We start from the raw sequence: 72,089 nt of genomic DNA on the forward strand, positions 1-72,089 counted from the left end.
AGCTAGTGGACCCGTGTTGTGTAAACAATACACTTCGTCCAATAAAGCCACGTGCTTCTTGAAAATGTATGTTTCTCTTTCATTTTTGTCAATGTCTGCTCATTTGCACCTATGGCAGATGTGCTTATTTTCTCAATCCTACTTGTCGATCTATATTATTCATGTACCACTTGAATATTTCTTCACCTTTCATTTCATCCAATCAGATTATAAAAAACAATTTTTTCCTCCATCTTTCCAGCTTTTTGTTGTTGTTGGTTTTTTTTTTTTTCAAATTCTTCGTAAAGGCGTTATTAATGTTTTTGTGAAAGCAAAATCTCATTTCTAACACCACTACTTACTTTAAGCATACTTAACGACTACCAAAGAGTATATACGCTGCCTATTTTGCAGTAACAAACAATATTCGGTAATCCATCCATTTCAATTTACATGATTCTATTTGACTGAACAACATAGGTAATAGATTCAAATACGAATTCAAAATTTTAAATTTATGGATTTTAAATTCTTAAAAAAGCAACTTACTAAATTTTAGATAAATTATTTATGTATATTAAGTGTATTTCTTAATATGAATACATGGGGTTTTACCAAAATTATTGGATTATGCCGAATTTGTAATTAGAACTCTAGCTTCATTCCTGTTGGATGCAGAATTTGAGAAAATATCAGGATATTAGGACTTTTAGAACTTCTAATTTTGTCATAGCATTTGTGATGCGCTATAAGATTTTTAAAACTTGTGATTTTAAACATATTATAACATGCATATAATTAGTGAATCTTCTCATTCACGGTAAAATGAAAAGTTTAAATTAAATTATTTTCAAATTTAAAAACGGATCATTCTTTTTTAGATAAATTAATTAAAATAAAATAGGTTTAAACAAATTGAAACCAAAGGAGTAAAGAACATCCATAAAAAAACATGTTATGTTTTTAGCTGGAAAGTTTAAGGGCTAGCGCGTTACAATTCGTGCTACACAATATAGCCTGAATGAAGAAAGAAGTTTCTTTGTCTCCTAAGAGAGAATTGCTCAAATGGTAAGCAATTTCCACCTCCAACACGAAGGTCGTGGATTCGAGTCACCAAAAGAGAAAAAGGGGAGCTCCTAGTGGAGGAATTAAAAAAAAAGGTTAAACTAAACTATTTCTGCGGGAAAAAAAAAACACTTAGATGTAGTATGTATCCTGTGTTTACACTAATTAAATTAATCAAACAGTTTGGGAAATATTTCTTTTCATGATGGGTCGGACGAACGAGAATATGAGTTCCTAGCGATCTATGTTTAGGTTGAAGAAATTGTCATTATGGAGGTTACTAGAAAGATATAGAAGATAGTTGAGCTATCATTTCAAAGGGCCATCTAATCTGGATTTTAAACATCATTAAGGACCCGCAGATTGTGGAATTAGGCATCAGTCTAATTAGACTTAAATCAGTCACTTTTTCCAAATCAGTCACTTTTTCCCTCTGCCAGTAAAGCAAAGCATTCCCATCAAGCTTAAGGACGAACTAATTTGCACAAAAATCACCATCTTTCTCTTCCTTATATGCTGAGTAATTAAGGTAGTTGAGCTATCATTTCAACCCTCATTACAGATTTCCATCATTAACGTCTACCACAACGGCATTCTAAAAAGATTTACAATTTATTATAGCGCATGGCCGTGCTTCTTGCTGCCCTTGTAATTCCTTGGAACAATAAAAGCATATATGTCATGACTCAAGCCTATGACACGTAGTGTCTACTTTAGCCCAACGAGTCTAATTTATTTGTCACTTGAGCTACGCTATCATAGAGCCTAACTAAAATCGTGTGTACAATTGAACTTGTAAAATACCTTATAAAACTCTTCACTTTCCTCCCTCATTCCGATGTGAAATCATCGATAGTGTCATGTGCACCATCTATAGAAACTTGCCAGTCTAGAAGACTGTCAGTCCTTCCTTTTTGACCCACCCTCGTTAGCTCACTCTCAATCATGCGTGCAACCGACACAATCAAGGACTCGACGTCCTCGTTGAGATTTGCCCCACCATTACTCGTACTAAGGGAGCATCAGGCTCTACTACCATATTTATCACGACTCAAGCCCCTGACATGTAGAGATGGACATAGTTTGGGCCACTTTTAGTACTATGGATGGGATAACAGATTTAGTACTACGGATTTTCCAAAATTTTTACGTCTTATATTCAACCCTATTCATATCACATGTGCCCAACAATAATAAGTCCAATTTTCAAAGGTCAAATAGATTAATTAGTACCCCTAAGGCTCTACCCTTTACAGTATTAAATCCAATATGGAAATACAAGCACGAGTGGTAGAGTGGCCTAAATCCTTATTAACTGTAGAAAATTATACATTCTAAGGAACAAATTATTAAGTGAATTGAAGTTGTTATTTGTTATGGGCTTCTTAAAGGCTCAAAAGTCAAAATTGAAAATCCGAAATATCCAAACCGATTAACCCACAATCGAACTTAAAAAAATTCACTCCAATCCGAACTTATTTGGATTGTAATTTCTTAATCCGAAAACCGAATATTCAACCGAAATTTTTATATCCAATTCGAACGGCCCGAACACCCACCTCTAATGACACGTATTGTCGGCTTGGCTAACAAGCCTAACGAATTTGTCTCTTGGACCACACCATCATCCAGCCTAAAGCGTATGTAACATGTGAAATGGTGTTATGCCTTGTACAACTCTTCAATTTCCTCCCACCAAGATGAGATTCGTATAAGGTGTTATTTGCACCTTTTCTTCGTAAGCTCGCAAGGTTAGAATACTCTTAGTTATTTTCTTTGACCCACCCTCATCAACTCGCCTTGCGTGGTGGCCATTACAATATATATGTCCTACAATCTCGTCCCAAATTGAAAAAGCAAACTTAGAGATACGATTAGAAAAGAAAAACTTAGAGATACGATTAGAAAAGAGGTCAGGTTTACACGATGTGGCACTTTTCAAGTGGTGAGGTGAAATTTGTAGTAAGTGTGCGATCAGAGAATCTTGCCTAATTTTTGGACCCAAGGAGTATTGAAACAATCATTGAAAAAGGCCACTGTCTATCCTACCCCCACCTCACCAAATTCTTTTCCTTTTTTCCTTTTCTTTAACTAGAAAATAACAAGGCTGCTACTATATATTAACATGCTAGGGTTAGGTTTATATACCGAAGACCAAGCTTTATTTTCTAGTAACAATCCATCAAAATTTCACTTAATTCTCCCCATTCATAAGTGAAAGTTCAAATAGGGATTTTCAAGAATGATGAAAAAAAGACAAGTGGTGGTTAAAAGGATTACTGGAGGTTCATCAACTAGGAACATACGATACGTTGAATGTCAAAAGAATCATGCGGCTAATATCGGTGGCTACGCAGTTGATGGCTGCCGTGAATTCATGGCAAGCGGTGAAGACGGGACGACGGCTGCCCTAACTTGTGCTGCTTGTGGCTGTCACAGGAATTTCCACCGGAGAGAAGTGAATGGTGGTGAAGTTGTTTCTGAGAGTTAGTGTGATTTATTCGGATGATCATGTTTGGTCCAAGATTATATAAAAAGGATAAGGTGAGTTTAATTTTATGTATCAGAGTTCTTTATGGTTTGTGCTTGAATATTTGTGTATAATTTGATGTACAAAAATTGATGAATTCCAGATAAAAGAATCTTTCTTGTAACTCGAACAAGATATAAAATATATCAGAAGATCTTATTTTTAAGTGTTTGATTTTCTTTTTCTTTTTCTTTTCTTGTTCTTCCTCTGCTATTGATCAAAATGCAACTTCTTTAACTGAAGGCAGCAAAGAAAGAATAATTAATCTGATCCTCATGTTCCAATTATTATGCAGAAAGAATAATTAATCTGATCCTCATGTTCCAATTATTATGCATAAGATCGTAACTTCAATTTGTAATAGAGATACTAAAAGTTTAGACTTGTCTGAAAAATATCTAAAGTGCAATAATTTTCAATTAAAAGGAAGATTGCCTCCACGATCCGTGCCTGCTGCTCCTAGCATAGTCCTAATAGTCTTTCTTCTAGTTCCTAAATTCTTTGAGGATTGCTTCCTTTGGGATTTTTCTAATCTAAATTAGATGTCTAATATCAGTTTCTAACTTCCAAATACTATTTTTCAACTTCAACTTTTATCGTTTGATTTTCAACTTCAACCAAATATTTTTGCATGTACATTTGACTGGCTAAAAACTTAATTAGAGTCTTCTCTATTTAGGGAAGAGAAACCCTGGTCAAATCAATAAAATAGCTCTATGATTTTACCTTAATATGCTGCTGGAAATTAAATAAATATCTGATAAAGAATATTGAGGAAACTTCATCTCTATCACTTCCATGGTGTGCAAGACAGATAATATGTCCCCTTTATGAAGCTGCAACAGATAATTTCCAGTTCAGCCAGGCATTAAAATAGAGTTGAGTTTTTTTAGCTTTTGGTACTCCAAGGAACCAATAGACAGATAGGTGGTAAAAAAATCCCAACTTTTTCTCATATTCTATTGCTCCATTAAACTCTCTGGCAGACAATCGGAGGAACACAATTTTAAATCAAGTTGCATCATCTCAGCTTTGCTAGAAGAGATCGTATTTTTTATTAACTCTTATAGGCCCACATATCTACTCATGTTTTCTTGCTATAATGCAAGTCTTCCTTCTAATTAATTATAAAGCTGACTAAAGTCTACAGAACTGCTAATAAAATAATGTCGCTCAAGTGATCCTCATCTTCTTGAAACTTAATATATAGAATAGGATAAAGCAAAAGTTAAAGCACTAGAATATGTTAAGTGTGTGTCTCCAAATTGGATTTATTTAATCAATTATTAGTCTCCAAAGGAAGAATGATGAGTAGAAAGCAAAGACCACGCCCTTCGGCTTTGGTCGACTGTGGTAAGAACGCAATCTGGAATGTGTGAGTTATGTTCACATGACGAGTTTGAATCAATTGCAAACAAAAATCTAACACTTAAGTTGACATGGATAGAAGGCAAATCCATATCCACCGAGTTTTGAACCATATGTGATTTGTCATAAAGATTTCTCAGTTATGAAGGGGGGAAAAGGTAAAGAGCATGTCCAATATGTCAAGTCCATTAACACGTGCACACTGTGCAGATTTACATTCAAAGAACTCGGAGATTTAGTCATTAAAACACTGAAATCATCTAAAATCTTGATAATTTCCTTGTCACTTAAGTGATTTCTTTTTTCTTTTTTAGTTATATTATAATATAAAAATAGGATTTCCCTTTTCTTTTTGGTGTCATGTCATAACTTTTAGGTTCTGGTCGAGGAGTAGAAACTGTGGCACTGCACCAAAGAATGGCATGGAATCAATCAAAAAATTAATTGAAAATGTCTCCATTTTCTTGCAAGTTATGACAATGGATTAAATTAAGATGTTCCAGTATCCGGTGTTTACATCAAATCATGTAAACTTATTATACTTATGTGATTTAATGAGGATAAGATGCATGTAAATTAACCATTTATGGTAAAGCGTTAAAAAAAATTGTGCAAATTTTCAAGGGATTGTATTCTGAGACATATAGCCAAATTATTTTCACTTTGGTTTGTGGGATCCTCTTGTACTTCTACACTGAAAGTACATATATAAATCGTTCTTCGGCGGGTCATAAAGGACTTGGATTTGATATGTAAAGAAAACAATGAAACTTTACACCGTGTTTTACTGTATGACTAACAATGGAAAACTTGTCTTGTTCTTCTATAAAGGAAAAGTTAGAGATGATTTGGTTAGTTCTTACAGCCAAAGCAAACAAATTTCAATAGATACGACGCCGGTGATGTGATATCTAAGCCACTTATCTGTCTGTTTGTGGTTAGTTTATGTGGTTTAAAGATGAAACACCACTTCAGCCCTCTTAAGTTTCAATATCAACATGGTTAAAGTAGTTTTTCCTTTGACCTTAGTGATCAACTAATAGTGCAAAAAAATCATACTATCAACAATCTGCATTAGGTATTCTTTTCCTCTATAAGTATTTGACTTCGATGAACTGCAATTATTTGGTCTTCTTTTGAACAACCACCACCACTGCAAAATCATAGCAAGACGCGAAAAGCCTTTATATGAAGCTGAAATCATGCTTTGTGGGAAAGAGAAAAGACAAAGAAGAGAACTTTCTTTCTCAATCTGTTTATTTCAATGTTAATGATAAAATATTTATTCTTTGAAAGAATAAAGAGAAATATTACTTTTATACAAACGGTGTAATTTAACCTATTATAACGGCGCACTTATCATTCAATTTGTTCTATACTACAGATAAATAGAGTTCGTTCGAATTTAGTGTAGGCAAACGGATGGGTTGGGTCAAAAATATGGTTGGGGGGGGGGGGGGTGTGGAAGGAATGACTTAGTTAAAAATAGATAAAATATCCGAACCGCCTTATTTGATATGGATAAAAATGAATTCAGTGACGGCACACTCAAAACATCCCGTGCCATTAATGAGAAATCAGGATATACACAAGAGCTGCTACTATAATGAGGTTGTAGTCGAAGATATCAAGTACTCTTCGAACAATATATAATTGTAAATTCTTTCGATGACCTTTACTTTTTCATGGATGGTTTCAGGATTAAACTTTGAAAAGCAAAACACAACAAACACCAACTTATATAGTGGGTTAAGGACAATAGTTGTACATAAAATGACACCATAATACTCCCAACATAAGTTAAACTTTCTAAACATCAAAGTGGTCATCACACATAACAGAATCTCCATTATTTGTTGTTCATCCAATAGCATTTTAATTTGCATACGTTAGCAAGACACAAATTTGTCATGGGATACTTACATCCCAATAACAAGGTCGTAATGTTATAAAATGGCTTCACAAACTTACTAATAATCTCGACCCTTTTTCATTCAACTTTGGAAAGGTTATATCAAAAATCAATGTCAACCAAGTTATACCGAATAAGCTTGTTGATAAAAAGGAGCACTTTCAAGCATTTGGTAGGTGAAATTCCACCAAACAGTCATATTTTAGTGTAGCTTTTCTTAATAAGGTAGATCAAGATTTGTGAGATGACCCCTTTATTTTCAAAGAGGAATTTAGAAACTATGGACTTATGTCTGATCGAATTTAGACCCGTTTTTTACTCTCAATCATTGCCGAGAAGAGAAAATGCTCAAGGTTCTATTAATTCTTTCTTTATTCAATTCATTCCTATCCTTTTAGTTTTCAGTCCCGGGTTTCCTTTCCTCTCCAAGCCAATCGATTGATGTTTGGTCATAGGAGCACTTTCAAGCATTTGATAGGTGAAATTCCACCAAATAGTCATATTCTAGTGTAGCTTTTCTTAATATGGTAGATCAAGATTCGTGAGATAACCACTTTATTTTCAAAGAGGAATTTAGGAACTATGGACTTATGTCTGGTCATATATAGGCGCGCGCAGGCTTCAGCAGCAGGTTCACAGAAGTTGCGCGTAGGCTTCAGGAGCAGGTTCACATTCATTATGTAAAGAAATTATCTTGGGCCTAACTCAACCTCAAAAGCTAGCTCATGAGGGGAGGATTGTCCAAATCCATATATAGAGACCAACCATCTCATTAACCACCGATGTAGGACTTTTCCATTCTTTAACACCCCACCTCACGCCCAGAGCTGGACATCGGGAGCGTGGGCAATTTAATTTGGAGGTGGTGAGATGGTTCTGCTCTGATACCATGTAAAAAAATTTAAAAGTCACATCATTTATTACAAAGTCAAATCACTTAGAAAAAGTAATACACTTATAGAGGTCTCCTTTCAAGTAGTTCAGCTCCATGTCTAGCAACTCAGGGATTTTTCAACACATGAAAGTTGACCTTCCACAGCCAAAGTTTACTTTTCAACAATGGAAAGCTTTTCCATAGCCACTCTTAACTTCTCAGATACAAAAGACATTAAAGCACTGACACACAGCTTACGTTCAGCTAAGTCTCTTTTGAAGTTGGCGAAGGAAACCTTCAAGGAATCCACTTCATCAGTGGCAGTTTTGATAGAATTTGCCAAAGCACAAACCCTTAGTTCAGCTCCAAGCCACATGATTTTCTCATCCTCGGTAGTCATAGCATCCAACTTTCCCATAAGAGCAGCTCTTCCTAGAGCCATATAGGATTGATTTCATCTCATGTAAAAGAGAATCCAATTTTTGCATCTTGTCAGAACTCTTGTGATCCACATTGTCGTCAAGGGACTCGAGGGCCGACAACAAGAACCTCGCCCTGCGAACAACGTCAGCGGGAGCCTTTGGCTTAGCCTTAGATTTGAAGATGAACTTAACACCGGTGGAACACACCACCTTGATTAAAAAATCTCCTTCAATTTACTTGAAGATCGTTTCATGACCTTCTAAGATTTTTTGACTTTCATCGATCCATTTTTCCCAATTTGCAAAAAAAAAAAAAAAAAAAAAAGGATTCTTGTCAAAATACTTGAGGCATACATGAGTAATCCTATGTATATTAACATTCGAGTAAATCAAATAATTGATAACTAACTATTTAATCAGAAAAATAAAAGAAAAGAAAAGCTATCAAGATTGAACGTATAGTGTATATGTGTTTCCTTTTCTCTTTTCTCCACCAAACAGAAAAGAATGAAATAGAGAGAGAACCACAGTCAAAGGGCATTTTTTTGTTTTTCCTTGAGTAAAAACTAATGTTTCCTAAAGGAACACTTTCTATTTGCTTAATTTCACTTGGTCAAATTTGACTCGTCCATTTGGACAAATTTAATTCAATTAGATCAAACTTTAGCCTTTGTAGCTACTGTAGATTATTCTTCATAATTATGTAGTATTTGATATATTTTCATATTTTGTTGGTATTTGACTAGAGAATTTAGCAAAGACAAAAGCCTATCTCAATAGTCCAAGGTGGTCAATGTGATCAGGTGACGCATTTGTTCATGCTTGCTCTACATAGGCTCAGCCCAATAATTATAGGTTCCTTGAGGTGGGCCATTCTCAGCACTCATCGTCCCTTGAGGGTTTCTCCAAGTTAGGTGAGTACGTTCCTACAGTTGGGCCTGATCCCTTCTTCCAAACAGCGGGGTTTGCCTTTGGAATAGGCTGACTCGTGCTTTTAACCCAACATATTATGGGCCTAGCCCAATTAAAGTTTGCAATCGTGTGCTGTTGAATGACCTAATAATACTACTTAAGATTCTATATTACAAAACATACCAATAAAATTACAAAGTATATCAAATTTTGGCTTAATGGGATCCCACGATTTTAGACTTTCTTTTAAGGAAAAGAATCTGATTTTAAATGGAGTCCGGAACCAAAATAACCCCAGAAAAGTGTTTTTGAACCAAACTACCCCAACAAAACAAAAAAAAGTTACAAAACTGCCGTTAGCGCAGTAAATTACTGCGCTAAAGCACTTAACTGGGACGGCACCGTTAAGTGCTTTAGCGTAGTAATTTACTGCGCTAGAAGGTTCCTTGTTTTTTTTTTTTTTGCCCTTTTGGTTAACCCCTCTTTCATTACACTTTTTAACGTACTTTGACCATAGATTAATCATGCTTCGGGACCCCGAAACTTCAATATATAGAACCCTACTTATTTTTGTGCGATTAATAAGGTAGGCTCAATACATCAAGGATAAGAAAATCTTCGGATTGCTGTTTTAGTGGTTGAAAAGTACTCGAACACCATTTTTGTTTGAAGGCTTGGTGTCATTAGCTTTAAGTTGTTCACGAATACTTAAACTTGTTCATTAATAATAAACCAAAAGTAGTAAAAATACAATCATCAAAAAAAAAAAAAAAAAACTTAAAATACATTCATCAATCCATGCCCTTGAGTTGATGAAAAACTAAACATACTAATATTCTTCAAAATAACAACATCATCATAAATTAAACTTAAAACTAAAATCACAACATTCTTAATCATCATCGGAATAGAAGTCCCCAATATCGTCCTCAGAAAAATATTGGCAGTTTCTTAAGACACATCTTTTTTCAGTAGATGTTAGTTCTCTACCGATTGATGATGCTTGTTCTTCGGCCAACTTTAGCATGTAAAATCTACATTGTCTTTCCAAAGATTCTGTTATTTTCTTTTCTAATCCTTTGCACGGCAATCTCACAAGTTTCTGGACTTACTCGAGGCATGGTTATGGAGTACCTTGTTGGGATTGTAGCGTTGAGATTTTTCAAGTCACAAACAAGACGTTCTGATTCGGCAAACCGATGTGACTATTCTCGGCGTAAACTGCAATAATATTCTCGCAGATCTGAATATTTCACACTGCAGAAATCATCATTTCGCTCTATAAGAAGGTGGGGATTTAGCTCATCTAGTTTGAAATCACTGGTATTGCTCGAAAAACTGCTATGATTTGAACTCTCATCATCACTACTATTTGGTTCTCTACTTATATAGTTGCAAACCCCCATGTACTCCTAGTTGGGGGGTGGGGGTGGTCTTTATGACCCTACCTACTTACTTTATATAAAAAAATATTAATCTTCATCGGACATCTCACGCATCTGAATCCCACTTGGATCTAAATCTTGTGCTACCATGTACACCATATTCTACCCTAAGGTAACGTATTTGCATCCGATTGTTCTCTTCTCGAAAATGGTTAAAAACAAAATTAAACTCTTGTGCAGTTCCACGAGGCATTGACATAGCACGTTTTTTTGGGCGTTTAAGCCCTACTGACGCTAACTTTTGCTCCAGTGTTGCAACCTCCCTAACACGTCAATTCCACTCCTCTGTCATCATATTGTTGTAACGTTGGTTGTATCTCTCATTCGGGTTGTTTGAGTATTCAAGATCTTCACCCAATTCTCATGTCCTACCCATTGCGTCGAATATGTTATATGGAGTGAACGATATAACACGACTAATATCTCTAAATTGGTCAAAAAATGACATAGTAACTCAATTTTGTGTGGTTGGTAACTATTCGTCAAATCACGTTATATAACTCTTAAAGTTTGATTCGAATTATGACGTTTTTACGTATACATTGAGGCGACAACATATTGCGACGATAGCGTAGTAAAAATCGTGTTATGACGAATAACACGATGATTTCTTGTGTTATACATATATAACGCAGCAATTTACTGCGTTTTCCTGACATAACGCAGTATTTTATTGCGCTATACTGCCAGGGACTGACATAGCGCGGTTAATTCATGCGTTATGCAACACTCCGTACTTAATTTGATTTGACGTAACATTGTAAGACACACTAATTGCATGCATGCGTTGGTTCAATATTCAAACTTCAAATCTTATTAATATAGATTTCGAATGAGAGAAAAAAATTCTAAGTTTCATCCAATTTTTAACACAAATTCTAAGTTTCATCCAGTTTTTGCATTTTGTATTCCTCCTAAATTAGTCAAAAAATGGAAGATGTTTCAAAAATTAGAGTTTCTTTATTCTAGGACGGACAAATTATATTCAAGGAAAATAATTTGTGCTATGATTCTCCCTTAAATTACCATGTTAAGTTTTCACTTAACTTAAAATTCTCAAAACTACTCCAAGCCTTGTATAATAGGCTACAAGTTAGTAGGAGTGATTTTGATTTAAATATAATTAGAAAATATCCAATGTCATTTACGCCGCAAGGTGTAACTAGTTATGGACCGTGGTACATTCAAGACGATGGTTCTTTGACGGATTACTTGAAGGCGCCTTATGATTATGGGGAATGCATAACTTTAAACGTCCTTGAAATGTACATAGAGAAGGTCCCCATTAATCGACTTGAATTCATGGCTAGGGCTCCTCGGGAAGCCCGAAATAGACCTCGTCGGGAAGCCTCGTCTAGAATTCAGGCCGAAGTCACTCAAGCGAAACCTACTTATGAACACAATTACTCTGACATGAGTACTTATGAAGGCATTTTGACGAGCCAAATGCCTCTGGATAGTTTAAGTCAGCAATTTGATGGGCAGTGATAAATATTCATTTTTTACATCATCATCATCATCATCAGCAGCATCATCATCATCATCATCATCATCATCATTATTATTATTATGTGTAGTGGCATTTGAATGCTACTAATAATGTCGATTATATTATTTAGGGGTTATACACCTGATATGGATCAAATCGGACGGTCCCCTCAATCGGGATGGATGAATCAGGTTGGAACATCCTCAACCTATCCAACTACTCAAAACGATGGTCCTTTCCAAGTTTCGGTGCAGTTGATTACTATCGGTACGTCTATTTTTTTAACATCAATAGTATTATTTGATGTGTAGTAGTTAAAATACTCTACTTTCTTATGTAAGGAGAATGTGGTGGTTGCACCAAATTATAGGCAAAGACCTATTATGGATGGTCCAGATTATCCGAATTATATAATGACATCATCGAGCGATAGTGAGGAAATACCTAATGCAGAGGAAAGTGACGATGAGCAAAGTGAGGATGAGGTTGAGGTTGAGGATGGAACTAATCCTCAATATCAAGTAGAACTGTTGCAAGACATGATGAACAGTCCGGCACACCAGGAGGAACTAAATTCACAGCAACCGTTTGAACAAAGAAGAGTTGACTCCGGTTCAGCCGCAAAACCAATTTCAACAGCAAGAGTCGACCCCGATTTAGTGGCATTCCGATGAGATCCCCTATCTCGATCATCTTCAAGATCGCCCAGATGCCTTTGCCTTTACTAGGGATAATGATCATATTCGGCGAAGTTTGTGGAAAGAGCCAATGGATCTTTTAAAACAAAAGGCTCATATTGAAAAAGACATGATTTTCAGCTCGAAAAAATCTTTGCGAAGGGCTGTTAAGATTTATTGCATTCAGGGGATGAAGGAGTTTAAAGTTGACGATTCCAGACGAAAACTTTGGCGATTGGTCTGCAAGAAAAAATATCAAGGCTGCGAATGGATGCTCCGTGGTAAGGAAACTACTGAAAAGATGTGAACTATTTCAAGGTTCTACACAAAGCACACTTGTGATATGGGTGACCTCCCAGATGATCATTGCAATCTAGATACCAATATGATTGCTCGTGTTTTAGTTGGCGACACTGGAAAAAACCCAAGGTATCCCCTTCGCCTAAGTTTATTTTATTTTTGGTGTTAATTTAATGTTCCTCGTTGCTATATGCTGATATTTCAACTTATTCAGGTTCCCTATTAAAGATTGTATTACAGCCGTCCTGAAAGTATATAGCAAAACTGTTAGTAAGAGGAAGGCGTATCTTGGGCGTAGGCGTGCACATGAGATAGTCTACGGCAATTGGGAGGGCTCTTTCAAGAAGTTTCCGAGATACATGGCGGCTCTACAACACTTCAATCATGGTAGTGTTGTTTAATGGAAGCTCAAATCGAAGCCTGGTGTGCCCGGTAATATTTTTGAGTTTATGTTTTAGATATTCAAACCATGCATTGATGGTTTTGCTCATTGCCGGCCTGTAATATCAATAGATGGAACATATGTGTACGGGGTACACGACATAGAGCTGCTAATTGCAGTTGGAATGGATGCAAATGGAGCTATATTCCCTCTAGCTTTTGCAATTGCAGCGAATGAGAGCATTAGTACGTGGGGTATGTTTTTGGACTACTTAAGGCAAAACGTTATTAAGTATCACATGGGAATATGTGTGATATCAGAAAGAAACGCTGGCATATTGCACAATATGTTCAATTTGCAGGGGTGGCAGCCACCATTTGCCTACCATCATTATTGTTTAAGGCATTTGAAGGCAAACTTCCAAAAGGCATATCGAGTCCCAGCACTTTGCAATTGGATGTGGGCGAGCCAACGAAGCATCGGAGAAGAAGTTTAACTCCGTGAGATGGACATTATTAGGCGGGCGAATGAGGAAGCCTTCCACTGTTTAAATACAATTGATAAAGACAAATGGACATTACACCAGGATGAAGGTAGGCGATGGGGTATGCGACAACAAACAAATTTCCGAGTCATTCAATGGCTTGTTAAAAGTACCACGGGGACTACCCGTCACCGCAATGGTGAGAATGACTTTTAAGTAGGTTGTGGAGCGGTTATTCAATAGATCAAAAGAGGCCATAGCACATGCAGCAGAAAGTCTAAGATGGATGCCAAAACCGCTCTGGCCGTTCGAGTACCATAAATATAAGGCTCAGAAACATGACCGGATGGTACACTCTACGAGCGCGTATTTGAACTCCAACAAATGTGCGCTAAGGTAAAGGAGGTAAAAAAATCCTCCATAAATTTGTGAGATTCAGAACATGCACATGCGAGTGGCAATCATATCACATGCCATGTTCTCATGCCTTGAAGTGTTTTATCGCAATGGGAAAGAACGCTGCCCCTATATGGCCGAGGAATATACTGATGAAAATTATGCAAGAACGTATCTTTGGAAGGTTACACCCACTTGGTAGTGAGTTGCAAGCCACTTAGCATCTATTTTCAATGGTTGCAAATAAAGCATTTATCCGTAAATTCAAAAAGAAAGCATACTCTCGTATTCATAATGAAATGGATGTTCACCGAGATACACTCGAAAATGCTCATTTTGCAATTATGTTGGTCATGATAAGCGCAAGTGTCCCTTATGGCATGGTGGTCAAACTACATCTCGCGGCGGAAGTACCTCTCGTGGTAGAGGAAACTTTCGTGGTGGTAGATCTAGCAGTGGTGGTGGCACATCTCGCGGTGGTCGCACATCTCGCGGTGGTGGATGAAGATCAACTCAAGGACATTAACTGATGAATGTTTTTTAAGTTTTTTTCTTTCTTTGATGATTGTATTTTAAAAAGTTTGGGTCTCTTATTAATGAATAAGTTTAAGTATTTTCATATTGTTATGAATGATGCAATTTAATTATTTTGAGATTTGTATGAATGCCAACTTAAAGCTAATGACACAAAGCCTTCAAACAAAAATGGCGTTCGAGCACTTTTCAACCACTAAAACTAAGAATCCGAAGATTTTCTTATCCTTAATGTATTGAGCCTACCTTATTAATCGCACAAAAATAAGTAGGGTTCTACATAAAATATTGAAGTTTCGGGGTCCCAAAGCATGATTAATCTATGGTCAAAGTACGTTAAAAAGTCTAATGAAAGAGGGGTTAGCCAAATGGGCAAAAAAAAAAAAAAACAAGGAACCCTTTAGCGCAGTAAATTACTTTGCTAAAGCACTTAACGGTGCCGTCCCAGTTAAGTGCTTTAGCGCAGTAATTTACGGCGCTAAAGGTAGTTTTATAACTTTTTTTTTATTGGGGTAGTTTGGTTCAAAAACACTTTTCTGGGGTTATTTTGGTTCCGGACTCTTTTAAATGTGGCTTAATTTTAGGATAGTTACCAATCAACTTCTTCTACTTTTTAAAAAGATTTCTCTCTCTCTCTCTCTCTCTCTCTCCTTCTCTCTCTCTCTCTCTCCCCTTCTCTCTCTCTCCCTCTCCATTTCCAGACCTAAAATTCGTCTTCTCTCCTAGAATAAATTTTCAAATTAATATTACAAAGTATTTTTTATTACTGACCTGTGTATTAATTATATATAAAAATTGATTTGTACCGTTTTGAGATATGTGTGATCATTGTGTGTTTGAAATCTTTATATATTATATAAACTGTAATTTTCAAAAATGTTGAAAACTAATATATGTATGAAATGTGTATGAAATGTGCTATGTATCATTTAGATATATGCGGTACAATGTGTATGAAATGCGAATAAATTCGATATGAATTAGTATATGAAATGTGTATGGAATCAGGTTTTGTATCAATCAGAAAACTTATTATACATATATACTTTCTCATAATCTATACATACTTTGATCAGATTTTATACAATTTATATGTATTTTATCATAATCAAAATATACATACAACTTTTACACATATTTCATACATAAAAACGATAACGAATTTATACAGTTATACATATTGCATACAAAAATTTATACATATTTATTATACATATTTTCTCAAAATTTATACATACTTTAATTATATTTTATACAATTTAAATGTACTTTATCATAATTAAAATACACATACGATTTTTATACATGTTTCATATATAAAAATGATAACGAATTTATATAGTTATACATATTGCATACAAAAATTATACGTTTATGTTTTCTGGTGTATGAATTTTGTACATAAAAATTACCGATTAGAATGAACTTTTTGAGTAAAAGTTGGAGAAAAATAGGGAACAATATCACTTAATTTTAAATGGGGAGAGAAAAGTGGATGAAATGAAAGAGCAAAAGTTGGAGAAAATCAAGGAACAATATCTCTTAATGTTGAATGGAGAGAGAAAAGTGGATAAAAATAAGGAAAACAGTTTATTTAATGTGTTTTATTTACTTCTTTTTAATTTACCTGATTCGTATAGATTTTATAACAAATCTATTGATATATTTTGTAAACTGAAAAATATCGTCATGTTCTGTAAATATACCCACTTACTATGTACATATATGTTTTTTGCCCTTAAAAATAAGGAAATCTACATGGTATATGAAACTACCAGTTAACACAATATAAAAATGGAGGAAAATAATTGTTTTCATTCCTATGTTATGCCCTTATTATGGTTTTGGTCCCTATGAATTTGATTTCCCACATTCAACCTTTAATAATCAAAGTGGGTGATTTTGGTCCTTTTACTAACGGAGGTTATTGATGCAAACAGACCAGTTAATTCTACCAAGGCCAATTACAGTATTACAATAAGGAACACTTTTATACAAATTAAAAAGATCGATGAGGAATGAAAAGAACCATATACCCCTAGCTCAAACTGGAAAATGGAGAAGAGAACTGGAAATTTAATATAATCAGAGCAAAAATCAATCCGATATGAGCTCCCCCATAAATTTCCTCTTCGAATTTCAACAAATTTTATTGAGTTCGCCGTTTGATTCGAAGAGACAAAACAAAAAAGATAAACAGGGAGATGGAGAAAGAAAAACACTTTATTAAAGTGCAGTTTTTGAAGGAAAGTACAGTGTTCTCAAGGTGAAATGCACTTGACAGTGTTTGTCACGTGAGTTCTGCTATAAAGGACAAAAGATACTATTATTATATAATGTAATATGTTAAATACCGTAATTTCCCTTGACACGATTGACTGGTTTGTTTGCATCAGTAACCATCGTTAGTAAAAGGACCAAAATCACTCATTTTGATTAATTAAAGATTGAATGTGAGAAGTTAAATGTCACAGGACTAAAATCATAATAAGGTCATAACACAGGGACGAAAACAATTATTTTCCCTAAAAATGGATAACGCGATATGTTCATTTTCTTAATATCCAAATATCATTGCATAGTAATAAATTTCCTTTTAAAGGATTGGCATTTTAAATGCACCCATCTTTTAGGCCACATCCTTACCGCTAATAGGTAACTTTTATCTCTCTCGTCTCTTTGAACAAAACAATTTTGAAAGGAATGATATACACGATTCATTTACTTTCGGGACACTATATGCAATATCATTATATAGGATATATTATGTAAAGAACTCTTATAAATGATTTAATTCTATATTTTTCCTTAAGAATTTGTGTGTTACTTACACCCAGTGGCCACTTTTGTGGCCTGGTATTTTGATGTCGGTCATTTCTCCAAAACTAAACATATGGTCTAATATTACAGTAGTTATCAATTTTAAATTTCAGACAATGACTACTTTCGAACTTTGGATCACTGATGTACTTTTCCCAGAAGGGCCTACTTCTAAATAAAAGGTCACAAAATTAGCAATTTGTGCAGATCAGCCAAAATTGGCAACAACTGTTCGTCGGATTTGTAAAGGAAAAGAAGAAAAGCACCACGAAACTTTGTTGGGCTTGAAAATCTTCTTTGGATCTGACCGTTCTATCAACTTGTTACAATGTCTATAGCAAAGTAATTCAGCGTAGTTCTTAGTGTCTATAGCAAAAAAATTAAATGTAGTATCTTTACAACGAAAGGTAAAAATGTACTCGTACTTGGTGTTTACACAACATGACATATGTGTGCGAATAGATTATTATTGTGTGTTCACAATAAATTTATATATATCTCATCATATTAAACCACTTAATCATGATAAGTTGCAATTGTTTGGTGTAAACACCTAGTGTGAATAAGTATTTACCAAATGAGATGGACAAACATTAAATTTTAAATGAAAAGAAATTTTACTTTGGAAAACCCATTTCAGAAATTACAAACAATATTATAAATAAAACAATAAAGGTGTTGATAAAACTTAAAGTTCCTATAAGCTGTTGAACTTTTGTTTATAAATATTTCATCTATGGGTATTGCTAACCTATATATTGATGGACCAAGTCAGACGATGAAATTGTGCTCATAAGTGACTTTATAAAGGGTTAGGTTTTCGGAAATGCTAAAATAAGCAATCACTATTTGCATTAGGACAGGTTGTTTACATCACACCCTTTGTGCATGGTCTTGATTTCTACGATCTCGCTAACGGATCTTATGACCGTATTGGTCATTATTTCTTATGTTTGCTAACCTATTTCATGAAGGTAGTAGGTTAGCAATCTACTCATTTTCTAGTTCACTTAAATACACTTAATATTTTTCACAAAAGAATTTAAATTAAGAATCTTTTTGTCATTTCATAAAAAAAGTATTTGTTGTTTTGTTAGGTATGGTGAAGCATTTGTTCTGTCTGTTTTATTAGGCTTTGTTATTTACCTTTCTTGCTTTGTATTTGCTGTTTTATTAGGCATAGTGAAGCATTAATACTGTTTGTGTTGCTTGCGGTTACTTACACTGTTGATGTTCGTATTGCTTGCTTGTCTGTACTATATTTTACACTTGATTATAACACTACAACAAAATATGCTTTTAGCAGCAATTAATTTATAAGCAACAACTTAATTGCCGCTAATTATTTTCTAAATCAATTATTACCTAAGTAATACCAAATCTTTAGCCTTAACAATAAATGTCGCCAGCTAACACTGATCTAATGGCGATTAACCAATCACAAGAAATGTTTTTGTTAACAAAAGGAAATAATATTTAAATAATATCGCTTTCTAAAGTTCTTTGCAGTAGCTTAGTCCATAACCTGCATTAGTGGCTTCAGGGGAATGATGATAGTTTAAGGGATATTGATGGAAAAATCGATTGAGTTAGTGAAGATTCTTAAAAATGCCCAAGAAGAGACATTATTGTAAATATTTGGTGGTTTTGTCATTTCGTGTATCGGTCGTTAAAGTCTATTTAGTATCTAAAATGTAATTAGAAATAGCCATTAATGCAAAAATAAATTTTGAATAGAAATATCCCTAGTTAAAATACAAAGAAACTCCAGTATAATGTGTTGAAGTTCGAAACTTTTACAAGTAAAACTCTAGCATACGGTGCTAGAGTTGGAAAACTTCATTTTATGTGAAGCTACAACATACTGTGATGGAATTATAAATTTTTAGAAGTGAAACTTCAGTAAAATATGATAAAGTTTTAATCTTTTAGAAGTGAACTCCAACACATTATGTTGAAGTTCGAACTTTTGTATGTGAACTTCATAATAGTTTCGTGGACCACTTTAATTTACTTCTTGTTGCGCTTTTGTCGTCTCCTAGAATATATCCCTAGAGTATATTATTCTTGTGTCGATGTCCAAGTTAAAAGCTACATATCTACTTCTAACAGAGTACTACTATTTCACTTCACACTTTTCTCTCCTTTATTGCTTGCCATGAATTTGTTCCTACCAACACGAAAACTCATATCAATTCTAGTCTGGAACATTTCTCTTATCGTTTTTGATTATGGGCATGATTTGGGAAAGGTATAGGAGTGAGATATATATATATATATATATATATATTGATGAAAAGGCCGATTGGTTTGGTGTCTGTTAATATATATATATATATATATATATATATATATTGATGAAAAGGCCGATTGGTTTGGTGTCTGTTAATTCACAGTATTCACTTGTCACTTATAAAAGTTCAAAATTTTGGAGGCATGCTATGCTAGAAGTTTTCCGTGTTTTAACTAATGTATTTTTGTCCAAATTTATTTTCTCATTAAAATGTTGCTAAATGTTAAATGGTTTTGAAATACCGGCTAAATATATATTTAGCAGTCTAAAAGTGGCTATTTACCCTTCTTTCTGAAATTATTTATGAACTCCATATTCGCTATCAAAGGTTTAGGCGTTGGTGCAGTGGCACAAAATTGTAAATTTCATTAAGAATAGTCAAGATTTAATCAATGTGTACTATCAACAGCAATTACCATTCATTTGACTTATACATATGGATAATTTTTCAATGAAAAATATTCCACTGATCACCTTTGGCTAAGTATAACTCCATCCTATCATTGCCAAATAATAATAAGATTTAAATATATTTTATTTAGAAGAAAAAAAAAAACTAAGCGATGGACCAAAATTCAGAAAATTAAAGGCGGCACATGAGGAATGGTAAAAGCATATATCGTACATGAAAAGCAGAAGTATTAATGTCAGAGATGGATGGGATTTAATACATTGACTAAGGTTGCTCCATGTTCACTCATTTGCTGTAAATTAAACTGTACATCTGTTAAGTGCACATGTTCTTGTTTTGCTATCATTGTGGTACAGTCTCCTGCAATTATACTGCCTTTTCAATCTTCTTCCTTCAAATCAATTATTTTGCCACTATGAGCAGATTAGTCTTGAACATTAATTCCAATGTTTCCAACTTACTTCCTAAAGAAAGTCGACGACCTATTCTAAGTAAGAAGAGCTTTTGAGCCTTTCAACAATTAACCAATTTTACCTTTCGAATATGTATTACGTATTCAAATTCGTTTGAACGAGGAGGAGAGAAAAAGTTGGAGATAGAATCCAATTCTTTAGATACTTTATCTAAGAAAATCTACCCATCTAGAACATAGATGGGGTATATCTCGCCAAACTGGATAAAGCTATTATTCTAATCTAGACTCCAAAAGAATATGTATGTTGATTCATATCAATTAATTCGAAATTTATTCTAGGGAAGAGAGAAGAAAGACATATATTTGACTACATTAACTTTGCTTCACACATAGCTTGATGTAATGATATTTATGTGATTATAAAACCATATCATTAAGTATAATATAAGAATTAAAAACTAAAATAGAGTATTACTTAAAATAAAGAGAGGATTACTTTATATATATGGAAAAGGGTCAAATACCTCTAATTTAGTTTATTGGCTAACTTTACCCTTCATTAGCCAAAGTAGTCAAATATACCCCTGTTTTAGCCAAAGTACACAGATATACCCCTCAATGGATGGAAAATCCCAAATCAGACCAAATTACTCATTTATCAAAACTTACCCATGCCCCATCACTTAGACCGATCCGACCCACAAAATTATTTCCCCCACCCAATTTGGTTTGTAATATGGTTTGTTAATGTAATGTGAAACTCTTTCAATGTTTATGCATATGAGTTTATCGTGATTCTTAAAGTAGAACTAGTTGGTACCTTCTTTTCTGGAAATAATGCACGGCTTGGTTATATGTCAACTAATTAACAAACTCAAAGTTATGCAATTTAAGGTTTTGTTCATATGGCTGCACTTAAGGTTTTATCAATAGCATCCCAAACTGACTCGTCAGTAGTCTTTTGGCTCAAATCACACAAACCTTCACCGATCATTTTGTTGTGTAACTTAACTACTAATAAGAATAAATTAGATCTTGTATAGATAGGAAAAAAGATATTGATGAGATCGAGCTCTAGAGTCCCATGAGCTAGTGGCTATGTAATTATCATACATGGTTGAAATAAAATTTTCCTTTCGACCAAAAAAAAAAGAATAAATTAGAGATTAACAGGTTTGTAAGGAATGGATGTATGGCCTCATAATTTCTTGAACTTAGGGAGCATCAACTTTCTATCTTCTGGTTTCCTATTAAAAATACAGTTTGATAAGGCATAAAAGGCAGGTAAATTTGCATAGAGAGATAAGAAGGCATCTTTGTGGTTACCAAACCCACCAATCCATTCAAATCCTCCATGTGCAGCGACATAATCTCCATAGTTTAAAGTTTAACCAAATGAATGGAAAGCAAAACATAAATTCATGTTTTTGTGTGATGAGCACAAACAGTATGCTGACTAATTTTGGGGGGGGGAAATAATTTTGTGGGTCGAGTCGGTCTTAGTGATGGGGCATGGATAAGTTTTGATAAATGGGTAATTTGGTTTGATTTGGGATTTTCCATCCATTAAGGGGTATATCTGTGTACTTTGGCTAACAGAGGGGTATATTTGACTACTTTAGCTAACGGAGGGCAAAGTTAGCCAGTAAAATAAAGCAGAGGGGTATATTTGACCCTTTTCCCTTATAAATATGCTACAGCTTTTTAGTCTGATGCTATTGTACTATAATATCAAGGCGTAAGTCATCTGGCAGCCGCTAAAGTTGTCCACAGATTCCACTTAGAAAAAGTAATCAAATCTACATATCAAAAAAAAATCAGGTGAAACTCCATTTTTTCCGACAAGATTGATATGAGCTAATTAATTCTTCCCGTTCTTGCTCCTCATAACAATGTGGGAAATGGGATGGGGAAAATGGTTACTAGTTGGGAAGAAGCTGAAACGTAGTGGCAACGTGTGGGAGCTGCGCCGGTAAAGGGGGAGTGGGTTCGACGAGAGGGGGGGGGGGAGGGAGGAGGGGGGCAGTTAATTAGAAGAAAAAAAAAGTTTTTTTTCTTTGAAATGTCTTTTTGAATTAAATAAATAAAGTTTAAAATTATTTGGATGTAATTGCCACATGTCACCATATGATTCGTTCAACTGCTATGATATTCGCGTGTGAGTTACACGCACTTCGTTTTTTTCGTCAGATTGTCACTTGTGTCTAATAAGAACAAATTTGAATTGAGGTGTCTAAGTAGATTACGACAACTTAGGAGGCGCTCGATGACTTATGCCTAATATCAAAGGCTGGCTCTTTGTATCTTCTATGACGACCCGCCATTGTATGATACATGCTATGCAACCTCACATTAATTTAATGGAACTTTCTAGATTGGATCTGTTACTTGCTGAAATTCTATATGTCCGAAATCAATTCCAAACAAGTTGTAACGTGTAACATCGCTATCCGATCAAAGGATTTCTATTTCCAAAATGTGTTACTATTTGATCATATATATAGTTTTTTAAAAAATACGAAAACTAATAGTAATATTTTTTTTATGTCTAAAATAAGTCTTAGATATTTATATGGCTATGAATTATCTCATTAAGATAAAATGAGAATTTTAAAGTTAAACTTTTTCTTTTGGTAAATTAAAAGATAAACTATTTCTAAATATAGAATTAGAAAGTTAACATTTTTTTGAAAAGAATAAAAAGAAAATATACCACATAAATTGAGCGGAATAAGTACTAAGTTTGTACTATAATTTTCTGCCCTTACCTGCTCAACAAACAACTTCAGATTAAACTATGGTGCGATGCATTTCCAATTGAATTTCAGAGTTCAAAATCGGGAGAGGTAAAAGACAGCAAAGTGGTCTAACGGCAAGTCTATATTGAAGGCAGAGAGTCTTGTGTATGTAGTTAATTTACTGAACATATACAATATACTACTTAATTTACCCGCGCAAAAATTTATAGTACAAAACAATAAACAAATATGTAATGTAAAATATACATACCACTATAACGGAACACAATTGTATAACAAAATACATATGAAAAATTAAAATAGAGAAACAAATACAAATTAAAGCATCACAATGTTTGTAGATTTGTAGTAACAGAGTACTCGATGAGCAATCATCTTCATAATACGTAGAGGTAGTATATATATATCAATAACTAATACTCCATTAATTATCATAAAATTAATATTTATTGATGACATTTGGTCTTTCGTTACTGCTCTCACCCTCTATTGTTTTTTAAACATTATTCATCAATAATATTTATTTGTGTAAAACAAAAACAAAAAGTAGTAATATTTATTGAAGACCTTTGGTCTTAAAATACTCCCCTCACCTTTCATTATTATTAATAATTAATATTTATTAGAAAATGTATTAGAGAATTTTGATATTTTAAATATAATGTAAAGAACACTCGTATAAAGAAATATTAGTAAAATTATGTACCTATATATTAATTGTAACCAATTAATGAAAAATTTGTCTGGTCAACATAGCTTTTAGATTTTTGTCTGTCGAAGCAATAGAAGAAAAATAATTAAACCCTGAAATTAGAAACATTTTTTTGGAGTAGGAACTTCTGAACTAACTTGATTTTAGATGAAAAAATGTCCATTTCAAGTCTTTGTCATACAATCTTCAAACCATCTAGCGCATCACGAATGCTACTCCAGTACTTATCTCATGACTACACTCTACAAGTATTTGGCAACGTGTTTGGTCACAGTAATATCTAATAGTAATGCCCCATGTTACTTTGTCAACAAAAACACACCCAGACAAAATTCTGAAGGGTAAAATTTTACTCCTAACATGTCAAGAATAACACCAAAAAAATAGTAGGAAAACAACTTGATGGGTTCCAAATATTTCATTTAAAGCAAAATTCCAGACAATTGATTCAAACATCACAATCAGACTTCCGCAAACTCGCTGAGATAGTATTTGTCGAAATCAGAAGAGCAATCTCCAAATCTGACTTATAGGAGGTGGATTTGTTTTTATTTGCTTTTTGAAATATGGAATCGTAAACACGTAAATCGTAGAGCCGATAGAGACTTGTGAGTAAACTTTGAGGTGTTTGAGTTTGTATGCTTCAAGTTGATAGCTTTTTGTTTTTTGTAATATTCAACTTCAAAATATCCATCTTTTGTGGTGTTGTGTAGGTTTTAATTCAATTTTGGTGGTTAATGAAATAAGAACGGTGATAATAAGAAAAGTTGGATTAGTAAAAATTGAGGCTTTTAATTTTTTTTTTTGGTTTCCCATTTGGTCTTCGGTACCTGCATTGGGGCTGTCGACTAAATCCAAATTTGTACGGGATAGTCCCACAATGGGGGCAAAGCACTCCCTATTGAGTCGTATAATGTTGTTACAATAAGATACTACATAAAAAAAAAAAAAAAAAAAATAGTAGAAAAATAATCAAAATATAAGAGAAAAGTTTTAAAAAAAGGAGAAAATAGATAAATATCATTCTTGGCCAAAAACAAGTGTTACTTCACTATTCTATTGCGTAATTTTAATATATAGTTTAACAAGATGTTGAGTTATGAGCACTTTAATATTAAATATATTATATTAAAGTGTCAAATTTATCAACAATTGTGCTGCCTTTCCCATTCACGTTAGTAGCTATTAAAAAGGATGAATGCGGTCTTAATTTTATTTGTAACTTACCTCACCATTAACCTATTTATTCATTCACATTTTCCCCCTTTTATGTCTTGTAACTCATGCCATAATTTTTCCATTATCTACGTGTACTATTTCTCCACCTTCCCACTTTTTTTCTAATTTATTTCAAGGATAAATTTCTTTACCTATAAATACTTAAAAAAGAGTATTATTTAGTTGAAGGAAGGTGTTCTTATGGTGGAGCTTTGTACTCTTCAACTAGTCCGGGGTTGTTTGAGGCACACGACGTTGACAGGTTGTTGTATCGTGGAGGGGACAAGTCAAGGGTGTTATTATTACACCGGTGAAGATTGTACCGCAGTGGCTTGAATCTCCTTAAAGAGAGCGAGATATCCGCATCTCAGCCTGAAGAATATTTATTTACTTTGTTCTTCTTTTTTAATTTTATTTTTCAACTGTAATTTATTGTAATTGTGGTATTTTCACCAACAATTTTAAGGAGATAAATCTTTGTTGCAGTTTGAAAAATAGCAAATACCAAGATAGAAGAGCTCAACACCATTTCGCTTCGACGGCGCTAGATCTCTTTAAGAGATGAAAAAAATTACCTTATATTTTTATGAATAAAGTGATACTACTTTTCAAAAGTATAAATTGTTATTTAAATTCTCAAAATAGTGGAGGCTAAAGATTTGAAAAAAATATTTATCATGAAAAATGATTTCTGCATCTTTGAGAATGTTTTATAAAGTGTGGCAAGTGCATGTATTAATCTTGAAAAATTCACATGTTATTTTTGCTTCAATAGTTGATCATTTGTTGATCTTTGGCTCTCACATTTGTGTTGTTAAATTAAACAAAAAAATATGTGTAGCAAACATTTTGACGTGAGAAATCTAAGTGAGGCAAATTTCATTCTTGGAAAAAATGTAAAAACATGCGATAATTTTTTCCTTAATCAGTCACGTTATGTCGAGAAAATTGTGAAGTACAATTTTGTGCATGTGTTGCAATTCCTTTTGATTAGGTGTTTATTTATTTCCAATTCAAAGTGAAACATAGTGATGAATCAAAAAGGAGTATGCTAGCTTAAATATGAGATATGTGACTGACTGCACTTGGCTTGATATTGTGTATGCAGTAGAAGTACTTAGCAGCAAACCAGGTATATTTACTTGATAAGAAAGTTGGTGTCTTGTTATATAAAAAAATATCCTGTTATACTCAAAGGCGTTTTTGATGCAGATAAGAATATTTTGGTGTTGTTTGTTGGAAATAAAAATTATTATTGTACTCTATCGTGGAGGCTGAGGTTATTGCTTTAACTTCAGCTCGAATTGGTGGAGAAATTTATTATTTCAAATGTCTTATTTTGAAAATCAATTCCTTCTATTTTAATCTATTGTGATAACACCAATATTATTGGTAGAGTACAAAACCGTTATTGTGACAGTAAATCAAGGCCTAAAAGGAGAAATACTATACTTTGAGATCATTTGTGAAAAGTGGTATACCATAAACATTGATTGTGTTAAATCTTGTGACAATCTTGCAGATTTATAGACAAAGGCCTTTGCAAGAGAAAGGGTCTGGAGAGCATCGAGGGGGTGGGATTGAAGCCCAAAAAATTCATGGGTCTAGAGCGCATCGTGGGGGATTGTTAGGTTATGAGCATTTTAATATTAAGTATATTATATTAAAGTGCCAAATTTATCAACAATTGTGCAGCCTTTCCCATTCACGTTGTGGCTATTAAAAAGGATGAATGTGGTCTTAATTTTCTTTGTAACTTACCTCGCCATTATCATATTTATTCATCCACATTTCCCCCCTTTTATGTCTTGTAAGTCATGCCATAATTCTTCCATTATCTACCTATATTATTTCTCCACCTTCCCACTTTTTTTTTTCTAATTTATTTCAAGGATGAATTTCGAAACCTGTAAATATAAGTCATCCTTACATTGTGGGGTCGAAACGTTGAGATTGCATGAAAAAGAAAGTTAAAAAAGAGTATTATTTAGTTGATGGAAGGTGTTCTTATGGTGGAGCTTTTGACTCTTCAACTAGTCCGGAGTTGTTTGAGTCACACGACGTTGACGAGTACATTGTATCACAGAGGGGACAAGTCAGGTGTTCTTCTTTGGAGGTGAAGATTGTACCGCAGTGGGCTTGAATATCCTTCAAGAGAGCGAGATATTCGCACCTCAGCGTGAAGAATATTATTTACTTTGTTCTTTATTTTTAATTTTATTTTCAACTGTAATTTATGGTATTTTCACCAACACAAGATAGTGTAAGGATATTTACATAATCATCTCACCTAAAAATAACAATAATAATTTAATGCTAATCTGATAAAAATGGTAACTAACTTGTATATACAAAACATGCTAAGATACGCTGATCTAATCTTTACACAATTAATGCAGTTAATCAAATATGTATTATACTTCATCCGTTATGTGACATACTTTGATCGGTACGGATTTACAAACGAAATAAGATTTCTGAAATTTATGAGCTTAAATATACCATAACATGTGTTGTGTTATAATAGTTTCTCATTAAAACAGAATGAGAAATGTAAAATTAATTATTTTCAAATTTATAATATATTTTTCCTTAAAAAACCAAAAAAGAAGTATCATTTAAAGTAAAAGGGAAGAATTTTTACGTATGTCCACAGATATTGTTACAAAAGTGTGTCAAAAAGCATGGTACTTTACTATTAGTGACTGAAAAGAATGGATAAAGAATGCTTTTCTTTCTTAAAAGAGCAACTGGAGGCAAAGAAAAATAGAGGGCAATGTAACATCAGCATGTTTGCATGTGGAGGTAGAAATAATTGAATTGATTACAGCACACAGTGCGGAAATAATGTTTCCTCATCTGTGTATGGGTGCATCTTTTGGTCATGTGATGCCCAAATGCTTGCACATGCACCCTCTTTTTTTTTTTTTTTCCTCTCTACAACTTGAATTTTCCATTCATTTATGGACCTCATCTTCCTTTTTCTTTATTTCATATTTCAATTCTCTCTTTCACATCTGCATATCCACTTCATTTTCACAAATCCAATCCACGCTTTCTTGAATTCATCATCTTCTTGATAAGGTCCTGACCTTCCTTTTATGATTCCAACACCCATGTGATTTGCAGTCTTTCTATCCAATGGCAAAGGTTCAAATACTAAATCAAAACTAGAGATTAATTTTAAAATTTATGAGTTCTGAATTTTTGTATTTTGGAGTTATTGAATACTATATTTATAATTTGCATGCTTACATTTAATGGATGTTAAGACAATTGAATGGTAAAATTATTAAGTTTTGCCGAACTCGGACCATAAATGCAGGGGCAAAGCCACTAGTTTATCAATGAGTTCCATAGAATCCAGTAGCTTTGATCCAGACCTTGTACTTTTGTCTTAAAATTCATTTGTATAAATCATTATCCAAACTTAATAAACTGTCTTTTTTATACTGTCTTTTTTATAATACAGAACCCATAAACTTATTTTCGAGTTCCGCCTCTATTAAAAGGATACGTCCGACAGTAATTAATACATGTACTTTGTTGTAGAAGTGAATCTAAAATTTAGAGCCAATAGGTACGAAATATATGTGATAATGTTTTCATTATTAAAAGCTTTCTTGTACAAATATTTTGAGGTGAAAATAATGAGCTTTTGAATTCGTTGAATTCATTTTAGATCATCCGTCTCTGCTATGTTGCAGCCAAAATGAATCAATGTTTCATTTCTTTATTTCCCCATTTTAGTCCAATTGTAATTTATTTATGCCAAGAAAGCTCATCCATTCCCTGATCTCTCTTGCATGTGTTGGACTGCTGTCTGGATTCCGTAACTACCATCTTGTGTTCTGCTATATTTGTATGCACCGGCCTGTTCTATATTTTTTTTTTATATATCTTAAACACCCTCCCACCCCCACCCAACCAAATGCCCACCCCCCAGAGAAAATAAATATTCCACTATACAAACATCTTTAATGTCTAATAAATCCCTTTTAGTTGAGGTAAATTGCAACCAAATGGTTTTGATTGGATATTTTCTTGACCGTCTATATTTTAACAATCAACACAAATAAACTGCATAGACATATATTATTGGAAAATTGGAATCAAGAACACAAAGAGTGAGGTCGAGCAATAAATAGAGCAAGATGAAAATAGTGAAAAGTAAAATCCAAGAAGAGACACAAAAAGTTAGTCTATCTAGTAGAACATAACAAGTACCCCATGAAATAAATCATATGTCAAGCTGATCAAACAATGCCAATATAATATCGGAGTACATTATTGGACTCATTTACTCAACAGATCCAATTGTTGGAGGCATACAATCTTACAAATTGCAAAGCACAAATTGGTGAAGTAGGGGAAATGACATTTACGGACCCACAAGTGGGGATAGAGTTCCAATGCTTAAAGAATTAAAGGAGTACTAGTAGTATGACCCCATTGAGGGGCATAATAGGAAGACGGCTTCAAACTCAGATCAAATTCTTTAGATATTTACTAAATTAATTAATTGATCCCATCAACCTAAAAGGGGTCTATAAATAGTCCAAACTCCTTACCACTTTTCATCACTCACTCTTACATAAACACTTCACAAAAAAACCTCTCTTTTGTATTCTTTTCTTTTGCTTTCTATTAAGCAAAATCAGCAATGGCGAAGCTTGTTTCATTTTTTCTTTTGGCACTCATTGCCATTTCCATGGTTGCAACCACTGTTCTTGCTGCAGATGCCCAGTACCACCTTGATGGTGTAAGTTTCTTTTTTCAATTATTTTTTTCACATTATTCTCATGAGACACTGTTTCATATATTCTAAGTTTCTAACAACAAATTGGTTATAATTCCAGTCAAGGTATGGTCCAGGGAGCTTGAAGCCATCACGTAAGCTTCTGATCTCTTTACATTTACTCTCTATTTTTAGCCCCCATCATCTTGCAACACTCAGGGAGCTAGAGTATAACTTACGATTTAGTTGAATCCATTAGCTTTGGTCCAAATCTTATATTTTATATGTAAAAGTGTACTAAATATGTAGTACAAATTATTAATTGAGAACTCAATAACTTGAAATAACTAAAATGCCGAACTCATGATCTTTAAATTCTGGGTCTGCCTTTAATTCTACCTAATAAATAACTCAATTTTAGCCAGAGATCGTTAAAATTTTGAGCTGAATAGTATTAGAAATCTTTGTCTGTTGACGAACACTACACTTCTTTCTCATAATAAAAAATGTGGCAACTCCTAAAGTTAACCAGATGCTTAACTACAGTTAAAGTGACTAATATTCCTTTGCATCGTAAACTGTGATTTCTGCTAATTGTTTATGACTAGTACTATCATAATTCAGAGTACTGTTATATAAATAGCTGCAACCTACCCTAACTGCTAAACGCACAATAGCCTCGGAGTCCCAGAAAATAGCTCAGTTTCCTAGCAAATTGCAAATATGTCAAAGTTAACCAATTTCGAGAACCACCGGCCTTTGCTTTGACCTTATTTGACCAGTCAATTTTTACACTACTACCATAACTTTAATGGACTAATTAATCATCACTATATATTTAAGTGTTATCAATGTACTAATTAAAGTTGTTTAACAGAATGCCTGCCACAATGTACGAGGAGATGTAGCAGGACACAGTACCACAAGCCATGCATGTTCTTCTGCCAGAAATGCTGCAAGACATGCCTTTGTGTTCCGCCAGGTTTCTATGGAAACAAAGGTGTTTGCCCATGCTACAACAACTGGAAGACTAAGGAAGGAGGACCCAAGTGCCCTTAAATTTATTTATTTTACCACTACATTGCTCCTCTAATTATTGATAATGTTGTTTATTGGTCTTCTTGATCCTATTACTACTATTATTTCGTTTGAATCAAAAGGTCATTAGTTGTATGACCTTGCTGTTGTGTTAAAAGGTGTACTTTTTACTCATGTATTGCTCCTATGGGCAGAATACTTTTGTGTTGCCCGATATGAGAGCTGTTTGACCAATTCTTTTTGGTCTATTGTTATGTTTTACTTTTTTCTAATATTATAACAAATGTTGTTCAGATTCTTTTGGTCTTTTTGGTCTATTGTTATGTTACCCTTAAATTGCCTGCCTATTACAAAAGCTTTTTTTTGTGCAGATTGCCCTTCATTTGGGGTGGTCTTTAATTTTTGCCCTTCAAATTGGTGGTCGTTTAAGTTTTGCCCCTCAAATTGGTGGTTTTTAACTTTTGCCCTCTGCCTTTGCAAATTATGGCTAATTCTGCCTTTTGCAAATCTTTCCATGCAAATTCTGCTTAATAAAAATTAAAGACCACTCCCAGCAAAGGCCATAAATGATATTTCCCGTCTCATCATATGAGATGAATTTGGACTAAATATAAAATTTAAGGAAAAACAATAGATTTTGAAATTTTTAGTGTAAAATAAATCATAAATAATTTTATGATTAATTAAGGGTAAAACGAGAAGTTAAATTATTAAGAAGTACTTCAAATAGATCGAGATAGAGGGTAAGTATTAGACAACTTAATTGCCGTTTGGACATGATTTGAAATCATGTTTGGACATAATGTCATTTTCTTTTACAATTAGTCAAGTGGGATCGAGATAGAGGGTTAGTATTATACAGTTTAGTTACCGTTTGGACATGATTTGTAATTATGTTTGGACATAATGTCATTTTCTTTTACAATTAGTCAAGTGGGTTGTCCGGAACCAAAAGTGAGACAATGATCATGTTGTTCTGAAGAAGGAAATAAAAATAAAATACTTAAAGCAAATACTGAACACAAAAGTTGTGGCAGAGACAACCGACAATTGATAAAAGATTACACTTTGAAAGGCGAAATCACTAGTCTCAGATGGGTTTTTTTCGTTTTTACACAAATCTTGAGAACAATATTTAATAACTTTAATCTAAAAAGTATTTATTTCGATTATCAGTTATCTTTCATTACGTATCTTATTCAATTAGCACTATTAATTGAAAGTAGGAGTTAATCCGAGAAAATAATAGTGATAAATAATTAACTTTCTAAGACATCAAATATTTTAAGATAAATTTAATTCACCAAAGGATTAATATTTGAAATTCGAAAGAATGATTTTTAAAAAGATTTTTCTGGACGGCGCCAAATGCTAAACAGGTGATAGTGGCAGTAATTGCATGAGCAAATGAGTCATCTCTGGTACAATATTCTTCTTCCTGTGTCTCGATTTGGTGATTCTAGGTGAACCTACCATTATTATGTCCCTCAAATTAGGTTTTGAAACTACGTGAATCCACAGTTTGTTTGCCACCATCGACACATCATTTACTTTAATAGGTCGTAAAACCTTTATTCTATTCTTATTAAGATTAGCAGGTATAATTATGTAATGAACGATTAAAAATATGAGCAGAATATTTTTTTAAACTTTGAGTCTCAAATGTCTGATATAAATACTTTATCATGTGTTTAGATGTTTAATTGAAACATGACGTATCCGAGTATTTTAAAGAAATTTACTGATAAATTTAAAGAATTGTTAATATATTTTGCCTTAATTAGTAAAAGATCTTACAAATGATAAATGTGCATTAGATCCTTATTACCTCTTCGCGATTCCAATATTGTGGGAAGTTTTTTAAATAAAAGAAAAATAATAATTTGGTTACTAATCTAAGAAAATACTACTACTACTACTGTACACTCGCCCATTGGATTATCAAAGAACGTTTCGACGAAAATACGTCACAATTTGTGACTCCATACCATTAACGAAAAAAAACATAAAATCATCATGTGCTGTCTTATGTTATTGGTTTACAGCGAACTAATGAATAAAGTCATAGCTTCTCCACCCAGCTAAGTTTAGCAATTTTTGCAGATTCCTAGAGGATTTGCGTAAATGAGCATTGACTAAAGGAAAATAATTATATTAAACGCAATTAAAGGAAACTTAGGGTATACTCCTAATAAAATATTGTCCAGTCTAGTAACTATTATGGAAGTCTGAATTTTCGAGTGACCCACCATGACTAAGCACTAGTATTTCAGAGCTTTATCAGGTATGTACTCATCTCTCTACTTTTAGCAGGCTTTTTTTTTTTTTTCTTTTTTACTTTCTTGAATGCTACTTATTAATTAATCTTGATGACCCAAATGAGAAAGATTGGATTTTGAATTCTCCAGTCTTTTTTTTTTTTTTTTTTTTTTTTTTGTGTTCTTGATGATCCAAATGAGAAAGATTGGATTTTGTTTCCTCAGCTGACGCAGTTCTACTTATATGTGCCTTATCTTTTGGAATTTCAGCTTCTTTTGTTCAGTTTTACCTTTGATATTTGCAGGTAAATAGGACTATTTGTTTCCTTCTCAGTGTATGACCAGAAATTTGCGGTAAAAGAAACAAACTTTACGGGTTTGGATAGCTAAATTTTGGGGTGAAAATCACCATTTTACCAACTTTTGTTCTCATAAGTACTTCAAGGCTTTGCTGGATGCATTGGTGTAGGTTTATGAAAATTCTTGAACATTGGATTGGATTTTGAATTCTCCAGTCTATGTTTTTGTTTTACTTTACTTCTTGCCTATGTGTTCTTGATGACCCAAATGAGAAAGATTTAATTTTTTCTTCGGCTGACACAGTTTTTTTTGTTTATATGTGCCTCTTCTTTTGGAATTACAGCTGCTTTTGTTCTATTTTATCTTTGATATTTTCAGGTAAATAGGACTATTTGTTTCCTCTGCAATCTAAGAGCAGAAATTTGCGGTAAAAGAAACAAAATTTGAAGTATATTGAATATGTGTGAATGCACCTGCACCTGCACCTGCACCTTGGAAGTATCTGAAAGTTCTTGAAAAAGGATTATTCTGGTTTATTGGATAAATTATATTCCACAATGTCTCTAATTCCTGATAAAAGCATGCTACCTTCAAGATATTTATTCTGTTTAATAACCATTTCTGTTTTCCTTTTGATAATTTCTTCACTGTCCCTTCTTCAATTTGCTGACAATTCTTTCATACCCAAATCAGTTTTCAATTTAATTCTTGTTAATACCACTTCAGTTTACTTGACCTCAAGTGTCACAAGTGGAGAATCTAAAGCTCCTTTCTTGGTTCCTGAAAATCCACATGAACCAATAATGAAAAACCAAGATTTAGCTTGTGAAACTTACAGTGGATTAGGAATTGGGAAATCTTGTGGCCGAGAACAAGCTCTTCTTAAAGTGTATATGTATGACTTACCACCTGAATTTCACTTTGGGCTATTAGGTTGGAAAGGAAGTAAGGATGAAACATGGCCTAGTATTAGTAACCCGAGCCAAATACCCTCGTACCCCGGTGGCTTAAATTTACAGCATAGCATTGAATATTGGCTTACTCTTGACCTTCTATCCTCAAACACCGCGAATATTAATAGACCGTGCACTGCTGTCAGAGTGGTGAATTCAAGTGAAGCGGATGTAATTTTTGTGCCCTTCTTTTCGTCGTTGAGTTACAATAGGCATTCTAAGGTTCAAGGGAAGGAAAGATTCAGTCTCAATAGAGTGCTGCAGGATAAACTGGTGGAATTTTTAAAAGGTGGAGATGAGTGGAAGCAAAGGGGCGGAAAGGATCATGTGATAGTAGCTCACCACCCCAATAGTATGTTGGATGCAAGAAAGAAGCTTGGTTCTGCGATGTTTGTACTTGCAGATTTTGGAAGATATGGAGCCGAAATAGCAAATATTGAAAAGGATGTGATTGCTCCTTACAAACATATGGTCCAGACGATAAGTGCTGGGAACTCGCCCTCTTTCAGACAACGGGATACATTAGTTTACTTTCAAGGTGCAATTTTTAGAAAAGATGTAAGTTTTACTCTGCTTCTACCTGCAATTGATGAGTTAACTAGTTTGTTAATGATATTGCTATTTCCCGTGGCATAAAAACTATGCTTTAATCAAACTATATAAGATAGCCTTCATTGGTTTGTGAGGTCCGGGTATTTAGTGGCAGTGAAACTTGAACACGAGAGCCAGATGAAGTTTTCTCCTGTCTTATTCAACCTATGTTTGCTCACAAATCAGTGTAAATGTATGGTACTTAGCCTTTACATACTTACCTTCTTTTTTTGTCTTGATTAAAAAAACATACTTCCCCTTTTCAGACAAAGTAAAATGTGTATTTTTTGGGTGTTTTGTACTTGAAGGAAATCATTGTAAAAACCAGTTTCGGAGACACATTACTCCTTGCGGTAGCGAATTTCTTTCAACCATGATACTGCTCAGTAAGAATTATCACAGAACGGAAGAATCCCTTGGTTTCCACAACCTAATTACCCTCTTAAGATAAGTAGAGAATTTATGAACCCTAGGTCTTTTTCTTGATGGAAAAACATTTTCTTTCAACACACATATTGGTGTATTTATAGGCAACTGTTTTAGTGTTTAAGTGCAGGATCAGCTAATGGTTTAATGAGACAATACATTCTCCTTATGGGTGGACTGGGTCCGATATCATGTTCTTGTTCCCTATGCTAGTTAATCGGTTTGGGTTTTCCCTTTGTGCTGAGCAAGTTTTAGCACCTATAGCATGCACTATTATATCTCTGACCTACCACTTCAATATATTGCTTTTTCTCTGAGCTGTAAGATTGGAATATACCAAGCGCATTCTGAAACAGAAGTGAAACTATTTCTTAAAAGTCCTCCATCTTTTTCTCCAAGTATGATATATCTAGTAGAATTCTGATACCCTATCCAGCATTCAAAAGTTGTTAACATTTAGGTATCATAAGAACATAATAGATCCCATTTCCTTCTAAACTTTTCAAAGAGAAATGCAATTGAAGAATCCCGAGTTGAGTGCAGTTGGTAGTATCACTTCGGACAAAAAAGTAATGGAAAACTGATGCTAACGAAGAGTACGATGGTTAGGATGATTTAATGGCCTCTTATGTAGATTGTGAAATGTTAAGCAACAAACTGAAAATTCCCTGTTTATGTCATTTTAAGCTCGAAAAGAGTGTATTTGATATATCTGTTTCTTGCTCTTATAATACCAGGGTGGAGAGATTCGTCAAGAATTATACTACCTTCTCAAAGATGAAAAAGATGTACACTTCACATTTGGAAGTATCCAAGCAAATGGTGTTCGGGATGCTGGAAAAGGAATGGCCTCGTCAAAATTCTGCCTAAATATTGCTGGAGACACTCCCTCTTCAAATCGCCTGTTTGATGCCATTGCTAGTCACTGTGTTCCAGTAATAATTAGTGATGAGATTGAGCTCCCATTCGAAGATGTTCTTGATTACTCGGAGTTTTGTGTGTTTGTCCATTCATCTGATGCTGTAAAGAAGGGGTACCTTCTGAACTTTCTTAAAGGAATGAAGGAAGATCAGTGGACCAAAATGTGGGAAAGGATAAAGGTGCTCAGCAAACATTTTGAATATCAATATCCATCCCAAACTAATGATGCAGTGGATATGATTTGGCAGGCTGTTTCAAGAAAGGTGTCATCTATACATCTGAAGGATCACCGGAACAACAGATATAAAAGGTCGCAGCTTTTCATCAAAGACCAGAGTTAGTGATTATTTATGTGAAATTTCGAACAATCATCCTGTCCTTCTAGGACATCAGATGCCAGGTTGTGCTGGATTCTCAAGTTTGTGGTGTGAGAATGTTTTTGCTTTTTTGTAGCCAGTTTCCAGAACAATTTGTTAATTCTTTTTACGGATAATAGCATTTTTGGTCCCTAAATTATAGGTGTATATTCTGATTTTTGTCCTTGTGATATCTGGTGAAGCACATTAAATCTTCAATTAATTGGAATGTCTGCTTTCAGTCCTTTTATGTAAGAAGTGTGTCGTATTTGAGCTACTTTTAGAACTATATTACCATCAAATATGAAGTAATAGTACAAGCTTAACGTGACACGTGGGTAATTAAGTGGCGGAATGACTAATAATTATGGTAAATTCGTGAATATTCACAAGCAAAGGGATCAAAAATGAACATTTCAATTAATTGAAGGTTAAAATGTGCATAGTCGGATATCACAAGGATGAAAACTAGAATTCACCAATAACTGAGGGACCAAATATGTTATTAACCCTTCTTTTTATAATGACTGAGTTTTGTACCACTAGCCTGCCTGATAACTAGGTTTCTCTTTAACCACCAGGATTCACCATAAGTGGAATTGTATAAAATGAAGGACAATGCCATGATAAATGATACTCTGTCTAACTCTAACATGTATAGTAAAAGAAAACCAGAAACCGGAAGTCTTCACAATAAGCACAAGTGCAATTGAGGCAGAGAATTGCAGTCAACAGCAAAATCCAGAGAAAATTCCATTTCATCATACATGCAAGAATTACTGGTGTTTAAAGATAACATGCTATCTATATGGTCAGAAAATATAAAACAATTTGTTGTATGTGAGAATGAGCATTAAAATCCTAATGTCTTTCTGTGGTTCTAGCTTTACATAACACATGAAGTTGCTGCTTTCGGTAAAGACTTCTACTAAAAACAAATGGTAGTGATCAGTGTCATGAACGTCTGAGGACGCAGAATTGCCCAGCATCCTCGAGTTTTTCTCTTAGAAAAATGCAAAAGTAAGCAACTGTTTTTTCCTGTCTTTATGAATCTTGAAATCTCATCCTTGCACACGTTTATTATGGATGGGATCTGATCCTCTTCTCACTCTTCTTTTGTTCGATTGATTTGGATCAAAGGTCATCGAAGGTGCAGGCGCTATATTGAGCTGTGTATGCAGGTCCTGCACGACAGCAGCCTTTAGAATCCGAGAACTTCTCAGAAAAGATAAGTTGCCTTCTCCCCATCTGAGTGCAAGATCTATACTTCTCAGAGCAGAAACTTTCTCTGGTTGAATTGACAAGAACCCAATACAAAGAATTAGGACCATCACCCTACAGGAAGGACACAACATCTTTCTGCACTTGCTCCAACAGAAGGGATAAAATGTTTTCTTGGCTGAAACTATGATGAGAAAATAAGAGATTTGTCTGTGGCTACACTCTGCATATCCAACACCAAGTTCTTGTACATATAAACCTGTGTTTCATCTTTTATTGGATTTGGAAGACTAAAGTTACATTAAAGGAGGGAGGGTCCCAAGACAAAACATATAGAGAAGTTTAAGATTCACTTCAATCATAAGCCTGTCAATTGCTGCAAGCAATATAAGGCTGTTGTGGAAGACACTGACAGGTTTGAATAAAAGCGAATTTGGAACACCATTCTTTGGGGCCAAGAATCTATACATTTGTTCCCTACATCCCTTTCATGCTTTGCCCTTTTGGACCAAACAATGACCAAACTGCTTTTGAACATTATGCCAACTCAGCTGCCAAGTCATCCAATTATGATCACCTGTTCTTGAACCTCTAACCATTTTAATATTAAAGTTTTACTAATAGCTTGACAAAAACTAATACATCAGGTAATTGCTATTGGCTTTGTTTTTCAACAGCTGTGACTGCATCAGTTACAAGAAGAAATGGCTAATTTCACGTATGATCACTGAACTTTATTCACGTTTACAACTTTCCTCGTTCAGTTAGATAAAGGAGGACAATGATCAAGCTTAAGGGAGGATGTTATAATTAAAGGGGATTAAGGATATACTCTTTAATTAGATAAAAGTAGATGTCCCAATTACCAGAAATTAATTGATAAGGCAGCCAAAGCTGAGATTGCAACAGTTGCAAGAAAGCCAGATAAAGTAGAGGGTATTGGGCAATGTGAAGAATAGAAGCCTCTTGGAAAAATATGAATCCAAGGATTTACTTTATGGCAAACTCTACTTTAGATTTTAGAATTCCAATCTAAAAAACAAAAATGGCAGTCTTGGTTCCTTGTGCTTAATGAGTTTCCCTTTATGCTTTTCTTTGCTCTATCTTTAATTTAGATTGTGCAATTTCCCTCCATTCAAAATTCTTGGACCTCCTCTCTCTGCCTATTCTTGGCCTTGTCAAGCATATTACTCTTTTCCATCTTTATTTGTTCTTCCTTACCCATGTGGACCATCTCTTTCCTTCACTTTTTCTTTTTCCTTTTTTTATTCGCAGATTCAGAATTTGTTCTTCTTCATCTTGCCCGTTGTTATGCCTTGTCTCAATCCCATGAAAGAATTTGTTCCTCGCACATTAATAACGTTCTCTAAAAATCAATTTATTTGGAATTATGGATGCTTCCTTCAAACCAATTGTTAAATCCAATATCACAAAAATAGGATCATGAGTTTGGCAAGTATGATAAAGAGCTGCAGCTGTAATGCTTTATATAAATTATTTAAATAATTAGGAAACAATATATATCAAAAGTTTGGCTTCCACTTATTTGAGCAATTATCAAGATAACATGCAATATTATGCATGTCTATACTTGGCAAGGGGAACTATTAAGACACCACATTTGAATCTGATTATCAAGCAAAGGTTATGGCTCTAGCTAATGTCTCTCAATGTCTAATTTACTTAAAATACAGCTCTTCTCAGCAACCTGATTATCATATATAAATCAGCTAAAAATAACTAGCTGACATATACAACACGAACTATGACTTAACCAGCAGGTATATAACAGAAGCAATCCAAATCAAATCAGTGATACCAGTAAAGTACCCAAACATGACAGAAAAGATAGCAAGGGGAAAAGCAAGGTTAATACAAAATTAAGCGAAAACCATATCTATAAAAAGAAACAATGTACACAATGTGAAGATGTGGCCATCTCCACATTGAAATGGAAGCAGCTAAGTTAGCTGCCATGATATTTTTTTTTTTTTACATGTTCAAGCATTAGTGAAATATTGAACAAATGAAAACAGTTTCCGCTTCTGCATCAGTCCATTGTTGGCAGGGCAAAGATACAACTAATACAATAAAGAGAAATAAAAAAAGGAACAAAAACCTCTATTCTCTTTAACTTGTGCAACTTACAAAAGTACAATGCCACCATTAGCAACTACTTTTTAACATGCAAGCTGAGCAAAGCCATTTATACTAGCTCTGGAGGAGGAGTTACGACCTGGCCGGTCGGAGTTGCAACGTGGGTAGTTGGGTTTGCTGAAGGTTCTGCTGCCTGTGCAGGTCCTGGTGCTATTGTTACATGCAATCCCCTATGTTGCCCTGCCTGCAGCATGAAAGCAACTTCTGCTGCCGCTACTGCTGCTGCCTCCTGCTTTGAAGAAGAGACAAATAATAAACATCAGAAATATAAAAATTAACATAAAATAAAAAATGAATGAATGAATGAATGAATGAATGAGTAAACTACACATTATAGAATGAATGAATGAGTAAACTACACATTATAGAATGAATCTATTTAGTCAGTTTTGATGTATGAAGAAAGTAACTTTCAGTACATGCCAAAATGAATGATGGAGTTTGAAGTAGGAATTGAAGCATCTAATTCTGCATGGTCTCAGACAAGGATTAATTTTTTAATAAGATATACATACTTAGAGACTAAATAAAAAGTAATCGACCGCATGTAAAGAAAATCACAAATATTCAAAGATGTTTGGAAAAATCATAGTCAAAGAAAAAGCTGCTTGATTTCCCAAATATTACGAATTTCGTAGAAGATGGGACAGAAAAAGTTACACTAGCTGTTTCTCAAAGTTAACTTTATATGTGCAAGCAAATTAGCATGCCATAACATCCACAGCTAGAGTAAGTAGTGACACTCACAAGATTTTTGCATGCCCTTAAATATCCTACTTGGTTCTCATGATAAGACAAGTTCCAATATTATCCAATTCAGATTTACTTAAATTTGGTGGAAGTGATAGTGGTGGGCACAATCACACTGGAGATATAATCAATTAAATTGTGACTTACATCATAATCAACATGAAAGCAAAAAGTGGGATCCCCAAAGTATAAACCAGGAAAATAGAGGTAGGACCATCAAATAAACTTGGAATTGTTTGGGAGTTGGGAAGTGTAACAGTGAGAACAAATTTATTGGGTAAAGTACAAAGAACAGATGAGGTATTTATTTCCGTACAAGAGGAATTCTTCAGTGAGCCAGATGTTTTAGCACAAATATCCTTGTATGAGGTATTTCATTCATGCAAGCGTGAACATTTCTCCAAGAGCAACCTGTATTGACGTGTTAAATTATGACTAGGATTGAAGGTCTTAAATGCTTCTGAAAGAGAGTCCACTGAGTTCCCATAAACTAGAGCAATGATCCAATTAACTCAATACTTATTATATACATGTGGCGTTGGTCAACCTTACAACTAAACAAAAAAATCATCTGATCAGCACCACAAGGATTTTGATTTTTGCAAAAATTATCATCAAATTAGCAAGTATAAAGATTGACATGTTATAATAGCCATTTATATATTATGAAAAACAATAGAAATCTCTATACAAGGCTCTAACCTGTCTCTGCCTTCGACGCTGCATGATACTGATAGCCCAAGCCATAATGTAGCAAGGTAGAAGAAAACCAGCAGCACGGAGTAAGAAAAGCTGTGTCAAAGGATCAACCAGATTAGTGATCCCACACGATATCGATGTCAAGTGATCCCACACGATACATGTATCATAGCCTCATTGTAACAAGCAATAAATAGAAAGATGATTTCACTGTATGATTCACTCACCGAGAAAAAGGCAGAAACATCATCATCATCCCCATCACCATCAGCATCACCATTTCCGATGGTCACAGCATGCCTCAATAATAAAAGGGCCATTAACTGCATGGAACACAGTGCATTATTCTCTGTTTATCTAGAAATCGAGATAAACTCAAAATATACTATAAATGATTGCATGGGCAAGAAAAAGGTATATATTGAAAGAAAATTTTTGTTATCAACACGTCTTTTAACATATTTAGACGTAAAGGTCATTTAAATCCATTCAATCAGCTGGAAAGGACAAAAAAGGCAATACAAACAAGGAAGGGAATCTAAGCAGATAAGTGGAGAACAAAGGCATGAAATGCAGCATGAGACCCTTCCTTCTCCAAAAAAAAAAAAAAAGAGCATGAGACCCTAAACAACCCTCTCTCCTACTAGTGCTGCAGTTTCAACTTTCAAGAACTTGAGGGGAATAAAATTGTAGCATGAGCACGAAAATATCCACAACAGGGTAGGATGATTTTTTGGGGGGTAATGGAAGGACGCAGTTGATTATTTTCCATTTTGAGGATTTCTAAATATGCCTCATTTTTCTCATTTTTCTCATTTTCAATAAGGGAGGGAGTGTCATAAATCAAAGAAAGTTGTACCCAATAAAATTGTATCACCACTTCTCTCATGAAGTATGAACTCTCAAGTTTCTTCTCAAGTCACCATGAGGTTACTACTTAAAGATGAAAATTCATGTACCACACGGTCAAGGTTAACACCCCACACTCCACCCAAAAAGAGACTGCTGAATCTGCTGGTGCATTATCATCCACAAGAAAAAAAAAATGCATACCTCACATTACCACCAGCCTGCATTTAACAAAATCATTTTAATAATATAAAGGAATAGCAGTTGCTTACAATTAAAGCAGCAGAACGGCAAAATGCAGCTCCACTAGCACTTGAATCAGCATATTCGTCATAGTCAGCCTCCAAGAGATGACGCTCTGCAGCTGCCATTGCAAGAAGCCGAGGATCACGTAAGTCAAGCTGAGTACCAGCCACTGTCCAGCCCCCACTGCAAGGAAAATCCATATGGATGAATCCATCAGTGATGGAGAAGAGAAGACAGAAAAGAAAATTTTCAAGATTAAGATTGCAAGAGGACGTGCTGATCACGTTGGATTGCTCTCAATAAAGACGTTAACAGCCAAACTGGCACCAAAGAAAAGGTTACATCAGATTATCAATCAAAATTTCTGCAAACAATGGCCTACATATATACGTGGAAAACTGACTTGCCCCAAAATATAATAAGTTTAACATGTTTTAAGTACATTCAAAAGATGGGAAAATGGTCTTTACGGACAGTTCAGATTGTCATATACTGTTCTTGTTGGGCCAAGAAAAACAATTTCATGTCAATGATGCTGAATTTTCACTTTTACTTTTAAGATGGCAGTATTCTGTGTATATATAGAGTTGTGTATTAATTCTGGGAATATTAATGATAGATAAAAATAGATCGATGTATAATCTTTGAATGAATAATTTTAGAAAATAATGGAATTTCCATATTAATCGAGTAATTCTTCTTTTTAATATTTGGAAAATATTTTTTGGCGAACATCAGCGCAAAAATTGTATTGGTAACCAAAATGGAGTGACTACATCAGATCACCGAAAAAGAAAAAGGCAAACAAAAACCTTGCATATCTTACAAGGAAACTAACACATCTATGATTGCCTCAGGATCATCTAAGTATTCATATTTGCACCAAAAACTATAAAGAAGAATACAATTCATCTTAATCTTCTGTAAATTGCTACTTGTATCACTTTAGCTACAATCATATACAATCTTAGGCAGTACTTGATATCAAAGAACAGCAAAAATGAACCGGGAATTGGAATCATCACCAGATGTTGAACACATTTGGTAATGCAGAGTTCATGGTCATAGACCACAGATACGGATTTGACTCTCCGTTTTTAAGCATACCATCAAATTCTTTCTTTTTTTTTTTTCTTTTTTTTTTTCTGAAATGCATGAAGTACAGTTGAGCTTGTTAATGCCTTCTTGAGTTGCATAGTACATTGACCTATTCTTGCGTTCATGAAGAAACAGCGTCACTTACAAATTAGAAGTTCCAGTAGAGAAAAATTATTTGAAGGCCTCTAAATAAGAAGCAATTCATTAAGAAGATACACATAATCAAGTCAAAGAGAAAGGTGTGAGGAATGTAAGATCGTCCATTCCATGGTCTATTTCCTCTCTTTTGATTTCTTTTCTTTTCTTTGTGGGCAGCTTGGAAAAGTAAACACCAAAATCAGAATATCAATATATCTATACATAGATTGTTAAATGCTTAGATAATATATATCAAATTTAGTACGGACAAAGACGATAATCATAATTCAAACCAACCTCATGTCAATGGCAATATCTTCAGAGAGAGAAGGTGGTGGTGGAGCAGTATAGCCAGGTCGGTAAGACTGCATGTTTATAGAGTTTTCAAAGTCAAGATATATTTTTTTATGAAATAAGTGAGCCTTAACTAGAAACTCTTTTAGCACGTATTCAAAGACATATTCTAAAGTCCCAATCACTTATATTTCTGAAGGGAAAAATGCATCAACTAATTACTGCATAAGATGAGCTATCACTCTCTCCAACTCAAACAAACTCTGTGCCTATGCAAAACCTTGCTATTCTTTAACCCTCCTTCCATTGCTATTTTCAAACTCATTTGGCTGAAAGTGCTTTTGTGATGGGGAGAGGCAACTCATGAAGCATCATCACTCAAAAAGCAAATATTAACAGATAGAAGAAAGCACCTGATGGCAGATCTCGCAAATTATATCGCCCTTCTCATTGCACCACCGCTGAACACATTTCCTATGAGCATACTGAATTTTGTAACAACAATGAAGAAAAGAAAAAAGAGAGAATGATTAGAACAAAAGACAAGTTCGTAGGCTTAGGAACAAAGAAGATGGCAGCATGGATTACATATTTATTACATGCGCAAGCAACACCAAGATCAACATTTCGCAGCTAGTTGAATAAGAGGCAACAATTAAACTTCAAAGATCTACCTTTAAGCTGCCATTGCAGCTGCAAGGAATCTCCAAATTCTTCGGGCTATCTTCTTCCTGGCAAATTCGGCATTCCACGGTCTGAAGTAATGGTTGATCTTCACCTCCAGTTTCTGGTTCTTCATCCTCCTTATTAGCAGTACCATAGGCAGATTGACCTATAGTGTGAGAGCAAGAACTTCCCCCTGAAGATCCTGCATCCTCTGATCCTTTCAGAGAGTTCAAAGATTCAGGTGTGATAAGACGATCAACACATAGAGCCAAGTGTTCTCCCATTAGCAGTTCACACCACGTATCCTAAAATGAACAAACATGGTCAGCCATCTTAAGTTAACAAGAAAAGAAAGGAATTTGTTGAACCTTCATATAGCTTAGTACACGGTTGTGACCCCTTTCTTACCCTACCTTTATCAAAAAAAAAAAAAAATTGTGACCCCTTTCTATCCATAAGGTTTAGCCTCTTGTCCATTAGTATAAAGTCTCAAATGCCACATTACTTGACAAAGAAATAGGATATTAAAGTTTGAATTGCCAACAAACAGATTCTCAAAACCCAACAAAAACTTATACAATCAAAAGGTATGGCTTTACTATTAAGATCAACTATGAACTACTAACTTCTAATCCTTTCTTTGATTTTCCCTTTTATCTTTTTTCTGAAAAAGATAATAAACTATAAGTAGGCGTTTGGCCATAGAAATCAAAAACTTTTTCACTTTTTTTGGAATTTTGGAGTTGGAGTCGTGTTTGGCCATAGTTTTTGAAATTGTACTTTTTTGTTGTTTTGGTTGTGAAAAAGGTGATTCCAAATCAAGTTGTATTTGGAATTTTCATATCCAAACGCTGATTCCGGAAAAAAGTAAAAAAAAAAATTCCAAAAAAAGTGAATAATTCTTATGGCCAAACGGGTCCTAAATGTAGAAAAGTCAAAATTCAGGGATGTTTCTCATGCCATTTTGTAGCGTTAATCTCTTCAACACAAAGTGGAGGCTTGTTGCTATAACCCTGTTGACTTTTTACAAGACAAAAAAAAAAACCCTTTGATTGGAAATATTGAAGCAAAAAATGCATTAAACAAGCTTCTGATTTTGTCTTACCAACACGAACTAAGCAGGGTAAAAGCTTGTAAAACGGGACCAAAGTTGAAGATCAAAGCATAACCAAGAAAACAATTTCAATAATTGCATAATTATAAAAAGAAGCAAGAATCCAGAATACCCAACTAATTAAAAAACCTTGTACCAGGAACCAAAAAATAACAACCTTATCTTATAAAGAGATTAATAATAGAAATTGGACATACCTTAAAATTGGTTTTCTGAGAGAAGCTTAATGAATTTGTAACAGTGTTTTCTGAGACAAGAAATATAGTCGGTAAAAACTCCTTTGCTTGGAAATTGGATTATCAAAATTTTGAGTATATAGTAATGAATAAAAAAGTCCACTATTGGATTATATCCAGATTTTTATTTTATAGAGATTACTTGCGGGACCGCTAAAAGCGTGTTACGGCGTCGTTTACGGACGTCCCGGCGTCCAACGACTTACTCTGCTTATTAACTCAACTTAGGTGTTACGTCACAATTTATATCACAAGTTTGAACGGGGTACAAAATTTTTAAATAACTAAAAATACTTCTAAAATTCGTCACCAATATTTTCTTTAGATAAAAACGTAAAAAAAAATATATCTCATACATTAGAATAAATCTTAAGAAAGTCCAAAAATCGGGTTAAGAGTTCAAATATTCTCTTTTGTTTTGAAAAGTGAGAGTTTTATCCTGAGGATGAAAATCCACTTACCTTTCATGTCCAAGACAAAGATTCACATTGCATTTTATAAGAATTATGGTAATGTTTTTAGAGATACATTCGATATGATTAAACAATACAAAAGTATTTTTAGAAGCTTACATGTAATATAAGATTAGTATCTTTTTATCTTGTTACTGTATTTATGAGTCAATGAGAGCTTCTCTAAGCTTATAGAAATGATTAATGTATCTCTTAAAGTTTTATCATTTATTCTTTTGTTTTTTTTATTAATTGATATATGAGTTATGTATATAGTTACGTGGGAAAACTTAAATCTCGTGAAAAAATTTCTCCGTAAATTATAGCTCTATAATATACAAAAAAATGAGTTGCGAAAAAAAAGAGATAAAAGAAAACAAGACGAGTTAAGATTGACTCAAAACTTAAAAGAACATTCTAGAAGGAGTCATCTATTAGATTAATGAAAAAAATCTATATAATATCTGTGTCTAAGCATATATTTATTTAATTTATTCAATTAAGGACGATTAAATAATTATGTACTCTTACTAAACAGATGCACACCGTTTAGATGGGCTCCTTCCAAGCAGCCCTCGGAGAAAATTTGGACAGCGTCAATTGTTTGACTTTGAACAAATTTTACATTTGTGATTGCGTAGACCAAACATCATGACTACAAAAATTAATTAATTGACAAAGCCCCACTATTTCCACGCGCAAAGCCATACTATTTGTCCACGTTGGTACGAAAAGGTCATTAGAAAAACATTCACCAACAAAAGAAAAAGATGCAAAAGTGTGACTACTTTGCCTTTTGAAATTATACTAATGTGATGTGATATGATGACTTTGTAAAAGAACTTTGCAAAAGGGGTAGGTCATGATTCAAATGAGTTTTAGTTAGAACTTAGAAGAACCAAAGATAATGGGCTGTCCTTTAATTCTCTCATGGTTTCTAGAAGACATGTCATAGGTAACTGGCAGGTTAAAAAAAAAAAACAGAAATATCTTATAGATATTTCATTCTGCATTTCCACCATCTTAATCCACTTTGAAAGAACAGTATGTGTCTCGTGTGTGAATTACAAGAAACAATGCATCCTAATTAAAGAGCACACGTGCATATGTTTCCTCGTAGAGTTTGTCATATATCGCTAGTTCTCGTAAGTAAAAGTATCCAATAATTGATTGGAGTTTAACATTTGTGTCGATTTTATTAAACATGTAACTCTTTTTGATATGCTAACTTGAAAATCGAGTTACTTGTTGCAATTAACTCAATTGAATTAGTGTTATAAAAAAAAGTTTATGTATATAACCTAAGTTGATCGACTTATAACCTGTTTGGCCAAATTTCTCTAAAATTCAAAATGTTTTTTTTCAAAGTTGATATGTTTGGTCACGCTTTCAGGAGGGAAAAAGGTATTTTTAATCACAAACAGAAGTTGTTTTTGAAAAGCTGAAAAAAAATAGTTTTTTCCCCACAAGTACTTTGTAAAAAAACACTTCTGAAAAAAAGTACTTAGAATCACTTTTTAAAAGTTTGGTCAAACATTAATTATTGATCGAAAGTGTTTTTCAAATTAATTAGCTAGACACAAACTGAATCTCACAAAAAGTACTTTTTAAAAAATATTTTTTTAAATAAGCTGATTTAAGAAGCTTAGCCAAACATGTTATTATGGCATATTCAGCAAGATATTTCGTCATGTAAGATTTACTAAATTCACTTATTGGGCGATTCTTTGATAACCAAAAATATCAAATTCTGTACAATGAACTCAAGTTCACTCATCACCATCATCATTTATAGTTTTGCCAAGTTGGCCCCCTTTTTAGTGAGGAAGTCTCCAAACCCGATTTATAATCAAGGATTGCTCTCACCAGTCACCGCAGTTGATATTTCTACCTTTCAGTCCTTTGCTATTCAGCAAACTAATCACTTTCTTGTTTGAACTCAGAACTTCGGGGTAATAGGCGAAGGGCAAAAATTAAAGACCACCAATTTGAGGGGCAAAAATTAAAGACCAATGCCTTTGAAGGGCAATCCGCACAAAAAAATGATGGGTTTTTTTTTTTGTTTTTAATTTATCGCCGTATGGTGGCGTGACCTTTATATCAATAAATCAGGAATTACAAAGCGAAGGGGAACATAAACTCAACCCTCTGTTTCAGTTTACAGCTAATGACTGCTCACAAAAAATAAAGCAACAGACCTCGGAATATAGCATCAAAGGATCCCAATAATGGCTAAAATATACGGTAGAAGATGACAACCACCAGGTTTTGCGAAAATATACAAATCTAGTGTGATAGGCAATCTCAACTGGACCATTTCTATACAAAAGAATTCTTCCCCTGTTTATGCCAAAGGGACTCCATTTGTATGAGATCAAGTCTGTAAGGTCCGTTGGCTCTCGATGGAAGATGTGCATGTGCAAATATATTCAAATCCTCATTTGTAATACTCTGTTTTGCTAAGGCATCTGCGACTTGGCTGGCTTCCCTATAGCAATGTCGAACCTCGCAAGTAATAGTACTTGATATATTTTGAATGTGAGTAATGATGCTCTTCATTTGCCAAGGGATATGGTAGTTGCCTTTGATCATCTCAACCACATGCAATCTTTGAATCACATTCCAAGATTACATTGCTATGCCCATTTCGATAACACCATTCCAGGCCATTTAGAGCAGCCTTGGCTTCAGCCATATTACTAGTATCCATACCCACCCTTCGAGCAAAGGCCATGATAATTATTCCTCTGTGATCTCTACAAATTCCTCCAATTCCAGCTCTACCATTTGCATCCTTGCTTCCATCAGTGTTAATCTTCACCCAATTTTCAGAGGGCTTCAACCATTTAACCACAATACATTCAATCTTGGGAATAAGGCCCATAACCTGTTGATACATATTTTCCCACCTATAACTCCATTCAGTATTACTCTTTGCACTGGAGACAATCCATTCTAAATGAGAAAGAATCTTATATTGAATCTGTTTTGTATAGCATCTGTTACCTCCATATATGACTGAGCATCTCGCTTTCCAAATCTCCCAACAAATTACTAAAGGAGTAATTTGTAGAATAGTCTGCTGAAGTGAATTTTTTGGCTTGATATTCCACCACTTTTGAAGCATACACTTGATAGGTATATCCTCCCAAGAAATTCCACATTTGTTCAGCAATTTTCTCACCAATGAAAGTGTGGTGCATAGTATCTCTTTGATCAATAGACAACAAAAACACCTGGCATCACTGTCAATCCCAAATCTAGAAGCAATAGTATCATTAAAAGGCAAGTTTCTTTTCAGAAATCTCCACATTAAGAAAGACATTTTAAAAGGTAAATGCTTATGCCAGATCTTCTTTAAGCAATAAGAAACCTTATTTTTTTGTCTAATATGTCTCCAGGCAGAAGCAGTAGAAAAAGTACCATTACTGTTAGGCATCAAAATAGGAGTAGCAATTAGATCCTGATTACCTATGTCAATGGAGTTGATATGTTCAGCAAGATATTCAGGAAGCTGTAAGTGATTTACATCCCAATTTCCATTAGTAATAACATCACTAACAATTTGGTCATAATTAAAATCATTTTTGTGAATAATCTGAGCTACATCACACATTTCACACCAATTATCCCACCACAAATTACTATTGCCCTTATTGATCTTTCAAATTAAAAGTTCTTCTTCTCTTATCTTGACCAATTGTTTCCAAGCAAGGGAATGGGTAGGCTGAATAGTACAAGCAACTGGATGAGTAGAACAGTATTTAGCTAAAATAAAAGTACCCCACGGAGATTTACAAGTTCTAAGCCTCCACCATCTTTTCATAGTTAAACTCTTACTAACATCAAAAATATTTCTAAAGCCTTGACCACCTTCCTCTTTTGGAAAACACATGTTGTCCCAAGAACTCCAATGATATTTGTTTTTACCCTCAATAGAACCCCAAAAGAAATTAGCCATGTAACTTTCAAGTTGTAATAAAACGGTCTCTTTCAAGTTTTAGGAGGTTCTAAAGCAGACAAAAGATAAATTGGTTGAGATTGTAAGACATGCACGATTAAAGTAAAGTACGTATATATATATATATATATATATATATATATATATATATATATATATATATATATATATATAAAGGAGAAATATTTATGAAATGTGATGATAGTTTTCTATTTACAAAACATAACATTACAAATCCTATACAAAACATACTTTAAAAAAAAAAATTATTAAAAAAATTATTTTTTGTTTTTAAAAAAATTATTTTTTATTTTTAAAAAATGTATTTCTTATTTTTTTAATTATTTTTCTAAAAAAATATTTTTTTCGCTCAAAAATTTATATATGAAATATTATATCCCGCATTTTGGCATATTCGGAAAATTCAAAATAATTTTGACTTGCAAGGAGTGAGGCCATATGTGGACCTTACTTAGCATGAATATGTCGGCTATAAAAACATTGGTGCGGAAATACCGAGGAAGGTTAAGGGTAAAATGAGAATTTTGGAAACTTGTTTCATGAATAACAAAAATTTAGCCAACAATTGGGCTAAAAAAAAAATAAGAGAAATTGAGGCCCAAAATTAAAGGGGTGGCCGGCCATGTGCCTTGGCCCAAACCCATTTAGTTGATCATGTGATTAATTATATAAGAGGCTTAGCATGTAGAAGTTTCAAGAAACAAAAGCAAAGAAGAGAGAAAAAAAAAAGAAGGGGGTCACGGCCATAGAGAGAAAAAGAAAAGAAAAAGAAAAAATTCTTGGAGCCTTCAACTTTGATTCAAAAACTTGTCTCTATTTGAATTCCTATAAGGTTCAAGGCCCTCTTCAAGATGATATAATTATTTTGGCAAGAAACTACCTTTTGTGTCAAGTGGAAGAATTGAGAAAAGGTAAGAATTTTATCATTTTTATACCACGGAAATTATATATATGTGGTAGCATGTGTAAAGTGCATGAAAATCATGAAAATTGTGTGTTGTGGGTGTATAAGTGTGTGGCCGTGTATGGTTGTTGATGGAGAAGGATGAACAATTTTTATTTATTATGTTAATTGTGTTGTTATGGCCTTGTGAAGTAAATGGAAGGTTAATGGTTCTTGTTGTCATGGAAAATATGTTGTAAGGTTGTTGTAGGAAAATATGTAACTTTGTAGTAATTTATGTAATTATAAGAATGAAGTTGTTAAGATGCAAATTGTTGTTGTTATTGATGGAATTGGAAGGTAAAAACGTGTTGTGAATGTTTATGTCGAAGGTTGGAAGTTTTGGATGAATTATGGTTGTGGTGAAATTTTTGTATATCTTGTAAAATAATGCGAAATGCTTCCGAATTGTATTGGAATGATCTTGAGTAGTAATCGAATGTATAAACACGGATATTAGATTGAATGTAAGTAGTTGAGGTGAGTTATTGGAATATTATGAATGTTGTTGGATTATGTAGAAAAGGAGCTATTAATGTTAGAATGTATTTGGAATTGATTCTTGATGTTGTAGCTTGGTTGTTGGGTTGGTTGTTGTTGAATTTGGCCGAGTTAATTCTCGGGTGCTTTGTATTTATAGGAGAAATGCTTTGCCGAAATTTTTGTAGAATTTAATGTTCGTTTGGAATTAAATGCCTATAGGTTTATGGCTAATGTTAATATATTTGGCGTTATGTAGATCTTGGAGTTGCCGAGAGTTGATACTTGACTTAGCTTGCGAGCGGACAAGGTATGTAAGGCGTAACTTTCATTCTTGGCATGTCTTAGTGCTACTAGGCTATGACCCGAGCCTAGGGGAAATTTCACTCTTAGAACCCCAGCTTAGATACGTGCTTTATTCGTTCCTAAAGACCCACTCCTTAAGGTAGCCAAACTAAGATTCTTATGTTTTACATGATTGAATTTCAAAAGGCTTATAAAGAACTTTGACTACTAAAAGGGTCCCGAACTTCAAACGCCCGTAACTTTTGCATACGAGCTCGGAACGCCCCAAGACATAATGGGTTGCTTCATAAAACATAACATTCCCCTAACTCTCGTAGTCGGGCTCGGATGGGGTCGGCACCCGTCCGTGGGGCCCGCGGCGATTCTATGATCCTCCTTAATGACTTTTAAGAAAGACTTAGTATTATTTTCACCTTGATCTCCGAGCATGGATCCCCTACTTATTTGGTAAGTTTAGAATTTTGAATTAGATGCCTTTTAAATAAGGATTGTTACGCATGTGACTTTGATGTGTAATTATGATTTCCAAAGTTCGTTTAATATGTTCCCGAATGGCATTCAAAAGAAAATTTGATTGGACTATGACCCTAATCTGTAAATAATAGTTTGTTCTGATTAATTTACTAAATTTTGGTAAATGTTTATGCTGCATATGATTTATGAATTTTGTACATTGTATATGATTCCCACGATTCTGCTCGTGCATATTATTGTTACTTCCTTCGCCGAGTCCCGGGCCTGTTATTATCGTGCGCACAGTCCGAAGTATGATGAGATTCCGAAGTATGATGAGCGTCTGAAATATGATCTGATTCTGATATATGATATGATACGAAGTATGATGAGTTCGGATATGATTCTGACATATGATATGATTCTGAGTTGTGATATGCTACGGAGGATGTGATCGGAGATATACAAAACTTCCGAAGTATGATGAGTTGTGGCGCCCAAGGCAGGAGGGGCGACCACGTTCCGTCCACCGGGTCCCATTATGGACCACACATGACATATGTTTTTTATATATATGATTTATGTTCATAAAGTAAGCATGCTGACCCTCTGATTATTATACTTGTTCTTTGTGCTTCGTATATGATTTCCGGTAAGTGATATGCGTACGATGATACGATGATCTGATCGTGATGTGATTTGGTTTACCGACATCTGTATATGCATGACAAGCGGTTTAAAGGACAAATTATGTTTTTCTGGTTTTTATGCTTATTTCTGTACCCCTCATTCCGATTTTGATTCTGTTTAATGTATTTCCCGCTTTACATACTCAGTACATATTCCGTACTGACCCCCTGTCTTCGGGGGCTGCGTTTCATGCCGCGCAGGTACAGGTACTCGATTGGGTGAGCCGTCAGCTTAGGACTCCGTTCAGCTACTTTGGAGTGCTCCTTTGTCCGGAGCCCACATTTGGTATAGACCCTTCTGTTATATATATATATTTGCGCATATTTATTACGGGCACGGCGGGGCCCCCGTCCCGTCATATGATTCTGCTATGACTCTTAGACGCCTGTAGACATGTACGTGGGTTGTGGGTAGCACTGTTCGGTTATGTTTGTGTTCTGTACATTCCCAGATTGTATGTATGGCCTGTATATATATATAGTTATGTATATGTATCACCGTGGTTGTTTTATGTAAATATAAGTTCCTAATAAGTTGCTATGAAGGGGCTATGATTTGTAAAGGGTACGAGTGCCCAGCTCGGGCACTAATCACGACCTACGGGGCTAGGTCGTGACATGAAAGTTGTATGAAATGTGTATATCTCGCTCAAGGCTTAAAAAGTTCGCTCAAAATTTAATGTATGAAAAATGTATGAAATGTGTATGAAATGTGTATATCTCGTTCAAGGCTTAAAAAATCCGCTCAAAATTGTGTGTATGAAAATGGTATGAAATTTGTATCTCGCTCAAGGCTTAGAATTTCACTCACATTTTCATGTATAAAGTTCATGTTAGATTTCTGTAAAATTAATATAACTACAACAACAACAACATTATATACAACTTTGATACAATATTCAAGACTTAAAATAATCGCTCAAATTTTTGTGTATATCTTGCTCAAGGTTTAAAAGTTCGCTCAAATTTTGTGTATGAAAAACGTATGAAATGTGTATATCTCGATCAAAGCTTAAACATTACGCTCAAAATTTTATGTATGAGAATGGTATGAAATGTGTATATCTCGCTCAAGACTTAGAATTTCATTCACATTTTTCATATATAAAGTTCATATTAGGTTTCTGAAAAATTAATACAACTACAACAACATTGTAACAACTTTTATACAATATTCAAGGCTTAAAGTTTTCGCTCATAATTTTGTGTATGAAAACTATATTAAAAATTTCGCTCACACATACACATTTCATAAATTTTTCATACGCAAAAATTTTAGGTAATTTTTTAAGCCTTTGAGCATAAAAAAATATATTAAAAAAAATAATTTTTTTTAAAAATATTTTCTGATAAAAAAATGAAAAATATATGAAAATCCGTCATTTTTTTGTAAAATATCATTATGTTTTGTAAATAAAGAAAACTATCTATATATTTTATAATAAAGAGTCTTAAGTAGGTACCCTATGTCATTTTCCCAAAAATGATTATCTTATTTTGATGGCCCAAATTTGTACCACGTGGCAATCGACGGAGGGCATCAAGTTAAATAAACGAGTCAATAACATCATGCCGCATGTTTTTTTTTAAGCTAAACAGAATCTCTGCTGATATATATTCATAGCAACATATATCTACATCTTAGTTACATTAGAGTTATCGACCCCAAGGCCATTTAGTTGTCCAAAATCATCACCCCCATGGGTGGTACCAGAATTTACAACCCGATTAAAGAGAGTACCACATTGGTCATCAAAATATACATTTCTAACAAAAATAGGAGAAGCTTCAAATAACTTCACTTCATCAAACAAAAGTTGCTTCCCTCCTTCTTTGGCTAGCAAGTCCGCCACCTTGGTCTGCTCTCTGAAGCTATGCCTTAGCTCCGGATGACCCAACCTTCTCATTAAGCACCTGCAATCAGATATGATAGACATGTAAGGTAGATGGCCCTCTTTAATCGTCCTAATTACCTCCATTGAGTCTGAGTTGATTTCTAATGGTGCTAGATTATGATTCACAACAATTCTGAGTCCCTGCATAATAGTTGTTGGCTCAACAAGTGTATTGGTAGTGTGAGGTAATCCTTTGATGAAGCCAATTACCCAATTCCCACTTCCATCTCTAAATACTGCTCCTATCCCTCCTATTCCAGGATTTTTTTGACAAGCTCCGTCAGTATTTAGTTTGAATTTATTACCATTGGGGGGTTCCCACTTATGTTATTTTTTGTCCTTTATAAACTTTATTTAGTTTTATGACTTTTTTATAAGAGATCTGAAAAAAACACATAAGAGATTTGAAAAAATCATTTTTTTCTATTCAAATTGTAAGAGGGGAAGAGATCCTATTTTCTCCATGTTGCATGATATGATATGCTAAATCACATCAAATTTTAAATATAAGCACCACGAGTTGATATATATACATGTAAGCCAATCAAACTAACACGTATTACACAATAAATGAGTTTGATTCATAGTTGGCAGAATAGATCGGGACCCCCCTGAACTGTCGATTTTTATTCAGTATACACCGAAACTTTACGTTGGCCTAATTACCCAGCTCAACTTGAAAATATGATAGGCACGACCCCCCTGGACGCTGACAACCCATGGAAGTATGACACACGCGTTGCCACATGAATTTTTTTGTCCATGTGGCATTTTTTAAAGGATAAAATATATATTTGTTTACCTTTTTAAGTTCAACAATTATTTAAATCATCGTTTTCGGGCCAAATTTGTAAAAAAAAGAACTTGAAAATATTTTAACTATAATTTTTTTATTTGCCTAAAGATAATGATATTCTAATCAAGTTATTTTTATATATTTGGCCAGGAAAAGAAGAAATACACAGTTAGAACAAATAATCATTGCATCTAAAAAAAAATCAAATAAAATATTAACCAAATATTTTATGAATTTGACCCCAAAAAAATAATGCACAATTGAAATAAATATTAATTGCATGAAAAGAAAAATATACAATATTTTTATAGAAAATACACCGTCTAAACTTCCTTGCTTTTGCTAAACCTTATTTTTATTTGGCTAAGAAAAAGAAAAAAAAATACATAGCTGAAATAAATAATCATCATATTGAAAAAGAAAAAACCACAATTGGGATAAATTATGCAATGTATATTAAGTAAAACCAAAAAGAAATACAATTGGATCAAATAAATCATTATATTGATTATGTGGCAATTAATAGTTGAAAAATACCCCATTTGGAAGCTGATTTTTTGAATTTTAACCTTTTCACGCGCCTAAAAGAGAGTGTATCCACGCTTTTTGCCACATCAGCGTCTAGGGGGGTCGAGGCTATCATATTACTAAGTTCAAGGGGGAAATTAAGTCAACGCATAGTTTAGGTGTGCACTAAATAAAAGATAACAAGTTTAGGGGTGTCCCAAACCATTCTGCCTAGTTCAAAATGAATCAACCAAATCAAAGTAGACAAGTTTGTCAATTGTAACAATAGAGAACTCCTGTGAAACATCACAAACACTAGAAAACTTATAATCTACAAGCGAGCTCTGACTAATAGCACTTCAAAAGATTTCTGATCAATAACAAAACAAATCAAGATTTGTAGAATAATATCCAAATTTATTATTCGTGACAATCATCCACGTATTCATGATGAATAATCAAATTCAAGACGAAGATTCATACCAAGTTTTCAAGTCTTTGGGTCAAAATTAAAATCAATTTTAAGATATTTAATATTCTTGTTAAGAGTAATTTCAGTAAAATTATAAATATTATAACCTCTAATGCATCTTAAAATCGATTTTGTAATTTGTAACCTCTTTCTATTGATTATTTGTTAGACACAAATTTTATGTTTACACTTAGCTTTGGGTTGGGTGAGTTACAATATCGTTTGCAGGTAGTGTAAAAAGGGCAATTCACAGAATTGCCCTTCTTTTGGGGTGGTCTTTAAATTTTGCCCCTCATATTTGAAATCTTTAAATTTTGCCCTTCGGCTAAAACTCATAGGTTCCAGGTTCGAACCCACGCGCAGTCAAAATTTTAAAAAAAAAATTCGCAAGGCGAGAGTTTACATTTCGCTATGCCCCAACTAAGATACACTTGTGAAGGAATTACCAAAGTTATCGGGACCGAGATACTTATGCCTTATAGGGCGACTTGGCATAAGTATGCCGGGTCCGGCATAACTTTGATAATTCCTTCACAAGTTTATGCCGGATCCGGCATAAAAGTTTGCCCATTAAAAGTATGCCCCCACCGGCATAACTTTGTGAAGGAATTACCAAAGTTATGCCGGACCCGGCATACTTATGCCTTATGGGCGAACTTGGCATAAGTATCTTAGGTCCCAATAACTTTGATAATTCCTTCACAAAGTTATGCCGGTCCCAAGATAAAAGTTTGCCCATTAAAAGTATGCTTTTGGCATAACTTTGTGAAGGAATTATCAAAGTTATGCGGACCCGGCATACTTATGCCAAGTCCGCCCATAAGGCATAAGTATGCCAGGTCCGCATAAAATTTGTAATTCCTTAACAAAAGTATCTTGGTCCCACACACGCGAACCAAATCTTGTCTTGCGATTTTTTTTAATTTATGCTGAGCGGGGGTTCGAACTCGAACCTCATGATTTCGGCGCGAAAGCTCAAAGTTGCAATGCGAAGGGCAAAAATTAAAGACCAGCAATATGAGGGGCATAATTTAAAGACCACAAATATGAGGGGCAAAATTTAAAGACCACCCCAAAAGAAGGGCACTCCGCGCAAAAAAATGGTGTAAAAATTACGTGGAATAATCATTTTTTAGTCGACAATTAAGTTTAGCCAAAAAATTTTAATAGGCCTAATTCAACCCGAAAGGCTAACTTATAAGGGGAGGATTGCCCAAGTCCATATAAAGAGGCGATTCATCCTTTTTTTCATTTGATGTGGGACTTTTCAACATTAAAAAGTCATTTTTAAATTTGAAAATAATAGTTGGACAAAATATGTCTAAATTTATAAAGCAAGTCCAACATAAGGTGCTGAAGTTGGAAGCTCTCACAAGTGAAATTCTAGCATTTCAAAATTTGTTGGAGTTTCAAAATTCATAAACGATTCATAGAGTTCAAATCTTTATCAGTTTAAACTCCAAAAACAATTCATGTAGTTCAAACTTTCACAATCTAAGTATGAAAAAACACCATGAACAATTCAGAGTTCAACCTTTTATCAATTTAAGCTCCAGAAAATGATTCATGAAATTGATTATTAATATTTGTTGGAGTTTCAAACTTCATGAACGCTTTATGGAATTCAATCTTTTATCAAGAATAATCTATAAAATTTAAACTGAAAAATGATTGTAGTTTTTTTCCATTTTCTTATCAAATTTTTATATCCGCGTTAAAAAGCAACACTTTGAATAATTTTGAAATGTTGCCTAAAAGTTTGGATTCGTTTGGCCATAAGAATTTTTTACTTTTTTCCGGAAAACATTTTCACTTGATTTGGAAATCAGTGTTTGGCCATGAAAATTCCAAATACAATTTTTGAAAAACACCAAATACAACTTCAACACCAAAAAAATCTGTTTTCACTTTCATTATATTCAAACAACCAAATATTATTTGCAAAAATTATAGCCAAACACAACTCTAACTTTAAAATTCCAAATAAAGTGAAAAATATTTGGTTTTCATGGCCAAACGCCAACTTAGGATCCGTTTGGCCATAAGAATTATTCACTTTTTTCAGGAATTTTTTTCACTTTTATCAAAAATTAGTGTTTGGCCATGAAAATTTCAAATACAACTTCAATTTGAAAAACAAGTTTTTTCAAATTTTTCACAACCAAAACAAGTGCATTTCAATAAAAAATTACTATTTACAAAAATTATGACCAAACACAACTCCAATATTTCAATAAAAGTGATTTTTTTTTTTTTTGGTTTCTATGGCCAAACGCCTACTTCATAAGCTGTAAATGGCTAATCGACCAATTAAATAATCCGGATTGATCAGTTAAGTCGGGTAAAAAAAAAGCCCGCTATTTAAAACGTTAAAAACTGCAAACCAAAATTTAGGGTTTGTTTTTCCAAAAATTTAAGTTGGCAACTCAGTCATGGCAGAAACTGAAGCTATAGCTAACGAAACCCTAGCAATGGCTGAGAAAGAAGAAACCACAATGGACGTTGAAGTTGAAGCCGCGGATGATGACGTGGCGGATAACGGCGGGTCGAAGCGTCAAAGGGAAGATGAAGAGAATGGAGACGATACGAAGAAACAGAAAGTTGAAGAGGAAAAGAAAGTCGGGTCGGATCCTGTTAGTGTTGGGTCTAAGAGTTTTGTTTCGTCTGTTGAGATGTTTGACTATTTTTATAAACTGCTTCATTCTTGGTCTCTCAATCTCAATCTCAACAAGGTAAATATTTCTTTATGTCTTATCTAAAAATGTGTCAATAGTTCAGCATATTTAGCCTCCCGAGACCCCACTTGTGTGACTATACTGGGTATGTTGTTTAGCTGGTGTTATTTGTTGTATATTGTGTAAAGCAAGATTTGTTTTTTACCCTGCTCCTAGAATCTCCGGCTTAGTTGATTATATGTGGGCATAGCTGAATGTAATAGAGATATTTGGCGCTTTTAAGTTGGCAAGTTAGGATCTTTTTAGCGGGGTTTTTGCATTTAGGATTCTGAAATGTCCATTTCAAATTACATTATATTGTACTTATATAGATGTCAAATTGCTCGCTCTTCTTCGCATCAAAGAATAGTTTTCGAATGGGTGCTGACTCATGGATGGTTTAGTCATTATAGTTGCTCTCCAAAAGTTGCCTTTAAGTCTATCAAGCTATTAGATTGTACATCCTTTCTTGGATATGCATATTTTGACAACAGACATCATTTACCTATAATTAGTGTTACTTGGATAATCATTTGGCTGCCTCTGATTATCTTATCGATCTTTTGATGGCCTAGTTTGGAAATATGTTACTCTATTTGAACTTTTGTGGTTGCAGTAGGGATGATAATCTGTTTGATTTGTTTTTTGCTCCGAAATTACCATATGTTTGTCCTGTAGATTTATCTTTTTAGTTTGTGCTCTTTCTTCCTGCCCTAAATTCATGTTCCTCTCAGAGCTTGTCCTTTGGGCTCCAAATTTGAATTCATTGTGCTTTCTTGCCCTTTGTGAACTTTCGTGGGGTTCAATTAGTATCTTTGCGGAGATTGTATTTTCTACTCAATCTCATTTTAAGAGCGAAAAAGGTCAAATATTGCCTTAGCTAAGTATATGATTTGTATTGGTCATAAGATTGCCTTTGTCACACCCCAATCCTGATAGGGCATGATGGGCACCCGACCCTACTTAGGCTTGAGCGAACCCGTTGGTTCTCGTTATACTCATAGTCTCACTGGACTCTTAAATCATGAGATGAAATGCATGATGAAAGCTTTTCAAAAACATTCTTTCTGTCCTTCTCAAATCGAGGAAAATCTGTTATCATATGAAATCTGTAAAGTAATGCATATTGATACATCGGCACATAGTAGGCTACGAAGTTGACGTCTTTGTATACATGACTGCATCTCGCAAAAGTCTCTAACGTAAGATATGATATCAAAACCTAAGTTGGGACAGGGCCCCAACATACCCATAATGTATATGACTCAGCTTATAAGGAAATACTCCAACGCGGCATCACTCCGAACTGAATGGAGTTTACCAAACCAGCTGATAGCTTGGGACATCCTATAGTCAAACTCCCGTATAACTTTCTGCGCGAGATATGGGGTCAGATGGGCATGAAACACAGCGCCCCCAGGCAAAAGAGACGTCAGTACGAACAATGTACCGAGTATGTAAGGTATAATCAATAACATAATGGAAGCATGAGGAATATCGTGAGATAGAAAAGTCATGGGATGAAAGATCCATTTATACCTCTAGCGACGTTCATCATATTTACTTACCCTCTTTCTAATGGGAAACTTCCATTCATACATTTATATATATAGTAGTATCATACCCGACCATAGAAGTTCGGTGTCTTACACACCCGACCATGATAAGGTTCGGTGTTATTCGTACCCAGCTGCAGTGGTGTGTGCGCGGTAGATGTTGTACCTGGCCATATAAGCTCGGTGTTACATAATAGCCACACACACACACACACACACACAGAGGTGTGCTTAAGTCACGTCAACATCATCATCATCCTTGTCATTATTACTATTATCATCACCGTTATTACCATCATCACTTTGAAGAACTTTCACCGAAGGTATCTCAAAAATATCAAAAGTCATGAACATTCTAGCATTTCTAGGAATAGGACGTTTCGAATATTTTAGATGGCATCCCTAGAATTTATCTTGTCATCACAATCGTTATCATTATCCTCCCAAGAAACATTGTCAACAATATCAAGAGAATCTCGAGGGTCATGAGCTTACAACATTTATAGGAATAGGAATAGTGTGAATATCTCGTATATACGCAAAATGAGGAAAACATGCCTTTGGAAAGAAGGGTTAGCCTTACATACCTCTTTGTCTTCTTAGCTACTGATCGTTCACCGTCGAAGCTCGGAAAATCTACATTTAGAAGGATTCATACCATGGTCAAGCCTTAATGATATTCTTAAATTCAAACTAGAATAATTCATGAGTTAACGAAAATTGGGCAGCATTTCCCCTATTTCATCGACTTCCACCATATTACAAAACGACCCCCAAACAATCATAATAACATCCACAATATCATAATCAAATAATCACATTCCATTAAGTCTTCAAAATTCATTCTCATATTCAACTTATACTAACAACTTCACACCAACCCTTTGCACATTTTTATACAACGCTTCCTCTTCACCATTATTACCTTCCATAACAAGATTACATCCATATCATACTAAGAATCATGACTCAAGTTAGCTTACTACTCAAAGACATCATAAAAGCTACATTTAGACCTCATTTTCTACTTTCTTCTTCTATCCGAGTTGTTCAACAACCAAACATTCTTGATAACATGAAATAAGCATGAAAACTAACCTTTTATCTCATAAGAATGGGCCTTGGAGCAAGATATCACCTTGGGTGAAAACCCTAGCTTCAATACTCAAGCCATTCTTGGAGTCTACTGACCCTAGCAAGACTTCTAACACATGGGTACCTTGATTCTCGCCTCTTGATCTTTGTTTTCTCTTGGGTTGGAGTGGAATATGTTTGGAGAAGCGTTTGGAGCTCTCAAGACTTGTGGAAATGTGAGAAATGAAATAAAAGAACAAGGGTCATCTATTTATACAAAAATAAAAAATCTGCCCGATGGACTTATACGGACCACTTATACGGACCACTTATACGGTCCGTATAATATTATACGGTCCGTATAACACCACTAAGAAAATGTCCCTTTCTGTAAAGGTCATGTTATACGGACCCCCCTTATACGGACCGTATAAGCGGTTGTATAACTCACAGTTATCCGAAACTTTCTCTTGTTGATTCGTTTGATTTTCAATCCTTGTGGAACCTCTTTGGCACTTATATAACACTTCATTAACCATACAATAGGCCCTATAGCAGCCCCTCAAGACAGTACCAAATAAATATTAGCTCAATTATAGCGGAAACCTTTCCGAACACGACTTACATTTCACTTCCTTCAACAAATTAGATTTCACATATTCATATGACTTCAAAATCTTATAGTATGCACTTTAAGCTATCTAATACTTCTATCCAGATGTTTTGAGGATAGAAGTAGCACTCTACAGAAGATTAAGCACGACTGTATGTTGCTATTTTGTTTTTGGTGTACAAAGAATCCCTCTGTAGATGCAGAATCAATCCTAGAAGTTCTTGACTCATGTTAGGATTTTACTTTCTTAGCTTCTTAGTTTTCTTTTTTCTTTTGTAAAGGGTTTTTCAGTACTACCTAAGTACTGGTCTATAATACAAAGTTGTTACCTGTTCAAAAAAAAAAAAAAAAAAAATACTTCCCTTTATCTTGTAAGGATTTCATAATCACCTTAAGCTCACATTAGCCTACTCACAAGGCAACAAATCCGGAATTTCCGAGGTGTAACAGCCTTGGAGAGGAGTTATTACTACACAAGAATGTTGATTCTATAAGCATTCTCTGTTGGAACTTTGATTCAGCTTTCATGGATTTGCATTTCCGAACTAAATATCTGCGATATGATGATCTTTGATCACTTACATTTTGTTAGTTTGGTATTGCAGTATGAGCACATGGTGTTACTTGACTTACTTAAGAAGGGTCATTCCGAGCCAGAAAGGAAGATTGGTACAGGAGTTCGCGCTTTCCAGATCCGATTTCATCCACATTTCAAGAGTCGCTGCTTCTTTGTTGTTAGAGACGATGATTCTGTTGATGATTTTAGCTTTAGGAAGTGCGTAGATCAGATACAACCCCTTCCAGCAAACATGCAAACAAAACATTATGCTAACAGTGGAAAAGGTGGCGGTGGTGGAGGAAGAGGAGGTGGATATGGGCGTGGCCGTGGAAGAGGAGGGAAGCCAAGATATTGAAACAGCTGACATTAGATGGCCAATTTCTTCTGATCAGTCTTGTTAAGTGCTGTTTAATCTAAATTTTGGTCTGTTACACCTATTATCCCGTTTGACATAATGTTTTTGCTGGTTTATTTTCATGCTATGAGTTATCGTGGCGTCATCTATTATCTTACCAAAAGCTGATTAAATTATTGCCTGGGCAATCTTTTATTTCTTTCCTGCTATTTGAGTTTTGGCCCATGAAATTATCCTCCCCTCTTCCGCCTATAGGAAGCACAATCCTTAAGGGGCGTTTGGTTCAAGACAAGATTATTTCAGGATAATACCATGATTTTGGCGCAAAACTTATACCTGTATTAACTAATATCGATAACCAAATTGTGGATAAAATGTAATCCCAAATTTAAACGGAGATTGATGAGGAAGGAAGGAGTTCAGCTTTTATACACATTGTAATAAGTAACGGCATGTGATCACTAATCAGATGTATGTTTAGTAAACAAAGAAAAGGTAATGCAATGTATTAATAGGATATATGGTAAAGATGGTCCCTCATATTTGAGTGGAGGTTTAAAATAGTTTTTAAAGTGTGCTCCGGACAGTTTTGATCTTTTAAGTTTGTCAAAAGCTAATATTTTTGGTCCTTGTCAAATATTCAACGAACTCTATATGTTAGATTTGATGGAACTATGAGAAAAGGATTTAAACTGAAAAAATACTAGGAAAATCCCATCACATCAAATCTTGAAAACCGCAAAACAAAAAACTATACTAGACACTAATAATTAGACCAAAAGAGCAGAAATTGTAAAAACTGTACTTCCAAATATGAGTTCTCCCTAAATCTTTTTTTCCATTTGATGGAGACCGAAAGTGTTAAACTTTTTACTTAAAGAACAACTGCAGAGCAACCGCGAAACATAAGGGATGATTTTTGTCATTTTGTCGTTGTAATAGCGTAAAACTTTTTGAACTGTAATATAAGTAGTAAAATTTAAATCAAAAAACATATCTAATGAGGAAAAAAAAAAAAAAAAAAGAAACTCATCCCGATAAAACACCTTCTTGTTGGGCGTGGCCTCAAAAGACCCAAATATCCAGGGGAATATCTACTGCCATAGATCAGTAACCCCCACTATTAGTACTGCTTGTTATTTGTAATTAGTATAACTAATAAATGCTACAATAAGTATATCCAAGGGAATATTTACTGCCATACATCAGTAACCCCCACTCTTAAAAACTGCTTGTTTTTCTTTGGTTAATAAAACTGCTTGTTATTTGTATTTAGTATAACTAATAAATGCTACAATATGTACCAGCCACCACTGCTTATCATTTGGGATAAGCAGAATAAATTCGATATTACTCTCTAGAGTGAAGAATAAATTTAATCGTAACTTCCCTGAAGTGTTATATACTCTCCTAACGAAACGAATGATGAGTGATTGTAACATTAATTCTCTTCTTTTATGAGGGTGAATGATTACTACAGTACGTTATATGAGTCTACTTTCAGTACACTCCGAAGACTTGAAAGCAGCTCTATTGCTAAAATTCGAATTTTCTCCAATCCATAAAAGGGAAACCAAATAAAACAAAAAATTAATTAGAAAGGCATTAATGCAAATGAGATGCTCGGGGTTTTTGTTATAAAGCAGTATTCAGATTCTGAATTACTTAAAACTGTACAAAGAATAATGCAGCGGAGCCAAATATTACGTACTGCACGCAATGTTCCGTTAATTAAATGAGAAAACTTTATATACAAATATATACTCTTTGTATTCTGTATCATGTGGTGCTTTCAGCTTGAGATACGCTTTAAGAAATCTACTCACTTTTAGAATATATGAAATATTTTACTACTTTATCCTTAATTAAATAATACATATATAATATATGTTCTTAATTATATAAAAACTCACTTATCCGAAAAAAGGTAAATTTAGGAAAAAGCATTTAATACTTTCTAAATTATATAAAACACTACTTATTTTTTAACCAAAATAAAAAGATAAAAACACAACTTAACATGAAACAAAGAACATATTATGCACCTTGATTTGAAATAAACACTCAGTAAATTTTACCATCTATCTAGTATCTACCGCAAAAAAGTGCATGGTAATAGCTAGATGCTGGCTTTGCTAGTGTATCATCTAGGATAGCTAACTAAAATTTGCAGGTAGCACTGCAACTCTCCCTTCTAAGTTGGAGTAATTAATTAAAATCCATTGGACTTGCTAGTCCCTATGGAATGGAGTAATCAATATTCATATTAATTTATATTTAGTCTTAGGTTTTGGGAAACGATTTGAGGAATAAGTGTTTATGTTAAGGGTAAAATATGAAGGAAAAAAAAGTTTATTTTTCTCTTGATTGTTAATAGTGGCAAGTAAAAATAAAAATGTAGTTTAATATAGTAATAAATAGACAAGTAAAAGTGAACAGAGGGAGTATATCACAACTCTTTCTATAATGTTTTCAGGTGTTAATTTTCTACATAAAGATGTAAACGCAGTGAAAAACACCAATTTTATTTAATAAAAATACGTTGGAGCAAATTCCAAAAACGAAATCATAATTATAAGTCTTGATTCACAGGCGTACGTGGGCACAAAACACACCAATCAATATTGATGAATGTAATTAATGGTAAACATGCATGCATAGAGACGGCGCACGATTTTCACTACACTTAATTCTAATTATTACTTTCACATTAGTGATCACTTCTTGATCAGTTTCACTTTCAATCCATGCCTTCTCTTCCCCTCCCCCTACTCTAAAATAACCTAAGCCAAAAAATTAAGTTATTTGCACCCCTAAAGTACTTAAGTGTGTAATCCAAAAACTGAAGTTATTTTTTGATCTACTATAGTAATTGTTCTCTAGGCCAAATATGGGAAGTGAGCACTCAAACTTTGAAGTAATGACTAAGCAAGAAAACTATCGAGACATATTTTCTTTTCCAACCCAACTTCCATCTCTTGATATCAGGTGATTATTATATGCACTTCAACAAATTATCTTTTCTTTTGTTTTTTCCCTTTATTCTATGTGGGTGATCATAATATGTTACGTTTAAAAACAGTGAATATTCAGGACACTATGCTATCGATTATCAGTATGATTTCTCCATTCAAGATAACGCTTTTGATGCTGCTAATAATCCTTTGATGGAATGTACTCTTGAAGATCCATTTTATTCATCTTTTTATAACCTTACTCCAGGTGATGGTCATATTTTGAATAACTATTTATATACACTAGTAGTATTTGTTCTTAATTTTTTTATTAACTAATGAGTTATAATGTTATGGGTGCAGGAGAGTTATGCTATGACGAAATTGGAAAGGGATTTAGAATGTGGAATGAAATGAGCGGTGAATTTGGATTAAGTGCCGAATTACTCGGGAGAACTGAGAACCGGGAATTGTTGTTATGTGACAAAAATCAAGAAAAGATAATGACTAATGATCGTGTTGAGGAAATTATAACGGAAAAAGAGAAGCAAAGAGAGGAGATTAATAGTTCAAGAATGTTGTCTCGAGATACAATTTCAAAGTACTTTTACATGCCAATAACTCAAGCAGCCAAGGAACTTAATATTGGGTTGACACTTTTGAAGAAAAGATGTAGGGATTTGGGAATTCGAAGGTGGCCACATAGGAAGTTGATGAGTCTTCAAACACTAATCAAGAATGTTAAGGTTCACTCTCTCTATATACACATCTTCTATACACTCTTGTTTCAATTGCATATAATACTATGGTGATGGCAAAAAAAATTCACCTTTTCTTGCAGTATACAAATTTTTTACACACCTTTTAGTTTATGTAACAATATTATATTTTCTTAATATTTCGTTTAGAAAAGGAATGCTAAGATTCATTCTCTATATAAACATGCTACTCTTGTTTCAGTTATGTAATATTATGCTGATGGCAATTTACTTGTACTATTTACTTTCTTAACATTTAGTTTTTTTTGCAACAACATGTTACAATAATTTTAAGGCTACCAAAAAATGATTTTTATAGATGAGTTTAATTAATATTCTCCGGTGTTAGAAATTTTTACTATTGGATGATATTTACTTATTGTTGTAGGTAGTTTTTCTTAATTTTAAGATTACACATTCCCTCTTGGGGTTACATGTAAATATCTTATAGTTTTCTAGTGGATTCCAATTTTTTTTTTAAATCAAATTAGTAGTGAAGGGGCAGCCGGCTGCAAAAAGCATCCCGTGTTACCAGGGTTCAAGAAAGGTGTAGACAGTCTATCATAATGCAAACATTAGTGGTTGCTTTCACTGCTTGAACCCGTGACCTATTGGTTACACAGAGATAACTTTACTGTTACAAGTTAAAATTGTTATAGATTGTATTAACATTTAAAAATGACCTGATAGTGTTAAATTTTAATTTTACAATGTACAAAAGTTAAAAACTCGTTTATATATGACGATGCAATATTTGCAGGAATTGGAGAGGGGGGGAGGAAATGGTATGGAGCAAAAGTTGAAGGATGTGATAAATTTATTAGAGGAAGAGAAGAAGAAGATGGAAGAAATTCCAGACATGGAACTTGAGGAGAAAACAAAGAGATTAAGGCAAGCTTGTTTCAAGGCTAACTACAAGAGGAGAAGGCTTATGGGTATGGCAAGTGCATTGCGGAGCTTCTTTTGGTAATTACTTGCAATAGTAGTCCGGTTAGAGCAATAATCTTATATTGGTTATGGCCATAGAGAGGAAGATGATGATGATGAAGTGATTAAGTCTCTTCTTGCTGACTGTTTCACTTCCAGTAGCCCAACCTTGCTTGTCTGAACTTTTCTTTTATGTGTTTTTTTCTTCTCTATGTTTTTATTAGATACTCGTAGAAAGTAGTTGGGACAATGGTAAAATTATCTCGTGCTGATTTGAGTGGTGAAATCAATCATTAAAACTTCCATTTGTGTAGACTGTCGATATCACAGGTTCTTGAAATGCAGTTCCTTTCCGAATCTTGTGTAAAAATGTTTCGTGCCCGCACTCCTTTTTCTTTTTTAAATTAATTTCATGCATGCGAAGTTTGTTTTCCTTATTTCTATAAAAAGTAAATTGATTTTCTTAACTTTTAATAAACTTGTTATAGTATAGATCTTTGAACAATGTTCTAAAAAATATCTGGAACAATCAAACAAAGAAGATTAGAAAATTTTGTCCTTCCTACCAAACACATCCTGAGTGTCATCTAAAGAAATTAAAGTACTACTACCATAATTATAAAAAAAAAAATACATGCTTTTATCTAGACACGTGACAAAAGCTTGATAATTGGAAGAGTGAACTGATTTATATGGGCATTATACCAATTTTAAATATGGTGACATGTAATTAGGCTTTACAGATTTTTCTTGTTTTATGTAAACAGAAGAGATTTGATTTATTTCCGATCCACAATTATGCACTAGAACCTTATTCTTAATTTATTACCGTCATTTGACTTGGAGAAAAACATTAGAGAATTGGCATCTAGTCACATATTCCTAAACATTTTATAGACTCACTACGTAATTTTAGATAAATGACTACTGCTATTTGACTTGGAGAAAAGGAAAATACATAGAGAAACATATTTTTTTCTTTTTTATTTACTAGAGCTATTTAGAGTGTTAATAGACGGACTTGACTGGATTTGGATTAGTTAAAAGGGAAAATGACATAGGGTACCTATTTAAGATTCTTTATTACAAAATATATAGATAGTTTTCCTTATTTACAAAACATATGATATTTTACGAAACATGACGGATTTTCATACATTTTTTCGTTTTTTTATTTTTTTCAAAAAATAATTTTTTTCACTCAAAGGGTAAAAAATTACCTCAATTTTTTGTGTGTGAAAGCTGTGTGAAAAATGTATGAAATTTTTAATATAATTTTCATACACAAATTGTAAGCGAAAACTTTAAGCCTTGAATATTGTATGAAAGTTGTCACAATGTTGTAGTTGTATTAATTTTCCAGAAACCTAATATGAACTTTATATACGAAAAGTGTGAATGAAATTCTAAGTCTTGAGTGAGATATACACATTTCATATCATTCTCATGTATAAAATTTTGAGCGTAATGTTTAAGTCTTGATCGAGATATACACATTTCATACGTTTTTCATACACAAAATTTGAGCGAACTTTTTAAACTTTGAGCAAGATATACACATTTCATACACAAAAATTTGAGTGATTATTTTAAGTCTTGAATGCTGTATCAAAGTTGTATTAATTTTACAGAAATCTAACTTGAACTTTATACACGAAAATGTGAGCGGAATTTTAAGCCATGAGCGAGATACAAATTTCATACCGTTTCAATACAACACAATTTTGAGCGGATTTTTTAAGCCTTGAACGAGATATACACATTTCATACATTTTTCATACCGTTTTCATACACTAAATTTTGAGCGAACTTTTTAAGCCTTGAGCGAGATATACACATTTCATACATAATTTTTGAGCGAAAAAAAAATATTTTTTTTTATATAAAAAATAGTTTTTTAAAAAATAATTTCAAAAAAGCATTTTTGATAGGGTTTATAATGTTATGTTTTGTAAATAGAAAACTATCATCACGTTTCGTAAATATTTCTCCTTAATATGTATATATACGTACTTTTCCCTATTTAAAATTGATTGAAACTCAACCAATGATTATTTTGGCTGAGATAAGATGTGTCAAGACTCAAGATGGACTAAATTTGAATTTTTCTTTTTTATAATTTGCTTAACTACTAAAAAAAACTATTTAGAAATTTTATTTTTTTCTATATTATTGCTATATATAAAATATTATACAATAAAAAAAATTAAAAATATTTTGACGTGATTTCTCATGGGTCAATTTAAACATATTATTAGCTATAACCAATTTTTACTTTTTTAGATTGGCTGAATTTGAATAGGTTAAAAATAAAATAAATTGACTGAACAACTTATTAACCCGCTTAAATTTAAACTATTTGTTGAGTCATTGTTTTGCGAGTTGATTATCACCCGTAAGATTGGCTGAATCTGTATTTTTTTTTTTTTACCCAAAATAATGATGCAAGTTACTACTTAGGGAGTGTTCGGAACGGAGGAAAATGTTTTCCACGGAAATTGTTCTCCTAAAAATGTATTATTGAAAAATAAATGAATTTCTACTTATTTTCTCATGTTCGGTTAGGTAGTGGAAAATAAGTGAATTATTTTTACATATTTTCTCATGTTCGGTTGGTTGGTAGAAAACATTTTCGGAAAATATCCGAGAAAAGGCCATAAATAGTCCCTTATCTAGGGGAGTAGGTCTAAAATGGTCCCTTAACTATACACTTATCGATTTTAGTCCTTTAACTATCCAAAAACTTATCAAATTTGGTCTCTGTCTATTTTTTTATACAATCAATGTACAAACTCATAAATCTTCGTGAGATTAATCATTAAACTATTCCTCAGACCTATGTTTCTCTCTCCCTGCTTCTTTTTCCTCAAGTTCCTCTTGTTTAAAAAAAAAAAAAAAAAAAAGAGCATTCTGGCACTGGTGTCGCTCTCGAGTCTCTAAATTTCGAAAGACAAACTCGGACAAAATTTCGTAACCATTCTTCTCAAACACTACTAAAAAAAATCCCAGTAAAAACCGACAGAAAACCGACGATTCATACGGTTTTTTTCAATAATTTTTTTAAATCTTTTTTTTTTAAGAAAACCGTCGGACTGCGTAGATTATTTTTTGCACAAAAATGCGTGAAAAAATATAATTATTTGTTATATTATTTTCT

General features: G+C 33.8%; 6 protein-coding genes across 8 annotated transcripts; 5 read left to right on the forward strand and 1 right to left on the reverse strand.

The window, feature by feature from the left end:
• The first annotated feature begins 3,143 nt into the window (after positions 1-3,143).
• Positions 3,144-3,740, forward strand: LOC132058144 (mini zinc finger protein 3-like). Its single transcript, XM_059450701.1, has one exon. It carries the CDS (start codon positions 3,287-3,289, stop codon positions 3,533-3,535), a length of 249 nt encoding a protein of 82 aa, XP_059306684.1. The 5' UTR covers positions 3,144-3,286; the 3' UTR covers positions 3,536-3,740.
• Positions 3,741-29,970: 26,230 nt separating this feature from the next.
• LOC132055673 (gibberellin-regulated protein 6-like) lies at positions 29,971-31,472 on the forward strand. Its single transcript, XM_059447623.1, has 3 exons — positions 29,971-30,160; positions 30,258-30,291; positions 31,014-31,472. Exons 1-3 carry the CDS (start codon positions 30,062-30,064, stop codon positions 31,193-31,195), a joined length of 315 nt encoding a protein of 104 aa, XP_059303606.1. The 5' UTR covers positions 29,971-30,061; the 3' UTR covers positions 31,196-31,472.
• Positions 31,473-33,234: 1,762 nt separating this feature from the next.
• LOC132055675 (probable arabinosyltransferase ARAD1) lies at positions 33,235-37,136 on the forward strand. Of its 2 annotated transcripts, XM_059447624.1 has the most exons (3): positions 33,235-33,458; positions 34,111-35,243; positions 36,440-37,136. In XM_059447624.1, the coding sequence occupies exons 2-3, from the start codon at positions 34,290-34,292 to the stop codon at positions 36,962-36,964; spliced, it is 1,479 nt and encodes a 492-aa protein (XP_059303607.1). In that variant the 5' UTR covers positions 33,235-33,458; positions 34,111-34,289; the 3' UTR covers positions 36,965-37,136. The 2 variants fall into 2 exon arrangements, with proteins under 2 accessions (XP_059303607.1, XP_059303608.1); XM_059447625.1 differs by lacking the exon at positions 33,235-33,458 and having other exon boundaries at positions 33,933-35,243.
• A 2,944-nt stretch (positions 37,137-40,080) lies between these two features.
• Positions 40,081-46,543, reverse strand: LOC132055676 (uncharacterized). 2 transcript variants are annotated; one of them, XR_009414623.1, is made up of 9 exons: positions 46,409-46,543; positions 45,106-45,402; positions 44,845-44,916; positions 44,435-44,502; positions 42,928-43,084; positions 42,034-42,129; positions 41,810-41,899; positions 41,424-41,518; positions 40,519-40,586 (listed from the first exon to the last, which is right to left on the reverse strand). XR_009414623.1 is itself a non-coding variant. In XM_059447626.1 (8 exons), exons 2-8 carry the CDS (start codon positions 45,379-45,381, stop codon positions 40,407-40,409), a joined length of 939 nt encoding a protein of 312 aa, XP_059303609.1. In that variant the 5' UTR covers positions 45,382-45,402; positions 46,409-46,543; the 3' UTR covers positions 40,081-40,406. The 2 variants fall into 2 exon arrangements, 1 of the variants encoding a protein (XP_059303609.1); XM_059447626.1 differs by lacking the exon at positions 41,424-41,518 and having other exon boundaries at positions 40,081-40,586.
• A 13,212-nt stretch (positions 46,544-59,755) lies between these two features.
• On the forward strand, positions 59,756-64,474 carry LOC132055677 (protein EMBRYO DEFECTIVE 514-like). Its single transcript, XM_059447628.1, has 2 exons — positions 59,756-60,154; positions 63,985-64,474. Exons 1-2 carry the CDS (start codon positions 59,855-59,857, stop codon positions 64,291-64,293), a joined length of 609 nt encoding a protein of 202 aa, XP_059303611.1. The 5' UTR covers positions 59,756-59,854; the 3' UTR covers positions 64,294-64,474.
• A 2,709-nt stretch (positions 64,475-67,183) lies between these two features.
• LOC132055219 (protein RKD1-like) lies at positions 67,184-68,975 on the forward strand. Its single transcript, XM_059446921.1, has 4 exons — positions 67,184-67,281; positions 67,376-67,515; positions 67,611-67,993; positions 68,766-68,975. Exons 1-4 carry the CDS (start codon positions 67,184-67,186, stop codon positions 68,973-68,975), a joined length of 831 nt encoding a protein of 276 aa, XP_059302904.1.
• Positions 68,976-72,089: the final 3,114 nt, after the last annotated feature.

The sequence above is a fragment of the Lycium ferocissimum genome, chromosome 5, assembly GCF_029784015.1.
Source record: "Lycium ferocissimum isolate CSIRO_LF1 chromosome 5, AGI_CSIRO_Lferr_CH_V1, whole genome shotgun sequence".
In the NCBI taxonomy this organism is placed as follows: Eukaryota; Viridiplantae; Streptophyta; class Magnoliopsida; order Solanales; family Solanaceae; genus Lycium; species Lycium ferocissimum.

Excerpts from the sequence above, each read along its gene's own strand:
- LOC132058144 (XM_059450701.1), top strand. The coding sequence starts at position 3,287 with ATGATGAAAAAAAGACAAGTGGTGGTTAAAAGGATTACTGGAGGTTCA.
- LOC132055675 (XM_059447624.1), top strand. The coding sequence starts at position 34,290 with ATGTCTCTAATTCCTGATAAAAGCATGCTACCTTCAAGATATTTATTC. Across the intron at positions 35,244-36,439 it reads GTGCAATTTTTAGAAAAGAT|GGTGGAGAGATTCGTCAAGA; the intron begins GTAAGTTTTACT and ends TTATAATACCAG.
- LOC132055219 (XM_059446921.1), top strand. The coding sequence starts at position 67,184 with ATGGGAAGTGAGCACTCAAACTTTGAAGTAATGACTAAGCAAGAAAAC. Across the intron at positions 67,516-67,610 it reads TTTTTATAACCTTACTCCAG|GAGAGTTATGCTATGACGAA; the intron begins GTGATGGTCATA and ends TTATGGGTGCAG. Across the intron at positions 67,994-68,765 it reads CACTAATCAAGAATGTTAAG|GAATTGGAGAGGGGGGGAGG; the intron begins GTTCACTCTCTC and ends CAATATTTGCAG.
- LOC132055676 (XM_059447626.1), bottom strand. The coding sequence starts at position 45,381 with ATGGGAGAACACTTGGCTCTATGTGTTGATCGTCTTATCACACCTGAA. Across the intron at positions 44,503-44,844 it reads TTTGCGAGATCTGCCATCAG|TCTTACCGACCTGGCTATAC; the intron begins GTGCTTTCTTCT and ends ATAAACATGCAG. Across the intron at positions 43,085-44,434 it reads GATATTGCCATTGACATGAG|TGGGGGCTGGACAGTGGCTG; the intron begins GTTGGTTTGAAT and ends TTTTCCTTGCAG.
- LOC132055677 (XM_059447628.1), top strand. The coding sequence starts at position 59,855 with ATGGCAGAAACTGAAGCTATAGCTAACGAAACCCTAGCAATGGCTGAG. Across the intron at positions 60,155-63,984 it reads TCAATCTCAATCTCAACAAG|TATGAGCACATGGTGTTACT; the intron begins GTAAATATTTCT and ends TTGGTATTGCAG.
- LOC132055673 (XM_059447623.1), top strand. The coding sequence starts at position 30,062 with ATGGCGAAGCTTGTTTCATTTTTTCTTTTGGCACTCATTGCCATTTCC. Across the intron at positions 30,161-30,257 it reads CCCAGTACCACCTTGATGGT|TCAAGGTATGGTCCAGGGAG; the intron begins GTAAGTTTCTTT and ends TTATAATTCCAG. Across the intron at positions 30,292-31,013 it reads AGGGAGCTTGAAGCCATCAC|AATGCCTGCCACAATGTACG; the intron begins GTAAGCTTCTGA and ends GTTGTTTAACAG.